Source organism: Ranitomeya variabilis, chromosome 5 (genome assembly GCF_051348905.1).
Source record: "Ranitomeya variabilis isolate aRanVar5 chromosome 5, aRanVar5.hap1, whole genome shotgun sequence".
Classification (NCBI taxonomy): Eukaryota; Metazoa; Chordata; class Amphibia; order Anura; family Dendrobatidae; genus Ranitomeya; species Ranitomeya variabilis.
This window is the reverse complement of record NC_135236.1, coordinates 414,270,424-414,342,512: the sequence shown is the minus strand read 5'-3', so window position 1 is coordinate 414,342,512 and position 72,089 is coordinate 414,270,424. Positions and strand designations below refer to the sequence as shown.

The 72,089-nt window shown below is 44.1% G+C and overlaps 1 protein-coding gene across 1 annotated transcript; it reads left to right on the top strand.

Moving 5' to 3' along the window:
- The first annotated feature begins 35,193 nt into the window (after positions 1-35,193).
- On the top strand, positions 35,194-52,622 carry LOC143773700 (uncharacterized). Its single transcript, XM_077261073.1, has 4 exons — positions 35,194-35,236; positions 51,407-51,548; positions 51,651-51,801; positions 52,253-52,622. The coding sequence occupies exons 2-4, from the start codon at positions 51,500-51,502 to the stop codon at positions 52,605-52,607; spliced, it is 555 nt and encodes a 184-aa protein (XP_077117188.1). The 5' UTR covers positions 35,194-35,236; positions 51,407-51,499; the 3' UTR covers positions 52,608-52,622.
- Positions 52,623-72,089: the final 19,467 nt, after the last annotated feature.

Below are 72,089 nucleotides of genomic sequence, written 5' to 3'. Positions count from 1 at the left end.
CAAATATTAGCAACCAAACAAGCTACTCTTGTAGACCGTTTGATTCAGGCATTCCCAGCACACAGCGCCGGTGATGGTTCTCACATGAGCTGCAGGGGGCTGCAGGGCAGAGGTGTTAGAGGTGCACAGATCAGAAGTGGCGTTGGACAGAGGGGTTTTCTGACCAGGTTGTGGAGTGATTTCGCAATGACTGCAGACAGGACAGGTACTGCAGCATCTATTCAAAGTGACAGGAGACAACATTTGTCCAGTATGGTTACACTTACTAACTATTTTTCATCCCTTATCGATGTTCTCCCTCAACCGTCATTCCCATTTGATTACTGGGCATCCAAATTAGACACCTGGCCTGAATTGGCAGAATATGCATTGCAGGAGCTTGCTTGCCCAGCAGCTAGTGTGCTATCAGAAAGAGTATTCAGTGCTGCTGGTTCAATATTAACCGAAAAAAGGACTCGTCTGGCTACCCAAAATGTGGATGATCTCACCTTCATTAAAATGAACCACTCCTGGATTTCAAATTATTTTGCCCCACCTTTCCCGGCTGACACCTAGCTTTCCTATAAAAAGGTCTTGCTTGTGGACTGGTCTTACTGAGTGTTCCAATCTGTTAATTTGCAGCAGCTGTTTGTCCAGCATACGACATGTTTACACCTCCCTCAATGGGAAAACTCCTCCCACGGGGCCGTGGTCTCGCCACTTGGCGCAAGCACCCATTACAGTGCTGTTTGTCTGAAGAGGTGGGTGTGCCCGCTTTTGGTCGACGGCACTGCCACTGGGTCCCTCATAGTACAATGAAGTGTCTCTGGCGGTGGTGGTGCGCACCCAACGTCAGACACACCGTTGTAACATGAAGGGCCCTGGGACGGTACCGCCGGCCACAAGAGAGTCCCCCCCCAGCTCAAACTGTGCTCTACCACGTGCAAAATTCTCTCGCACAGCTCCACCAATGTTTAGTCTATGCGCTGACATCATTCAATGCCTGGCACTGACAATACCAATTTGTTGACATCTATGATGCTAGTTAAAGTAGTCTGGGTCAGTGTCCTATATTGACACCAGTAAATACTTACTGCCAAATTACTTTGTCAGAAACTCAGCAGATGAGCCCACCCCTGTACCTAAGTATGCCACACTTTTTTTTTTGTTGTTGTTGTTTTGCGAGACATTAAACATCTATTTATTTTTTGTGAGTGCTAACTGTGTCAGACACTCCTTGCAATCCTCCTCCGCTGACCACAATGCTGCCTGTGTATCCATGTAACCGATTTAAAACTGCCATGAGCCTATTTTTTGTTATTTTAGGCCTTCATTAGCCTGTCTGCGGTCCCTCCTTGCAATACTCCTCCACTGACCACAATGCTGCCTGTGTATCCATGTAACCGATTTAAAACTGCCTTGAGCCTATTTTTTGTTATTTTAGGCCTTCATTAGCCTGTCTGCGGTCCCTACTTGCAATACTCCTCCACTGACCACAATGCTGCCTGTGTATCCATGTAACCGATTTAAAACTGCCATGAGCCTATTTTTTGTTATTTTAGGCCTTCATTAGCCTGTCTGCGGTCCCTCCTTGCAATACTCCTCCACTGACCACAATGCTGCCTGTGTATCCATGTAACCGATTTAAAACTGCCTTGAGCCTATTTTTAGTTATTTTAGGCCTTCATTAGCCTGTCTGCGGTCCCTCCTTGCAATACTCCTCCACTGACCACAATGCTGCCTGTGTATTCATGTAACCTATTTAAAACTGCCGTGAGCCTATTTTTAGTTATTTTAGGCCTTCATTAGCCTGTCTGCGGGCCTTCATTAGCCTGTCTGCGGTCCCTCCTTGCAATACTCCTCCACTGACCACAATGCTGCCTGTGTATCCATGTAACCTATTTAAAACTGCCATGAGCCTATTTTTAGTTATTTTAGGCCTTCATTAGCCTGTCTGCGGGCCTTCAGTAGCCTGTCTGCGGTCCCTACTTGCAATAAACCTCCACTAACCACAATGCTGCCTGTGTATCCATGTAACCGATTTAAAACTGCCTTGAGCCTATTTTTTGTTATTTTAGGCCTTCATTAGCCTGTCTGCGGTCCCTACTTGCAATACTCCTCCACTGACCACAATGCTGCCTGTGTATCCATGTAACCTATTTAAAACTGCCATGAGCCTATTTTTAGTTATTTTAGGCCTTCATTAGCCTGTCTGCGGTCCCTCCTTGCAATACTCCTCCACTGACCACAATGCTGCCTGTGTATCCATGTAACCGATTTAAAACTGCCTTGAGCCTATTTTTTGTTATTTTAGGCCTTCATTAGCCTGTCTGCGGTCCCTCCTTGCAATACTCCTCCACTGACCACAATGCTGCCTGTGTATCCATATAACCTATTTAAAACTGCCATGAGCCTATTTTTAGTTATTTTAGGCCTTCATTAGCCTGTCTGCAGTCCCTCCTTGCAATACTCCTCCACTGACCACAATGCTGCCTGTGTATCCATGTAACCGATTTAAAACTGCCATGAGCCTATTTTTAGTTATTTTAGGCCTTCATTAGCCTGTCTGCGGGCCTTCCGTAGCCTGTCTGCGGTCCCTACTTGCAATACTCCTCCACTGACCACAATGCTGCCTGTGTATCCATGTAACCGATTTAAAACTGCCTTGAGCCTATTTTTTGTTATTTTAGGCCTTCATTAGCCTGTCTGCGGTCCCTACTTGCAATACTCCTCCACTGACCACAATGCTGCCTGTGTATCCATGTAACCTATTTAAAACTGCCATGAGCCTATTTTTAGTTATTTTAGGCCTTCATTAGCCTGTCTGCGGTCCCTCCTTGCAATACTCCTCCACTGACCACAATGCTGCCTGTGTATCCATGTAACCGATTTAAAACTGCCACGAGCCTATTTTTTGTTATTTTAGGCCTTCATTAGCCTGTCTGCGGTCCCTCCTTGCAATACTCCTCCACTGACCACAATGCTGCCTGTGTATCCATGTAACCTATTTAAAACTGCCATGAGTAGTGTTGAGCATTCCGATTAATGTTGTTTCGATACCGATACCCGATACCACAAAAGTATCGGATCTCGGTATCGGAATTCCGATACCCGCAAGTATCGGCCGATACCCGATACTTGTGGGTATCGGAATTCCGATACCGAGATCCGATACTTTTGTGGTATCGGGTATCGGTATCGAAACAACATTAATGTAAAAATGTGTAAAAGAGAGAATTAAAATATAAAATATTGCTATACTCACCTCTCCGACGCAGCCTGCACCTTACCGAGGGAAGCGGCAGCGTTCTTTGTTTAAAATTCGCGCTTTTCTTTCCTTTACGTGAAGTCCCGGCTTGTGATTGGTTGCGTCGCAGTCACATGGGCGACGCAACCAATCACAGCAAGCCGTGACGTAATTTCAGGTCCTTAAGGATTTTAAAATTACGTCCCGGCTTTGTGATTGGTTGCGTCGCAGTCACATGGGCGACGCAACCAATCACAGCAAGCCGTGACGTAATTTCAGGCCCTTAAGGATTTTAAAATTACGTCCCGGCTTTGTGATTGGTTGCGTCGCAGTCACATGGGCGACGCAACCAATCACAAGCCGTGACGTCACGGGAGGCTAAACACGCGCGCATTTTAAAATGCGCGCTTGTCCAGCCTCCCGTGACGTCCCGGCTTGTGATTGGTTGCATCGCGGTCAACCAATCACAAGCCGGGAGGCTGGACACGCGCGCATTTTAAAATGCACGCTTGTCCAGCCTCCCGTGACGTCCCGGCTTGTGATTGGTTGCATCGCTGTCAACCAATCACAAGCCGGGAGGCTGGACACGCGCGCATTTTAAAATGCGCGCTTGTCCAGCCTCCCATGACGTCCCGGCTTGTGATTGGTTGCGTCGCGGTCAACCAATCACAAGCCGGGAGGCTGGATACGCGCGCATTTTAAAATTTTAAAATGCGCGCGTGTCCAGCCTCCCGGCTTGTGATTGGTTGCGTCGCGGTCAACCAATCACAAGCCGGGAGGCTGGACACGCGCGCATTTTAAAATTTTAAAATGCGCGCGTATCCAGCCTCCCGGCTTGTGATTGGTTGACCGCGACGCAACCAATCACAAGCCGGGACGTCATGGGAGGCTGGACAAGCGCGCATTTTAAAATGCGCGCGTGTCCAGCCTCCCGGCTTGTGATTGGTTGACAGCGATGCAACCAATCACAAGCCGGGACGTCACGGGAGGCTGGACAAGCGTGCATTTTAAAATGCGCGCGTGTCCAGCCTCCCGGCTTGTGATTGGTTGACCGCGATGCAACCAATCACAAGCCGGGACGTCACGGGAGGCTGGACAAGCGCGCATTTTAAAATGCGCGCTTGTCCAGCCTCCCGTGACGTCCCGGCTTGTGATTGGTTGCGTCGCGGTCAACCAATCACAAGCCGGGACGTCACGGGAGGCTGGACAAGCGCGCATTTTAAAATGCGCGCGTGTCCAGCCTCCCTTGACGTCACGGCTTGTGATTGGTTGCGTCGCCCATGTGACTGCGACGCAACCAATCACAAAGCCGGGACGTAATTTTAAAATCCTTAAGGGCCTGAAATTACGTCACGGCTTGCTGTGATTGGTTGCGTCGCCCATGTGACTGTGACGCAACCAATCACAAAGCCGGGACGTAATTTTAAAATCCTTAAGGACCTGAAATTACGTCACGGCTTGCTGTGATTGGTTGCGTCGCCCATGTGACTGCGACGCAACCAATCACAAAGCCGGGACTTCACGTAAGGAAAGAAAAGCGCGAATTTTAAGCAAAAAACGCTGCCGGTTCCCTCGGAGAGGTGAGTATAGCAATATTTTTTATTTTAATTCTTTCTTTTACACATTAATATGGTTCCCAGGGCCTGAAGGAGAGTTTTCTCTCCTTCAGACCCTGGGAACCATCAGGAATACCGTCCGATACTTGAGTCCCATTGACTTGTATTGGTATCGGGTATCGGTATCGGATTGGATCCGATACTTTGCCGGTATCGGCCGATACTTTCCGATACCGATACTTTCAAGTATCGGACGGTATCGCTCAACACTAGCCATGAGCCTATTTTTTGTTATTTTAGGCCTTCATTAGCCTGTCTGCGGTCCCTCCTTGAAATACTCCTCCGCTGACCACACCAATGCTGCCCGTGTACCCCTGGAACCTATTTAAAAGTTCATAGAGCCTATTTATATATTTTATTTAATATTAATAAAGCCATGATGGACTACGCTGTACCACGCTACAAGCTAACCAGTCGACACTTCTTTTGCGAGAAAAGCCATCCCAACCCTCCACCAGCATGTAAAAGACCGCATTGTCCATGCACTCTGGCAATCTGTGAGTACAAAGGTGCACCTGACAACAGACGCATGGACCTGAAGGCATGGCCACGGAAGGTTACGTGTCCATTACGGCGCAATGGGTTAATGTGGTGGATGCATGGTCCACAGGGGACAGCCTACTAAGTCTGTCTGCAGTCCCTAATTAAAATTGTCCTCCACTGTCTAAATCTGAGTTTCAACCTTCTGGCTCTCATTAAGTGCTGTTTTTTAAAAAGCTTGGTGGTTACGGCCTACTAACGGTGTCTGCCGCTCCCTGGTGTTGACCTCAACTGACTAAAGCTGAGCTTCAACCTTCTGGCTCTCATTGAGTGCTGTTTTTTAAAAAGCTTGGTGGTTACGGCCTACTAACGGTGTCTGCCGCTCCCTGGTGTTGACCTCAACTGAATAAAGCTGAGCTTCAACCTTCTGGCTCTCATTAAGTGCTTTTTTTTTAAAAGCTTGGTGGTTACGGCCTACTAACGGTGTCTGCCGCTCCCTGGTGTTGACCTCAACTGTATAAAGCTGAGCTTCAGTCTTTAGGCTTTCGGCCTAAAGTATCAGATATTAAACTGCATTTGCCCTTCAACTTTGGTTACGGCCTACTAACGGTGTCTGCCGCTCCCTGGTGTTGACCTCAACTGAATAAAGCTGAGCTTCAACCTTCTGGCTCTCATTAAGTGCTGTTTTTTAAAAAATTTGGTGGTTACGGCCTACTAACGGTGTCTGCCGCTCCCTGGTGTTTTCCTCAACTGAATAAATCTGAGCTTCAACCTTCTGGCTCTCATAAAGTGCTGTTTTTTAGAAAGCTTGGTGGTTACGGCCTACTAACGGTGTCTGCCGCTCCCTGGTGTTGACCTCAACTGAATAAAGCTGAGCTTCAACCTTCTGGCTCTCATTAAGTGCTGTTTTTTAAAAAGCTTGGTGGTTACGGCCTACTAACGGGGTCTGCCGCTCCCTGGTGTTGTCCTCCACTGCATAAAGCTGAGCTTCAGTCTTTAGGCTTTTGGCCTATAGTAGCAGATATTAAACTGCATTTGGCCTACTAGTGTGGTTGGGCCCTTAAAACAGTGTCTGCTGCTCCTGAGTTTGCTCCTCCACTGAACAAAGCAATGCCGCCTGTTTAGTCCTGTTACCAATTTTGAACTGCATTTAGCCTACTTTATTCTTTGGCCCTATATCTGTGTTTCCTCCTCATCCTGCCCATTGCCCAGCCACTGCTAGATGAGTCTGCTGGTACATTGACCTAGACCACTACATTCCCCTTGCACTCTACACAGCCAGAATCTGACCCTGCTGAAAGTAAGGTTCCCCTTCCCGCATGTTATACCACCTTACACAGGGAAAAAGAGGAAGGTGCAGATGAAAGTGCAGGTTCCTTCATCAGGTGGGGGGGTATACTCATTGGCGACGTCACTGGCACAGGGCCCCTCAGAGTACGCAAAAGTGTCGCTGCTGGTGGGAGGCGCCCCCGCCGTGCAAACACACCGCTGTACTTTGAGGGGCCCTGTGCCAGTGCCAATGCCAACGAGTGGGCCCCCCCTGCTTGCTTAGGATCACAGCACTTGCAAACTTGACATACTTACCTCTCACTGCTCCACCGCCGTGACGTAGTCCACGTTTCCTGGGCCCACTAAAACCTTGAACCAGCCCTACCCCCCACAACTTTTGCCAAATGACCCCCAATTTCCAATGCCCAGCTATTATTAGAAAGTTAATTAAGATTGACAAGCTTCAGAAACAAGAATGGATGTTTTTGGCATTAAAATGGGCACTGTAGGTGTTTTCCTGGCCTCCACTCACTGCCGACTATGCTTCCCCATTGACTTGCATTGGGTTTCGTGTTTCGGTCGATCCCCGACTTTTAGCGATAATCGGCCGACTGCACTCGACTCGACTCTGGACAAAGTCGGGTTTCGCAAAACCCGACTCGATCTTAAAAAAATGAAAGTCGCTCAACCCTACTGGTTACTATAGCTGGACCTGCGATAGCAGCAGCAACCAGATGCACTGCATTAGCCTGAGCTAGATGCTGGGACTGATGTCTCTGTTGAGCAGGATCCTCTGCAGCTGAGGAAGAATGGGAGACCGCAGAGGACATGGCCCGAGATTCCCCCTGTGTAGTGGCGGGAACTCGGCGCCTTACAGGGTCTGAATACTTTCCGTACCCACTGTAGAGAGCCTGTGTCTTGTGACTGTCACACAGCCGCGACACATGCAGCTGCGGTGCCAGAAATCTGATTATCGGGAGAGATCCAGGTATCTGAGTCCCAGCTGCACCTATTTGGTAAGCTCTATTAGCCAAATAAGGAGGGATCCGATGATATTCGCTCATGTCTACTCTTGACCCATTCTGCTTTGCTAATTAGGGTAGCGTCACACAGTGCCATTTTCATCGCTACGACGGTAGGATTCGTGACGTTGCAGCGTCGTATAAGTATCGCTCCAGCGTCGTATACTGCGGTCACACGTTGCAATACACGGCGCTGGAGCGATAATTTCATGACGTATTTGCGATGTAGAAGCCGTTGGTTACTGTGCGCACATCGTATACAACCTGTGTCACACAATGCAATCATGCCGCCACAGCGGGACACTAGACGACGAAAGAAAGTTTCAAACGATCTGCTACGACGTACGATTCTTAGCGGGGATCCGGATCGCAGTAGCGTGTCAGACACAGCGATATCGTAAATGCATCGCTGGAACATCACGAATCGTGCCGTCGTAGCGATCAAAATTGCACTGTGTGACAGTACCCTTACAAACCCATCTTTAATCTCCCCTTTATCTCTAAACTACTTGATGCTTAGTCTACTCTCTCTAAGGCTATGTTCACATGTCCAGTAGTCATCCGTTACAATGGATCCATCAGAAATCCGTTGGCAAAAATGTTGTGCAGACACAACTTTTTAGTCCGTTTTTCAAAAACTGATCTCTGCTGTATCCGTTATTTAACATTGAAGTTGTTCTCCCAATTTTCCATTTTTTTGCTTGCTGGCCCCATTAGAAATGGAAGACAACGAATGGCTATTTGATAGAGCCATTACCCACAGACTTCAATTTAAGAAAAAAAAAACAGATCCAGCAAAGAACAGTTTTTGAAAAACAGACTAAAAAGTTGTGTCAGAACAACTTTTTACCAACGGATTTCTGCTGGATCCATTCTAATGGATTATTACTCGACATGTGAGCAGAGCCAAATCTGCTAACTTTCAGACAACTGTTTTCTTGACCATTTAAAATCTATTTTTTGCTCTTTACACTCTATAGATACTGACCTTATGGAAGTCGCTACCAATCTACCATCTAAATCTAACTTATTCTTCTGAATCTTTTTGCAGCATTTGACACCATGGATCACCATCTCCTCCTAACAATGCTGCATTCTATTAGCTTTATGGATCCGGCTCTCACTTCTTTTTCTTCATAACTCTCTGATTTTTATTTCAGTGTCTCTTTTGCTGACTCTTCTTCATCTCATTTTTCCTCTCCTTTCAGGTTTCCTGAGGGTTTCGTCTCTGGTGCTGGGTGATTGAACCCTCTCTGATCTGATATTGATGACCAATCCTCCTAGTTGCAGCTCTCTACACTGATCAATGTTGCGAGCAGCCAGTGATAAAAACATAATTTTAGCAAGCAGTCTCTGATGCACACATCAGTGAAGAAAGCAGCTGCTACAGTCAGGAATTAGGAAGGATAGAGCATACCCACTCACACTGTGTTCAGGTGGGTCAGTGCACGCACATGATACCATTAAGGCAGCCCTCACTTTGAATAAGCAAGTACTGCCATTTAAGCTTAGAGGCAGTGCATTCCATGTTAATTGTGGGAACACAATGGTGCATAGAGCCCATGGCCATGCTATTGTTGCACAGAGGAGTCTTGATCTACATATTAAAGAAACCTTTTTTTCTGGACAGCCAGAACAGTAAAACCTATAGTACAGTATGATTTTTATAGAGAGAAGTCTCTTATATGCTTGTACTAGTAGTTTAATTGGCATTTTGGCAGAGAGAGACTCCCTTTAATGTCTAGTGTTTAATATGTTCTACCCTCAAGCAAAGAAGCCTAGTTACTTCAAGTTCAGTTCAGTTTTTTTGATACACACCTAACTAGGACCAGCATTAATTGAAATATTATTTCAGCCTTAGGATTGTTTTTTAGTTGCATTAGTCAGGAATGTGGCTATAGAACGGAAAAATAGCATAGGTTAGTGTAGGGTCTCGGCTACACTGAGCTATATCTATAATACAAAGATTGATATGGAATTAGTTAATATCTATATATTAGTTAATTGTGGTGAACACAATTGATATGTCAATGGAGGTTAATGTCATCCCCTGATCTGCCTAAACCACATACTGACTTTGCGTATTTTAAAATGTATATTCCTCTTAAATAGTGTAAGTAAAAGTAAAATTTTAATTGTCTTTAGTTAGGAATTATTTGACTTTAGCAATTTGTGAATAATTAAAAATGTTCTTACACTCTCCGTTTGGCCTTAACGGGAACCTGACCTCACTATCACGCTATTTACCTGCCGAACCCAATGAGCTAAGCGATGTAATGACTCCCCTGCACAACCCTCGTGACTTGGAGAGAAAACTGTTACACCGACATTACAAAACGTAATTTTCTTTGTATAGCCAGATACATGGGATTTTAATGCTACTAACTTGCAGATTATCCCTACCCTACCGGTAGACAGCATTTTTGATGATCTCAGGTTCCAGTTAATTGCCATTAGAAATGCAGATGAATGAAAATGGCAACAGAGAAAATAAATAATAAATCTGCAACCTTACCCAACTTTTATGTACAACTTTTACAGCTGACATGAAGGTAGCTGTAACTGAAATAACCATGCAGTGCAACATTGGTATGCAGAGGATCATAGGTTGAATCTTTAAATGGATGAGCTAGAGTAAAGGGTTCCACACCTGTCAGCTAAGAACATAACTCTGAGACTATAATGATACAGGAAAGAAATATATCTTGGTACCGTGTTAGCCTAATGACTATAATGGCCATTTGAAGTTTGGCCCCTACATTGGTTATATAAAGTCTATACATCCCTGTTAAAATGCCAGGTTTTTGTCACATAAAAAAATATCACATCAAGAAGAATAATTTCAAAACTTTTTACACCTTTATTGTTACCCATAACCCATACAATTCAATTGAAAAACAAATTGGAATAGTTTAAAAAAAGAAAGAACAACAAACTAAAATAATGTGGTTGCATAAATATGCACAACCTTAAACTAATACTTTGATAGTGTACAGTCTTTACTTTTTACAGCATTCATTCCTTTTGGGTAGAAGTTCAATAGCATGCCACATCTAGAATTCGAAGTTTTTGCCCACTCCTCCTTGCAAGATGCTTCATTTCTGTCAGATTGTGAAGAAATCACCTGTGTACAACGCTCTTTAGGTCAACCCACAGATTTCCAGTTAGATTCAGGTTTAAGCCTTAGCTGGTCCATTCCAAAACTTTGATTTTCTGGGGAAAGCATTATCGTATTAATTTGGAGGTATGGTTAGGGTTGTTGTCATGCTGAAAGGTGACATTTTACTTCAGCTTTAAAGCTGAGGCTTGAAGGTTATGACAGATATTTGGAATTGTTCATAATTCCCTTCACCATGACTAAAGCTAAAGACATAATTCCGTCCACCATGACTAAAAATAAAGATGAATAAAAGCTGCAAAGCACAATATTGCCTCCACCATGCTTCACTTTGTGTATCATGTTCTTTTGGTGTTGCACAATGTTGTCTTTGCATCAAACATACCTTTTGATATTATGGCTAAAAAGTTCTAGGTAATGTCATTGTTGCGCCAAATTTAAGGCTCTTCTTGATGGCCAACATCACAGTGTACAATGGTATATCTAATGCTTTGGAAACAATGTTGTACCCTTCTTCTGTCTGAAAACTTCCAACAATGAGATCTCTTTACTATGTTGGAAGCTGTTCCCAGACCATGACTTTTGCTATCAAATTTACATATGAAAATGTCTGTAAAATCCAACCAGGATAGCTAAACTTTATATTGAGTTTATCAGAATTACTTTAAATTATGGCAGCTGTGTACTGACTACTATTTAAAGAGGACCTGTCAGCACGACTTTGGAATGTAAAGTAAAGACATGGCTTTAATGGCACTGTAATACTGATTACATTGATACCTTTGGTGAAGAAATCCGCTTTGTTGTTCTTCTTTAACCCCTTAACGACCGCCGATACGCCTTTTAACGGTGGCAGTTAAGGGTACTTAAACCACAGCGCCGTTAATTAACGGCGCTGTGGACAAAGTGAATAGCGCCCCCCAGAGTCGGATTTTCTCTGGGGTCTCAGTTACCGGGGGTAGCCGAGACCCCAGAGAACATGATTTGGGGGGTTTTTACCGACCCCCGAGTTGCGATTGCTGGTAATTAACTGTTTAATTTGCCATTTAATTTCTCTGTCCTCCGATGTGATCGCACATCGAAGGACAGAGAAATGGGGTCCCCGATCGCCCCCCGATACTTACCTATCTCCCCCGGTGCTCCTCGTGGCTCCCGATGGGCGCGCCATCTTTTTCCGGGAAAAAATGGCGGGCGCATGCGCAGTGCGCCCGGCACCCGGAAGATCTTTGGGGTCTCGACTGCCGGGGGTAGCCGAGACCCCAAAGAACATGATCGGGGTCGGTTTTTACCGACCCCTGTTTTGCGATCGCCGGTAATTAACCGTTTACCTGCGACCGCAAAAAAAAAAAAAGCGATGTCATTCTCTGTCCTCTGATGTGATCGCACATCAGTGGACAGAGAAATAGGGGGATCGGGACCCTGTTATACTTACCGGTGTCCCTGGGTCCTCCTGCTTCTTCTACTGGCCACCGGCTTCTTGCTCCGGTAAGAAAATGGCGGGCGCATGCGCAGTGCGCCCGCCATGATCTGCAGGCCGGCAGAGGAAGATTCTTCCTCTTGTTTTATTTTGGTCACTGTGAGATCCTATCACAGTGATCAAAATAAAAAAATAGTAAATAACCCCCCTTTATCACCCCCTTAGTAAGGAAAAAATAATAAAATAATGTATGTATTTCAATTTTCTAGGGTTAGGGGTAGGGTTAGGGGTAGGGTTAGGATATGTGCACACGTAGAATGGTTCTCAGCTGATTTTTCCACAGCGCATTTGATAAATCCGCAGGGCCAAAACGCTGCGTTTTTCCTGCGGATTTATCTTGGATGTACCACAGTTTTTGTGCGGATTCCCCTGCGGTTTTACACCTGCGGTTTTCTATTATGGAGCAGGTGTAAAACCGCTGCGGAATCCACAGAAAGAATTGGGCACAGCGTTTTATGTTTCCCATAGGTTTACATTTTACTGTAAACTCATGGGAAACTGCTGCGGACCCGCAGCTGTGGAAACGCTGCGGATCCGCAGCAAAATCCGCAACGTGTGCACATAGCCTTAGGGTTAGGGCTAGGGTTAGGGCTTGGGTTAGGGTTAGGGCTAGGGTTAGGGTTACAGCTAGGATTAGGGTTAGAGCTAGGGTTAGGGCTAGGGTTAGGGTTGGGGCTAAAGTTAGGGTTAGGGTTGGGGCTAGGTTTAGGGCTAAAGTTAGGGTTAGGGCTAGGGTTGGGGCTAAAGTAAGGGTTAGAGTTGGGATTAGGGTTTGGATTAGGGTTACATTTGGGATTAGGGTTAGGTTTGGGATTAGGGTTAAGGTTAGGGTTGGGATTAGGGTTAGGGGTGTATAGGGATTAGGGTTAGGTTTTGAGGTTAGGGTTGAGATAAGGATTAGGGGTGTGTTGGGTTTAGGGCTTTGATTAGGGTTATGGTTAGCTTTGGGATTAGGGTTAGGGGTGTTTTGGGGGTTAGGGTTGTGATTAGGATTATGGATTGGGTTGGGATTAGGGATAAGGGTGTGTTGGGGTTAGGGTTGGAGTTAGAATTGGGGGGTTTCCACTGTTTAGGTAAATCAGGGGGTCTCTAAACGCCACAGCCAATTTTGCGACTCAAAAAGTCAAATGGTGCCCCCTCCCTTCTGAGCTCTGCCGTGCGCCCAAACAGTGGTTTACCCCCACATATGGGGCATCAGCGTACTCAGGATAAATTGAACAACAACTTTTGGGGTCCAATTTCTCCTGTTACCCTTGGGAAAATAAAAACTTGGGGGCTAAAAAAATCTTTTTTGTGGAAAAAAAAAATTTTTTTATTTTCACGACTCTGCATTATAAACTTCTGTGAAGCACTTGGGCATTCAAAGTTCTCACCACACACCTAGATAAGTTCCTTGGGAGGGTCTAGTTTCCAAAATGGGGTCACTTGTGGGGGGTTTCTACTGTTTAAGTACATCGGGGGCTCTGCAAATGCAACATAACGCCCGCAGACCATTCTATCAAAGTCTGCATTCCAAAACGGCGCTCCTTCCCTTCCGAGCTCTGCCATGCGCCCAAATAGTGGTTTACCCCCACATATGGGGTATCAGCCTACTCAGCATAAATTTCACAATAAATTTTGGGGTCCAATTTCTCCTGTTACCCGTGAAAAAATCATTTTTGTGGAAAAAATATGATTTTTTTTATTTTCATGACTCTACATTATAAACTTCTGTGAAGCAGTTGGGGGTTCATAGTGCTCACCACACATCTAGATAAGCTCTTTGGGGGGTCTAGTTTCCAAAATGGGCTCACTTTTGGGGGGTTTCTACTGTTTAGGTACATCAGGAGCTCTGCAAATGCAACATGACGCCCGCAGACCATCCCATCAAAGTCTGCATTCCAAGCGGCGCTCCTCCTTCCCTTCCGAGCCCTGATGGGTGCCCAAACAGTGCCCCCCCCACATATGGCGTTTCAGCATACTCAGGACAAACTGGTCAACAGATTTTGGGGTCCAATGTCTCCTGTTACCCTTGAGAAAATAAAAAATTGCAGGCTAAAAAATAATTTTTGAGGAAAAAAAAGGATTTTTTATTTTCACGGCTCTACGTTACAAAATTTCTGTGAAGCACTTGGGGGTTTAAAGTGCTCACCACACATCTAGTTAAGTTCCATAAGGGGTCTAGTTTCCAAAATGGTGTCACTTCTGGGGGGTTTTCACTTTTTAGGCACATCAGGGGCTCTACAAACGCGACATGGCGTCCGATCTCAATTCCAGCCAATTCTACATTGAAAAAGTAAAACAGCACTCCTTCTCTTCCAAGCTCTGTGGTGCGCCCAAACAGTGGTTTACCCCCACATATGGGGTATCGACGTACTCAGGAGAAATTGCACAACAACTTTTGTGGTCTAATTTCTCCTGTTACCCTTGTGAAAATAAGAATTTGTGGGCGAAAAGATCATTTTTCTGTAAACAAATGCGATTTTTTTATTTTCACGGCTCTACTTTATAAACTTCTGTGAAGCACTTGGGGGCTCAAAGTGCTCACCACACATCTAGTTAAGTTCCTTAAGGGGTCTAGTTTCCAAAATGGTGTCACTTGTGGAGCGTTTCCACTGTTTAGGCACATTAGGGGCTCTCTAAACATGACATGGCATCCGATCTCAATTCCAGCCAATTCTGCATTGAAAAAGTCAAACGGCGCTCCTTCTCTTCCAAGATCTGCGATGCGCCCAAACAGTGGTTTACCCCCACATATGGGGTATCGGCGTATTCAGGAGAAATTGCACAACAAAATTTATGGTTAAATTTCAGTTTTTACACTTGTGAAAATAAAAAAAATGGTTCTGAATTAAAATGTTTGCAAAAAAAGCTAAATGTTCATTTTTTCCTTCCACATTGTTTCAGTTCCTGTGAAGCACATAAAGGGTTAATAAACTTCTTGAATGTGGTTTTGAGCACCTTGAGGGGTGCAGTTTTTAGAATGGTGTCACACTTCGTTATTTTCTATCATATAGACCCCTCAAAATGACTTCACATGTGATGTGGTCCCTAAAAAAAAATGGTGTTGTAAAAATGAGAAATTGCTGGTCAACTTTTAACCCTTATAACTCCCTAACAAAAAAAAAAATTGTTTCCAAAATTGTGCTGATGTAAAGTAGACATGTGGGAAATGTTATTTATTAACTATTTTTATGCCCTTTATTAAGGGCATAAAAATACAAAGTTTGAAAATTGCAACATTTTAAAAATTTTCGCCATATTTCCATTTTTTTCAGAAATAATCCCAAGTAATATCGAAGAAATGTTACCACTAACATGAAGTACAATATGTTACGAAAAAACAATCTCAGAATCAGCGGGATCTGTTAAAGCGTTCCAGAGTTATAACCTCATAAATTGACAGTGGTCAGAATTGTAAAAATTGGCTCGGTCATTAAGTACCAAATTGGCTCTGTCACTAAGGGGTTAATCACCATTTGATGTTTTTTGCTAATTAGATTTCGGTGCACAGGGTCTTATTCCTGTCTGTGATTTCCCAGCCCCTCCACCTGCCTCTGGTCTTTGAATGACAGGTCACTGCTGAGATATCCAATAGAGGAGGCAGATCAACTTCAAATGTTGATTATAGAAGGACAACAAAGTGGATTTCGTCACAAAACCTATCAATGTAATAAGTATTAGGCCGCCGTCACACATGCGAGTTTTACGGACGTAAGAGCGCAGAAACTACGTGCGTAAAACTCGCATAACATACGGCACAAAGCTTCTCAATGGGTCTCGTCCTATCAGCCATATATTACGGATCCGTAATATACGGCGTTCTACGGCCGTACAAAATCGCAGCATGCTGCGTTTGTCAGCGTATTGCGCAAATAATACGCCAATGAAAGTCTATGGGGGCGAGAAAAATACGGATTCCACACGGACCAGCAGTGTGACTTGCGAGAAATACGCAGCGGTGTTAGTGAAAAGTCGGTAATTCAATTGCCGGCTTTTCATTTCTCCTGCCTAAACCCGACAGGATATGAGACATGGTTTACATACAGTAAACCATGTCATATCCCCCTTTTTTTTGCATATTCCACACTAATAATGTTAGTACTGTGTATGTGCAAAATGTGGGCGCTGTAGCTGCGCAAATAAAGGGTTAAATGGCGGAAAAAATTGGCGTGGGCTGCCGCACAATTTTCTCCGCCAGAATGGTAAAGCCAGTGACTGACGGCAGATATTAATAGCCAGGAGAGGGTCCATGGTTATTGGCCCCCCCCGTGGCTAAAAACATCTGCCCCCAGCCACCCCAGAAAAGGCACATCTGGAAGATGCGCCTATTCTGGCACTTGGCCACTCTCTTCCCACTCCCTGTAGCGGTGGGATATGGGGTAATGAAGGGTTAATGCCACCTTACTATTGTAAGGTGACATTAAGCCAGATTAATAATGGAGAGGCGTCAATTATGACACCTATCCATTATTAATCCAATTGTTTGAAAGGGTTAAAAAACACACACACACACATGATTTAAAAGTATTTTAATGAAATAAACACAGCGGTTGTTTTAATATTTTATTGCTCTCTCAATCCATTTGCAGACCCTCGCTTGGCAAAACAATAAACCCACAAAATACATACCTTCTGCTGACCCGTCACGTCCCACGAGGTAATCCATCTGAAGGGGTTAAAATAATTTACAAGCAGGAGCCCTGCAAATGCAGCTGTGCTCGTGCTTGTAATTCCCCGGCGAATGAAGGAAATGTAGGTCATTGACCTACATTTCCTTCAGTCGCGGTGATGCGCCCCTGCTGGATGTTCTCATGAACTGCAGCCTGGGAACTTTTTCCCACGCTCCAGGTCATATGAGGACATCCACCAGGGGGCGCATCACCGCGACTGAAAGAAATGTAGGTCAATGACTGTGTTTATTTCATTAAAATACTTTTAAATCGTGTGTGTGTGTGTGTGTTTTAACCCTTTCAAACAATTGGATTAATAATGGATAGGTGTCATAATTGACGCCTCTCCATTATTAATCTGGCTTAATGTCACCTTACAATAGCAAGGTGGCATTAACCCTTCATTACCCCATATCCCACCGCTACACGGGAGTGGGAAGAGAGTGGCCAAGTGCCAGAATAGGCGCATCTTCCAGATATGCCTTTTCTGGGGTGGCTGGGGGCAGATGTTTTTAGCCACGGGGGGGCCAATAACCATGGCCCCTCTCCTGGCTATTAATATCTGCCGTCAGTCACTGGCTTTACCACTCTGGCGGAGAAAATTGCGCGGGAGCCCACGCCAATTTTTTCCGCCATTTAACCCTTTATTTTAGCAGCTACAGCGCCCAAATTTTGCATACACACACTACTAACATTAGTAGTGTGGAATATGCAAAACAAATGGGGATATGAGATGGTTTACTGTATGTAAACCATGTCTCATATCCTGTCGGGTTTGGGAAGGAGAAATGAGAAGCCGGCAATTGAATTACCGGCTTTTCACAGATATCGCGCTGTAGTAAATATAAATACAGACTATATATATATATGTGTCTCAATGACATATATATATATATATATATATATATATATATATATATATATATATATATATATATATACTGTATATATGTTTTCCCGAACATTTGAGCACATAAATCCATTAGATGTCGGTTTTGCAAGCCTGCGAGAAAATATCGCAGTACGGATGCCATACGGATTACATATGGAGGATGCCATGCGCAAAATACGCTGACACACCCTGCCTACGGATCACTATTTTGGGAACATTTCTCCGTATTACGGCCGTATTACGGCCGTAAAATACGGACCGTATTGTCTTACGCCGAGTGTGACGCCGGCCTTACTGCGCCATTACAGCTATGTCTCTACATTAAACAATTGTGCTGACAGGTTCTCTTTAACATGAGTTTAAATGTGTTTAACTGTGATTGGCAAATTTTAAACACAACCACATTCTCAATCACATTATTTTAGTTTTGTTATTTTTATTTTCCCCACTCAACATGATATCAGTTTGTTTCTCAATGAATATGTACAAATTATGGGTGACTTTAAATGTTTAAAAGTTCTGAAATGATTCTTTTTGATATGATTTTATACAGGGATAAAAACTGGCATTTTAACAGGGGTGTGTAGACTCTACATAGTCCTGCTCACCTTTATTGCCACCCTTTCTTTTTTTTTCATAGACTGTACAATATCTTCAAAAATAAATGTAAATGTACCAAAGTTATATCCTGAGGATTTTTTATTAGTGGTCCAAAGTAATACAACATGTCATGATCCAGGACGGGGTTTGTTTTTATTCTGTCCTGGTCAGATTAGGGTTAATTGCCTCTGCCTCTTTCTGATGTGGGGGCAGCTATTTAATTGTGTTACGACCTTGGGCCAGTGTTGGTGATAGTTCCGGTCCCTCAGCTAGAGAAGCTGACCTAGGTTACTCTGTGGGTAATCGTTGTTTCTCTATATGTTTGATCTCTGTAGTGTATGACCCGGCTTGTGTCCTGACTAGTGTTGAGCGATACCTTCCGATATGCATTGGTATCGGTATCGGATAGTATCGGCCGATACCGGCAAAATATCGGATCTCGCCGATACCGATACCCGATACCAATGCATTTCAATGGGACGCAAAGTATCGGAATGGTTCCCAGGGTCTGAAGGAGAGGAAACTCTCCTTCAGGCCTGGGATCCATATTCATGTGTAAAATAAAGAATTAAAATAAAAAATATGGATATACTCACCTCTCCGGCGGCCCCTGGACTTTACCGATGTAACCGGGAGCCTCCGTTCCTAAGAATGAGCGCGTGAAGGGCCTTCGATGACGTTGCGGCTTCTGATTGGTCGCGTGAGCGCTCATGTGACCGCTCACGCGACCAATCACAAGCCGCGACGTCATCGCAGGTCCTTCACGCGCTCATTCTTAGGAATGGAGGCTCCCGGTTACGGCGGTAAGGTCCAGGGGCCACCGGAGAGGTGAGTATATCCATATATATATATATATCCATATACTCACCTCTCCGGCGGCCCCTGGACCTTACCGCCGTAACCGGGAGCCTCCGTTCCTAAGAATGAGCGCGTGAAGGACCTGCGATGATGTCGCGGCTTGTGATTGGTCGCGTGAGCGGTCACATGAGCGCTCACGCGACCAATCAGAAGCCGCAACGTCATCGAAGGCCCTTCACGCGCTCATTCTTAGGAACGGAGGCTGCCGGTTACAGCGGTAAGATCCAGGGGCCACCGGAGAGGTGAGTATATCCATATTTTTTATTTTAATTCTTTATTTTACACATGAATATGGTTCCGATACCGATTCCCGATATCACAAAAGTATCGGAACTCGGTATCGGAATTCCGATACCGCAAGTATCAGCCAATACCCGATACTTGCGGTATCGGAATGCTCAACACTAGTCCTGACCTCCGTTTCTGTCCTCCGTTTTGGTACTGTTCCATCCTCTCTGGTTTTCCTGACTTCCCCGGCTTGTTACTGACTACGCTTCCATTTTCCCCCCTGGGCACCGTGTTCCCATCTGGCCTCTTACCCTCTGGCTCGGCCCCGACTACGTTCTTGCCTTACCCTCCGTTCACTATGTTCTGACCGGCCTCTGACTCTCTGGCTTGTTGCTGATGCTGCTTCCATTGTCCCTTTTGGCACCGCGCTGTCAGCAGGTTCTTTCCGGCTTGCTCATACGTCACTTTGCGACGTCTGCACGGCTTTTCGTCAGGTCTCCACTCATGGGGAGCTGTTGCCTCTAGCACTGCAGCACCCCTAGGGAATACCTCCCATGTCATGGGCTAGCGCTGCATTAGGCCTCTTTCACACTTCAGTTGTTTGGCGTCAGTCTAAATCCGCCATTTTCCTCAAAAAACGGATTTGTTTTTTTTCTCGACAGATCCGTTTTTTTCCCCATAGACTTGCATTAGCGACGGATTGTGACGGATGGTCGTCCGTTCCATCCGTCATGCGACGGATCCGTCAAAATTTGGCGGACGTCATCTAGACATTGACGGTCATTGCAACGCTTTTTTGTCTGCGTTAAAATGGCGGATCGCGACGGATCCGTCGCGTCCGTCATTTCATAGAATGGCCACCTATGGGCGACCGTCATTTCGGCGGATCCATCGCCCCAATCCGTTTTTTTCAATTTTTTTCAATTGCGCATGCTCCAAAAAGTATATACAACCCCCGAGTAACGGATCCGTCAAAAAAACAGATTCGTTACATCCGTTTTTTCAACTATTGTGACGGATCCGTCGATCCGTCATTATGTCGGAAGTGACTGACGCCAAAAAACTGAAGTGTGAAAGAAGCCTTACACGACAATAAAACATTATTTTTCAACTTACATGCTGCAATTTCAAAGAAGAAACAGAAAAAAGAGCATGTACACCAAAAAAGGTACCCCTAATTAATATTTGGTTGCACACCTTTTGGCATTGATGAAAGCCTCCAAACATTTCTTGTAGCCATCAATAAGCGTCTTACACTTCTCATGCTGGTCCCACTCTTCCTTTGTAGTTTGTTCAATCTCTTAAATGTTTCCTGCATTCTTTTTCCCAATGGCAGATTTCAGCTCACGCCAAAGATTTTCAATGGGATTGAAGTCAGGACTCATTGTTGGCCATTTTAAAACAGTCCATTTTTTCTTTCCAACCATTCCTGTGTACTTTTGGATGTGTGCTTTGGGTAATTGTCTTGCTGGAGGAACCATGATCTTCGACTCAAATTAAGTTTTCTTGCACTAGGTAGGACATTTCACTCTAAAATCTCTTGATAATTCTCTGATTTCATGATGCCTGTGATATGATCAAGGCCTCCAGATCCTACAACATGCTTAACTGTTGGTAAGATGTTCCTCAGATCCTCCATCATGCTTAGCTGTTGGTAGGATGTTCTTTTCCTTATAAGCTTCATTGCGTCATCTGTAAACAAACTTGCTTTGCATTGCCAAAAAGCTCTATTTTTGTTTCCTCTGTCCACAGAACATTTTCCCAGAAGGATTGTGGTTTGTCAAGGTGCTCTTTGTCAAAGATCAATCATTCCTTTTAATATCTTTTCTTTAGCAATGTTTTTTTTCCTTGGCCTTCTCCCATAAAGCTTTGCTTGGTTTAGTGTGCGGCATATGGTACTTGTTGAAACCATTACCCAAGACTATTCCAGTTTGGCCTTCAAGTCATTGGATGTTTGACGTGGTATTTTTCCCACCATTCGAACCAACCTTCAAAGACATCTCTTGTTAATTTTAATCTTTCCCCCACATTCTGGAAGGCTCTTGACGGTTACATGCTTGGCAAACTTTTTAATAACATTGCGCTCTGTTGAAAGCAGGATACCAAGGTCTTTGGAGACTGCCTGATACCCTTTGAAAGTCTTGTGTTTGCTAATAATAGCAGTTCTGATGTCCTCAGAGAGCTCCTTTGTCTTCACCATTGTGACAAAGGAATAGAGCTTACCATGTGGCTTCTTTTTAAAAAGCTGAAACCATCATTCAATGGCTAATTTATGTCACATGGGCACCAACAATTAATCACAGGTGATTCTCATTTGTGGTTTACCACAGGCGAGTCAAAATGTGTTTCCATACTAATTTAATGTAAATGGTGCCAACACCATTGTCACAACAAGCTTTAGGCTTTTCTATTTTTCCCTTTCATTGTTTTTTGTTTGAAATAATTGTTTATCATTTGCGCTTTTGCATTTAACACGAGTATTCTATACAAAAAAACTGCTTCACTTGATTCATTTATTCCACATTTTATACTTAAACTTCATGATGCCAATAACGATGAGCAGGACGGTATAACCAATGTAGGGTACAAACTTCAAATGCCAACTCTAGTCTTAGAGTTATGTTCTTAGCTGACAGGTGTGGAACCCTTTACTTTACCTCATCCCTTTTAACCCGTTTACCCCCAAGGCTGATTTTCACATTAATGACCGGGTCAATTTTTGCAATTCTGACCACTGTCACTTTATGAGGTTAAAACTCTAGAAAATTTCAACGGTGATTCTGAGATTGTTTTTTCATGACATATTGTACTTCATGATAGTGGTAAAATTTCTTCTGTATGACTTGCGTTTATTTGTGAAAAAAATGAAATTTTTGCAAAACTTTTGAAAATTTAGCAATTTTAAAATTTTGAATTTTCATGCCATTAAATCACAGAGTTATGTCACACAAAATAGTTAATAAATAACATTTCCCACATGTCTGCCTTTACATCAGCACAATTTTGGAACCAAACATTTTTTTTGTTAGGAAGTTATAAGGGTTAAAAATTGATCAGCGATTTTTCATTTTTCCAACACAATTTACAAAACCATTTTTTTATGGACCACATCACATTTGAAGTCACTTTGAGGGGTCTATATGAAAGAAGATACCCAAAAGTGATACCATTCTAAAAACTGAACCCCTCAAGGTGCTCAAAACCACATTCAAGAAGTTTAACTTCAGGTGCTTCACAGAAATGTTTTGAAAAAAAAATTAACATTTAACTTTTTTCACATAAATTGGTTTCAGATCCAACTTTATTTATTTTGACAAGGGTAACATGAAAATTTTTCCTGAGCATACTGATACCCCATATGAGGGAGAAAACCACTGTTTGGGCACATGGCAGAGCTCGGAAGGGAAGGAGCGCCATTTGACTTTTTGAATGCAAAATTTGGTGGAACAATTGGCGGATGCTATGTCGCGTTTGGAGCCTCTGATGTGCCTAAACAGTGAAAATCCCCCACAAGTAACACCATTTTGGAAAGTAGACCCCTCAAAGAACTGATCTAGATGTGTGGTGAGCACCTTGGGCTTCTCAAAAGTTTATAACGTTGAGCCGTGAAACTAATATAATCACATTTTCTTAAATAAAAATGTTGTTTTAGCCCCAAGTTTTTAATTTTTCTAAGAGCTAATAGGAAATTTATTTACAACAAACTAAAGACCATTTTTTCCTGAGTGCACCAATACCCTACATGTAATCGTGAAATATTTTTCAGGCACAGTGCAAAGCTCAGAAGGCAAGGAGTGCCAAGTTTTACGGTTATGGTTTACAGGTACTATGGAGAGCTCATGAGGTGCCAGAACAGCATAACCCCCCATAAGTGACCTCATTTTACAAACTACACCTCTCAACGAACTCATCTAGGGGTACAGTGATCATATTGACACCACAGGTGTGTCACAGAATTTTATACCATTGAGCAATGAAAAAAACCTACATTCATACCATCAAAATTTAGTTTTAGCCCCAGATTTTACATTTTCACACAAGAGGTGGGTAAAAATGGAACCAAAATTTGGCCCACAAGTTCTCATGAACATGGAAATACCCCATATGCGGCTGTACACTACTACTTAGCCATACGGAGAGACTCGGGAGGAACAGAGCGCTATTTGCCTCCTGGAGCGCAGAAGAGTTTGCAGACTCCATATACAGAGCCCCTAATTTCTAGAAGAGCAGAATCCCCCCTCAAGTTACCCCATTTTGGAAATTATACTCCTTTAGAAAGTTATCTACAGGTGTAGTGCTGATTTTGACTCCATGGGTATTTTCCAGAAACAAGCTGCAATGAATGTTGCCAAGTGTAAATTGCAAACTGCCTGTAGTGACCAGTACGCTGTAGTGACCAGTACGTTGCAGTCACCAGTACGTTATGCCCAGTCCGTGATTCTGGAGGCATGCATCTGTTAAGTTCGGCGAGCTCTTATTGCTTCAGAAATGCCAAACGTGGACGCTATATATGGTTTAGACACTGTGGGGCTCAGAAGGGAGGGGGCCATTTGAATTTGGGAGCACAGAATTTGCTGAATTTTGGCGGGTGAGGAGCAATTTAGCTTTTCCAGAGCCTTGGTACTACCAGTAACTTGGAAGCCCCCTATATTTCCGTTAACAGATGACAGACCTAAGGGAGGACTTTCTTTTTGTGTGGATTGATTTTAAGCTTATATTGGGACATTTTACATCACATTTGGGATCATATTTATCTGGCGCTCTACGCTGAGCACTTGCTTTGGGGTTTCCATCTAAATATCTGAGTGACATGATTCAGATGAAACCCCCAAGGAATTCATTCACTATATTGAGGCAGCAGAGTTACTCTGGACTTCGTCTGGCCTCTGTTTAGTGGTGTCCTTCTTTTCAGAAGTGCTCAAAACTGTGGCCGACAGCACTTTTATGCAATCCGGAGACGGAGACTGCTGGATCACAAGTCAGTGTCCACAGTGCCTCCATCTGCCTCATTATAAGGAATCTTCCACTGGAGGTTCCGTCTGAATCATGTATTTCAGAGAATCACGTATTTCAGAGATTTACCTGGAAACCCCGGTGTAAGGGCTCAACGCAGTGCGCAGGATAAATGTGCACTGAGGCTTTCTGCGATCTATGGGAGGCAGAATGAAAAAATGAACAGTAGGTAAAGAATTTGTTTTATTTATTTTTTATGCAATTCCTCGTGCGGTATAAGTGATTAGGTGACTTTATTCTTCGGGTCGGTGCGATTACAGCGATACCAGATTTATGTTGGGTTTTTATATTTGGCTGCTGTCACATACTAAAGACGCTTTTTATTGCAAAAACTAGATTTTGCATCAGCACATTTTGAGAGCTATAATTGTTCCATATTTCTGCCGACTAAGTCATGTTATGGTTTGCCTTTTGCAGGCCGAGTTGATGTTTTTATCAGTACCACTTTCAGACACATGACATGTTTTGATCGCTTTCTATTCCAATTTTTGAGAGGCAGAATGAAAAAACCCAGCAATTCAAGAATTTCTTTTTTTTTGGGGGGGGGGAGGGAGGGGGGGAGGTTATGCCTTTCCGCTTTTACACAATATTTTTTTCACTGATGGAGCTGTATAGCAGCTTGTTTTTTGCAGGACATTTTCAGCGGTACCATGTTTATTTACCGTATATACTCGAGTGTAAGCCGAGAATTTCAGCCCATTTTTTTAGGCTGAAATTGCTGTAATGAGCGGTACCATGTGACCACTCAATACAGGAAGAAGCTGCGGACGCCCGGAGAACAAGGGACCTGCAGGGACCGCGCCAGGAGCAGGTGAGTATAAAGGGGCATATTCACCTTTCCCACATTCCACCATCGGTGCTGCTCCGTCTTCCGTGTCCTCTGCAGTGACGCTCAGGTCAGAGGGCGCGATGACGCGATTAGTGTGCGCGTCGCCCTCTGCCTGAACAGTCAGTGCAGAGGATGCGGAAGACGGAGCGGCACCGATGGTGGAACGTGGGACACGTGAATATAACAAGTGCCGGGGGCCTGAGTGACGAGAGGTGAGTATGTTATTTTTTTTTTATCACAGCAACAGCATATGGGGCAAATATCTCTATGGAGCATCTTATGGGGCAAATATTTCTATGGAGCATCTTATGGGGCCATGTGCAGCATTATATGGGGGCAAATATCTTTATGGAGCATCTTATGGGGCCATGTGCAGGTTTATATGGGACAAATATTTCTATGGAGCATCTTATGGGGCCATAATAAGCATTTGTGCAGCATTATATGGGGGAAAATATCTCCATGGAGCATCTTATGGGGCCATAATCAGCATTTGTGCAGCATTATATGGGGCAAATGTGTCTATGGAGCATCTTATGGGGCCATAATCAGCATTTGTGCAGCATTATATGGGGCAAATGTCTCTATGGAGCATCTTATGGGGCCCATCATAAACTGTATGGAGCATTATATGTGGCGTATTTTGTCTAGAGCATTATATGGGGCCCATCATGAACTGTATGGAGCATTATATGGGGCTCCTGATTCAATATGGATATTCAAAAACACTTAACCGACTTATGTGTCAATTTATTTTACTTTTATTGGTACCTATTTTTATTTTTGACATTTACCGGTAGCTGCTGCATTTTCCACCCTAGGCTTATACTCGAGTCATTAAGTTTTCCCAGTTTTTTTGTGGCAAAATTAGGGGTCTCGGCTTATACTCGGGTCGGCTTATACTCGAGTATATACGGTATATCCATATTTTTTATCGCATTTTATTCCACCTTTTGCTCGGTGGTATGGTGATAAAGAATTGTTTTTTGCCTTGCTTCCTATTTATTTGTTTATGGTGTTCACCAAAGGGTCGAGTCATTGCAGACCCTGCGATACCAGATATGTGTACTTTTATTGTTTATATATTTTTTTCATTCAAATATTAATTTGTAAATGCAATATCTTTTGATTTTTATTTATTATTTTTGATTTTTAAAAAAATATTTTTACAATTAAAAAAAAAAAATCCTTTTTTTTTTACTTTTTTACTTTGTCCCACTATGGGACAATCATTTTTGCGGGCTGATCGCTTCTACAGCATGGATATGCAGCAGCATCCATATGCTGTAGAAACTGTCAGCTCTGCACTGACAGAGAGACTGTGCATGATCAGCATGTTTTCTAGCTCTGGTGACCCAGATGTCATCATGACGACATCCGGTCACCATGGCAACGATCGGGACCCTGCATCACGCCACGGAGTCTCCGATCCAAAGGCAGAGGAGCTGTCAGCCCTCTGCCAGCACCCAGAATGCTGCAATCATGTTCCCGGCAACAATAGGAGATTTTTCCTATTGGTTCATTTGATCACTGTGATAGACCCACTTTTGTCACTCCCTTAGTTAGGTAAAAATAATAAAATAAAAAAATGTATTTTTGTTACGTTATTTGCAGTTAGGGTTAGGGTTGGGGCTAGGGTTAGAGTTAGGGTTAGTATATGAGAAAAATCCGACACTCAGAATTTCATATTAGTAATATTTATTTGATGCTCCCAAAAGTCAATTTGTAACGTTTCGGTCTATTTGACCTTCATCAGACTGCAACAAGAAAAGAAAAAACAACACAAAAGAACAATGAATCACAGATCCATACACATACATAGAGAATCCATCAAAAACAAGACAGACACAATCACTTTCATATGGCATAAATGTAGTATTGCTTATTGTCTCAAAACAGCGAAGTGTGTATAAGAACAAGTCATAGACGGCGATCAGTGCATGAGGTCAAATCATATTACAAAATAATAATTATTAATCATGTTCGGTCACGAGCCCACTCAGAACAAAATCTCATATAAGAAAATAAATCTCCATCGTTACTACTATTTATGTATCAAAATCAGTATCTAGTCATCCACCAAACAATTTGAGGGGCCGAGCCATTAATATCAAGAGAGATGTCATTCTTATTTCTGAGTATAACAACATATCCCTTGTTTTCTATATGGTCCTAACTTAAAAAGCCCATATGAAAGGCAGCAGCCAAACAAAATAGAAAAGAAAAAGGCTTACCACTAACTGCAGTAAAAGAGAAAGACCGACGAGAGGAACTTGTGACTCCTACCGGAGTTCTACAAAACGAAAGTGAAAGTAAAGTGAAATACGGAGAAAAAGAATCAAGCATAAACCCAATAGCTAATCAACAGGGGAAGCTTACCGCATAAGAAAAGAAGTGGTCCCGATATCGTTATCCGCAAAGAGCGGTGTGTGGAATGACTGCATGGCACGCTGACATCGCGTCCATGTTCAAATAGCCCCTGACCCGGAAGTGACGTATGTGCACAGTGACTGGAGCGCTAGTGGAATGCAACCACAACAGCGGCGCTACAGGAAACACGTCACCGTGATGTCTAAAGGTCGGAACTACTCTGTGGAACGCTGTAATGGAACGCAATAGAAGGCGGTGCATCTCCCATCGAAGAAACAGAGTCCCAGTCCTAATAATGTTAGTAGAGACAGGGATACGAAAGCATCTGAGAGGATTCCCTTGGTTCACACATTTCATCCTTACATGTATAAGCTTCATGGTAAAATTCGTAAACACTGGCATATATTGCAGGAGAGTTTCTGTCATGATTCTCAATGGCGAGAGAACATAGCCCAGCATATATGAGAACTAGCTCTTGGAAGATGGAAACTATACTGACCATGAACTAAACCTGCCGCACAACTAGAAGTGGCCGGGTAGCATGCCTACGTTTTTTTATCCCTAGATGCCCAGCGCCAGCCGGAGAACTACCTAATCCTAGCAGAGGAAAAGACAGTCCTGGCTCACCTCTAGAGAAATCTTCCCAAAAGGCAGACAGAGGCCCCCACATATATTGGCGGTGATTTAAGATGAAATGACAAACGTAGTATGAAAATAGGTTTAGCAAAATCGAGGTCCGCTTACTAGATAGCATGAAGACAGAAAGGGCACTTTCATGGTCAGCAGAAAACCCTATCAAAACACCATCCAGAAATTACTTTAAGACTCTAGCATTAACTCATAACACCAGAGTGGCAATTTCCGCTCACAAGAGCTTTCCAGACACAGTAACGAAACAGCAGCTGTGAACAGGAACAAAATGCAAAAACACACAAGGACAAAAGTCCAACTTAGCTGGGAGTTGTCTAGTAGCAGGAACATGCACAGAAAGGCTACTGATACATTGTTGACCGGCATGAAACTGACAGAGGAGCAAGGTTATATAGCGACTCCCACATCCTGATAGGAGCAGGTGAACAGAGGGGATGATGCACACAAGTTAAATTCCACAAGTGGCCACCGGGGGAGCCCAGAATCCAATTTCACAACAGTACCCCCCCCTCAAGGAGGGGGCACCGAACCCTCACCAGAACCACCAGGGCGATCAGGATGAGCCCTATGAAAGGCACGGACAAGATCGGAGGCATGAACATCAGAGGCAGTGACCCAAGAATTATCCTCCTGACCGTATCCCTTCCATTTGACCAGATACTGGAGTTTCCGTCTGGAAACACGAGAGTCCAAGATCTTTTCCACAACGTACTCCAACTCACCCTCAACCAACACCGGAGCAGGAGGCTCAACGGAAGGCACAGCTGGTACCTCATACCTGCGCAACAATGACCGATGAAAAACATTATGAATCGAAAAGGATGCAGGGAGGTCCAAACGGAAGGACACAGGGTTAAGAATCTCCAATATCTTGTACGGGCCGATGAACCGAGGCTTAAACTTAGGAGAAGAAACCCTCATAGGGACAAAACGAGAAGACAACCACACCAAGTCCCCAACACAAAGCCGAGGACCAACACGACGACGGCGGTTGGCAAAAAGCTGAGTCTTCTCCTGGGACAACTTCAAATTGTCCACCACCTGCCCCCAAATCTGATGCAACCTCTCCACCACAGCATCCACTCCAGGACAATCCGAAGATTCCACTTGACCGGAGGAAAATCGAGGATGAAACCCCGAATTACAGAAAAACGGGGACACCAAGGTGGCAGAGCTGGCCCGATTATTGAGGGCGAACTCCGCCAAAGGCAAAAAAGCAACCCAATCATCCTGATCCGCAGACACAAAACACCTCAAATATGTCTCCAAGGTCTGATTAGTCCGCTCGGTCTGGCCATTAGTCTGAGGATGGAAAGCAGACGAAAAAGACAAATCTACGCCCATCCTAGCACAGAATGCCCGCCAAAATCTAGACACGAATTGGGTCCCTCTGTCAGAAACGATATTCTCCGGAATACCATGCAAACGAACAACATTTTGAAAAAACAGAGGAACCAACTCGGAAGAAGAAGGCAACTTAGGCAAGGGAACCAGATGGACCATCTTAGAGAAACGGTCACACACCACCCAGATGACAGACATCTTCTGAGAAACAGGCAGATCCGAAATAAAATCCATCGAGATGTGCGTCCAAGGCCTCTTCGGGATAGGCAAGGGTAACAACAATCCACTAGCCCGAGAACAACAAGGCTTGGCCCGAGCACAAACGTCACAAGACTGCACAAAGCCTCGCACATCTCGTGACAGGGAAGGCCACCAGAAGGACCTTGCCACCAAATCCCTGGTACCAAAGATTCCAGGATGACCTGCCAACGCAGAAGAATGAACCTCAGAGATGACTGTACTGGTCCAATCATCAGGAACAAACAGTCTACCAGGTGGGCAACGATCAGGTCTATCCGCCTGAAACTCCTGCAAGGCCCGCCGCAGGTCTGGAGAAACGGCAGACAATATCACTCCATCTTTAAGGATACCTGTGGGCTCAGAATTACCAGGGGAGTCAGGCTCAAAACTCCTAGAAAGGGCATCCGCCTTAACATTCTTAGAACCCGGTAGGTAAGACACCACAAAATTAAACCGAGAGAAAAACAACGACCAGCGCGCTTGTCTAGGATTCAGGCGCCTGGCAGACTCAAGGTAAATTAAATTTTTGTGGTCAGTCAATACCACCACCTGATGTCTGGCCCCTTCAAGCCAGTGACGCCACTCCTCAAAAGCCCACTTCATGGCCAAAAGCTCCCGATTCCCAATATCATAATTCCACTCGGCGGGCGAAAATTTACGGGAAAAAAAAGCACAAGGTCTCATCACCGAGCAGTCGGAACTTCTCTGCGACAACACCGCCCCAGCTCCGATTTCAGAAGCGTCGACCTCAACCTGAAAAGGAAGAGCAACATCAGGCTGACGCAACACTGGGGCGGAAGAAAAGCGGCGCTTGAGCTCCCGAAAGGCCTCCACAGCATCAGGGGACCAATCAGCAACATCAGCACCCTTCTTAGTCAAATCAGTCAATGGTTTTACAACATCAGAAAAACCAGCAATAAATCGACGATAAAAGTTAGCAAAGCCCAAAAATTTCTGAAGACTCTTAAGAGAAGAGGGTTGCGTCCAATCACCAATAGCCTGAACCTTGACAGGATCCATCTCGATGGAAGAGGGGGAAAAAATGTATCCCAAGAAGGAAATCTTCTGAACCCCAAAAACACACTTAGAACCCTTCACACACAAGGAATTAGACCGCAAAACCTGAAAAACCCTCCTGACCTGCTGGACATGAGAGTCCCAGTCATCCGAAAAAATCAGAATATCATCCAGATACACAATCATAAATTTATCCAAATAATCGCGGAAAATGTCATGCATAAAGGACTGGAAGACTGAAGGGGCATTTGAAAGACCAAAAGGCATCACCAAATACTCAAAATGGCCCTCGGGCGTATTAAATGCGGTTTTCCACTCATCCCCCTGCTTGATTCGCACCAAATTATACGCCCCACGGAGATCAATCTTAGAGAACCACTTGGCCCCCTTTATACGAGCAAACAAATCAGTAAGCAGTGGTAACGGATATTGATATTTAACCGTGATTTTATTCAAAAGTCGATAATCAATACACGGCCTCAAAGAGCCGTCTTTCTTAGACACAAAGAAAAAACCGGCTCCTAAGGGAGATGACGAAGGACGAATATGTCCCTTTTCCAAGGACTCCTTTATATATTCTCGCATAGCAGCGTGTTCAGGCACAGACAGATTAAATAAACGACCCTTAGGGTATTTACTACCCGGGATCAAGTCTATGGCACAATCGCACTCCCGGTGCGGAGGTAGTGAACCAACCTTGGGTTCTTCAAAAACGTCACGAAAGTCAGACAAGAATTCAGGAATCTCAGAGGGAATAGATGATGAAATGGAAACCAAAGGTACGTCCCCATGAGTTCCTTTACATCCCCAGCTTAACACAGACATAGCTCTCCAGTCGAGGACTGGGTTATGAGATTGCAGCCATGGCAATCCCAGCACCAAAACATCATGTAGATTATACAGCACCAGAAAGCGAATAACCTCCTGGTGATCCGGATTAACACGCATAGTCACTTGTGTCCAGTATTGTGGTTTATTACTAGCCAATGGGGTGGAGTCAATCCCTTTCAGAGGTATCGGAGCCTCCAATGGCTCCAAATCATACCCACAGCGTTTGGCAAAGGACCAATCCATAAGACTCAAAGCAGCGCCAGAGTCGACATAGGCGTCCGCGGTAATAGATGACAAAGAACAAATCAGGGTCACAGATAGAATAAACTTAGACTGTAAAGTGCTAATTGAAACAGACTTGTCAGGCTTCTTAGTACGCTTAAAGCATGCTGATATAACATGAGTTGAATCACCACAATAGAAGCACAACCCATTTTTTCGTCTAAAATTCTGCCGCTCGCTTCTGGACAGAATTCTATCACATTGCATATTTTCTGGCGTTTTCTCAGTAGACACCGCCAAATGGTGCACAGGTTTGCGCTCCCGCAGACGCCTATCGATCTGAATAGCCATCGTCATGGACTCATTCAGACTCGCAGGCACAGGGAACCCCACCATAACATCCTTAATGGCATCAGAGAGACCTTCTCTGAAAATCGCCGCCAGGGCGCACTCATTCCACTGAGTAAGCACAGACCATTTGCGGAATTTTTGGCAGTATATTTCAGCTTCATCTTGCCCCTGAGACAAGGACATCAAGGCCTTTTCCGCCTGAAGCTCTAAATGAGGTTCCTCATAAAGCAACCCCAAGGCCAGAAAAAACACATCCACATTGAGCAACGCAGGATCCCCTGGTGCCAATGCAAAAGCCCAGTCTTGAGGGTCGCCCCGGAGCAAGGAAATTACAATCCTGACCTGCTGTGCAGGGTCTCCGGCAGAGCGAGACTTCAGGGACAAAAACAATTTGCAATTATTTTTAAAATTTTGAAAGTGAGATCTATTCCCCGAGAAGAATTCAGGCAAAGGAATTCTAGGCTCAGACATAGGTGCATGAACAACAAAATCTTGCAAATTTTGTACCTTTGTGGCGAGATTATTCAAACCTGTAGCTACACTCTGAAGATCCATTTGAAACAGGTGATCACAGAGCCATTCAAGGATTAGAAGGAGAGGAAGAGAGGAAGGCTGCAGTATAGGCAGACTAGCAAGTGATTAAATTAAGAGCACACTCAGAACTAGAGGGAAAAAAAAAAAAAAAAAAATTGTAGCAGACTTCTTTTTTCTCTCCTTTCTCAGCCAGTAATTTAACCCTTTTTTGGGCCGGTCAAACTGTCATGATTCTCAATGGCGAGAGAACATAGCCCAGCATATATGAGAACTAGCTCTTGGAAGATGGAAACTATACTGACCATGAACTAAACCTGCCGCACAACTAGAAGTGGCCGGGTAGCATGCCTACGTTTTTTTATCCCTAGATGCCCAGCGCCAGCCGGAGAACTACCTAATCCTAGCAGAGGAAAAGACAGTCCTGGCTCACCTCTAGAGAAATCTTCCCAAAAGGCAGACAGAGGCCCCCACATATATTGGCGGTGATTTAAGATGAAATGACAAACGTAGTATGAAAATAGGTTTAGCAAAATCGAGGTCCGCTTACTAGATAGCATGAAGACAGAAAGGGCACTTTCATGGTCAGCAGAAAACCCTATCAAAACACCATCCAGAAATTACTTTAAGACTCTAGCATTAACTCATAACACCAGAGTGGCAATTTCCGCTCACAAGAGCTTTCCAGACACAGTAACGAAACAGCAGCTGTGAACAGGAACAAAATGCAAAAACACACAAGGACAAAAGTCCAACTTAGCTGGGAGTTGTCTAGTAGCAGGAACATGCACAGAAAGGCTACTGATACATTGTTGACCGGCATGAAACTGACAGAGGAGCAAGGTTATATAGCGACTCCCACATCCTGATAGGAGCAGGTGAACAGAGGGGATGATGCACACAAGTTAAATTCCACAAGTGGCCACCGGGGGAGCCCAGAATCCAATTTCACAACAAGTTTCCCAGGAATACCAGAATTTCAAATTCCTTTTTTACCTTGTTTTAGAAAGCCGAGTAACCTAAAAAAATAAAATTGTTAGAGCAGATATTGTCACACCTTCTAAAATTGCATGACAGACTTTTTTACAAACACCTCGGAAAGGGACTTTTCCTTGCTTACAGTGTGCGCAGTGTGCTAATGTCTTGAAAGGTCCCAAAATATCACATCCATTGACAGGCAAGGATATCCCTATCCGAGGATTTTTTACGTGCGATTCGAAACAAGTTGTATATGCCATAAAATGTCCGTGCGGTAAAATTTATGTAGGAGAAACATCGCAGGCAATTAAGGATCGGATCTCACATCACAAATCGGATATTCGGTGTGGGAAACACCATCTCCCAATTCCCCATCACTTTCATGAGGCTGGACATTCAGTGGTGCAATTGCGTTTTTTGGTTTTGGAACAAGTTGCTCTGAATAGGAGAGGGGGTAATCTAAATAAAAGACTTTTGGAAAGAGAGGCGTATTGGATCCACTTTTTACAAAGTTTGGAACCCAAGGGCCTTAATAGGGACTATAATCTTACGGGTCTCTTCTAAATATGTAAGTAGGGATTAATTCATTCTTAGCAGGATGATAATTTAGAGTTAATTGATGATTTTGAATTCGTAACCTGTGGACTGTCATGTTGTTTTGGGGTCATTTAACATTTAATTGTTTCTTGTTTAAATTTTCTTATTATGTTGGAGACATATTATACAGTGTCTGTATATTTTGCATTTGTTTGTCACAGCTCATCAATGAATGATCTATGAACAATATATGAATAATATATAATTTATCTTGTACTTTTTCAATATAGGTAGATGTCATTTTAATTACAGTTATTTAGTTTCATTAATCCATTTACTCCCGTTTTAATTATGTCTTTTGTTTTTCCTTTTTTCTTTAGGCAGCCAATTGATTCTTTTATTTTACACTATACTCACCTTATCTACACGTTCCAGCGTTGAATATTCCTTTTCACCTTGGACTGGGACTCTGTTTCTTCGATGGGAGATGCACCGCCTTCTATTGCGTTCCATTACAGCGTTCCACAGAGTAGTTCCGACCTTTAGACATCACGGTGACGTGTTTCCTGTAGCGCCGCTGTTGTGGTTGCGTTCCACTAGCGCTCCAGTCACTGTGCACATACGTCACTTCCGGGTCAGGGGCTATTTGAACATGGACGCGATGTCAGCGTGCCATGCAGTCATTCCACACACCGCTCTTTGCGGATAACGATATCGGGACCACTTCTTTTCTTATGAGGTAAGCTTCCCCTGTTGATTAGCTATTGGGTTTATGCTTGATTCTTTTTCTCCGTATTTCACTTTACTTTCACTTTCGTTTTGTAGAACTCCAGTAGGAGTCACAAGTTCCTCTCGTCGGTCTTTCTCTTTTACTGCAGTTAGTGGTAAGCCTTTTTCTTTTCTATTTTGTTTGGCTGCTGCCTTTCATATGGGCTTTTTAAGTTAGGACCATATAGAAAACAAGGGATATGTTGTTATACTCAGAAATAAGAATGACATCTCTCTTGATATTAATGGCTCGGCCCCTCAAATTGTTTGGTGGATGACTAGATACTGATTTTGATACATAAATAGTAGTAACGATGGAGATTTATTTTCTTATATGAGATTTTGTTCTGAGTGGGCTCGTGACCGAACATGATTAATAATTATTATTTTGTAATATGATTTGACCTCATGCACTGATCGCCGTCTATGACTTGTTCTTATACACACTTCGCTGTTTTGAGACAATAAGCAATACTACATTTATGCCATATGAAAGTGATTGTGTCTGTCTTGTTTTTGATGGATTCTCTATGTATATGTAAGGATCTGTGATTCATTGTTCTTTTGTGTTGTTTTTTCTTTTCTTGTTGCAGTCTGATGAAGGTCAAATAGACCGAAACGTTACAAATTGACTTTTGGGAGCATCAAATAAATATTACTAATATGAAATTCTGAGTGCCGGATTTTTCTCATATATTATTTATAGGGGTTGGCATCCCTTCTCTGAGCACCAGGTGTATTTAATCAAGGAGTGCCATGATAGACTATTTAAATCAGAGTTAGGGTTAGGGTTGGGGCTAGGGTTAGAGCTAGGGTTGGGGCTAGAGCTAGGTTTAGGGTTTGGGCTTGGGTTAAGGTTGGGGCTAGGGTTAGAATTAGGGTTGGAGCTAGAGCTAGGGTTAGTGTTGGGGCTAGGGTTAGTGTTGGGGTCAGAGCTAGGGTTAGGGTTGGGCTAGGGTTATTGTTGGGGCTACAATTAGGGTTGTGTTTGGGTTACGGTTGGGGTTACAGTTGTGGAGTTGGGGTTAGGGTGGTGGTTAGGGTAATGGTTGTGGTTAGGTTTGTGATTAGGGTTAGGGGTGTGTTGGGGTTAGGGTTGGGGTTAAGGCTGTGTTAAGGTTGGAGTAACAATTGGGGGGTTTACACTGTTTAGGCACATGAGTGGGTCTCCAAACGCGACATTGCGCCCGCCATCGATTCCAGCCAATTTTGCGTTCAAAAAGTCAAATGGTGCTCCTTACCTTCTGAACCCCGCCATGCACCCAAACAGTGGCTTTCTCCCACATACAGGGTAATGCCGTACTCAGGAGAAATTTCACAACCAATTTTGTGGTCCATTTTTTCCTGATACCCTTGTGAAAATAAAAAAGCTTGGATCTGAAGAAATTTTTTGTGAAAAAAGTAAAATGTTCATTTTTTCCTTCCACATTGCTTTAGTTCTTGTGAAGCACATGAAAGGTTAATAAACTTCTTGAATGTGGTTTTGAGCACCTTGAGGGGTGCAGTTTTTAGAATGGTGTAACTTTTAGGTATTTTCTGTCATATAGGACCCGCAAAGTCACTTCAAATGTGATGTGGTCCCTAAAAAAATGGTTTTGTAAATTTTGTTGGAAAAATGAGAAATCGCTGGTCAACTTTTAACCCTTATAACGTCCTCATGAAAAAAATATGTTTCCAAAATTGTGCTGATATAAAGTTGACATGTTAGAAATGTTATTTATTAACTATTTTGTGCGATATGACTCTCTGATTTAAAGGCCAACGCTGCTTATGGTCAGAATGCAATACATAAAGTGCACATGCACATATTGAATTCTAACTGTATTTCAAAATGAGACATTTAGCAAACAATTGATCAATTCTTTGAGCCACCCCACCACGCCAAGGCATTCTCATAATGGGGCAGTCCTACTCTACATTTTTTATATTCGCTGTGCCATTACGGCCTCTTAAATGTATTAAAAGACTGCTGGTCAGGCAGTGTGGAGGTCAGATCTGAAATGTCTATGTTTGGACCTGGTCGACCTTTATCTGCGCTTGCCCTTTCTGGCTCCATGGGAGTGATTCAGAAACGCTACTGGTACAGTTTTCATTCAATGTGGTCCCGCTTTTAATACATTTAGGAGGCCGTAATGGCACAGCGAATATAAAAATTGTAGAGTAGGACTGCCCCATTATGAGAATGGCGTGTCAGGGTGGCTCAAAGAATCAATCGTTTGCTAAATGTCTAACTTTAATATACAGTTAGAAATTAATATGTACATGTGCACTTTTTGTATTGCGTTCTGACCATAAGCAGCGCTGGCTTCTCCCCTTTTTACTTTGATATTGGTTTGTGGCTGACCACCACTGTTGCCGTGCGTGCTGGGTTATGCACGCCATTCTTTCTGTTTTCATTGTGATTGATCTAGGCTGCTGTACACACATACAACATCCCTGCCCTGCCCCAGGCTCTGTTTGATTTGTGCATCTGTGTCTGGGGCTGTCTCACTCTTTATCTGTGGTGCTGTTCAGGCAGTATGGAGGTCAGATCTGAAATGTCTATGTTTGGACCTGCTCGACCTTTATCTGCGCTTGCCCTTTCTGGCTCCATGGGAGTGATTCAGAAACGCTACAGGTACAGTTTGCATTCAACGTGGTCCCGCTTTTAACACATTTAGGAGGCCATAATGGCACAGCGAATATAAAAATCGTAGAGTAGGACTGCTCCATTATGAGAATGCCTTGGTGTGGCGGGGTGGCTCAAAGAATTGATCAATTGTTTGCTAAATGTCTCATTTTGATATACAGTTAGAAATTAATATGTGCATGTGCACTTTTTGTATTGAGTTCTGACCATCAGCAGTGCTGGCTTCTCCCCTTTTTATTTTGATGTTGGTTTGTGGCTGAGCACCACTGTTGCCGTGCGTGCTGGGTTATGCACACCATTCTTTCTGTTGTCATTGTGATTTATCTAGGCTGCTGTACACACATACAGCAGTCCTTCCCTGCCCCAGGCTCTGTTTGATTTGTGCACCCGTGTCTGGGCCTGTCTCACTCTTTATCTGTGGTGCTGGTCAGGCAGTGTGGAGGTCTGATCTGAAATGTCTATGTTTGGACCTGCTCGACCTTTATCTGCGCTTGCCCTTTCTGGCGCCATGGGAGTGATTCAGAAACGCTACAGGTACAGTTTGCATTCAACGTGGTCCCGCTTTTAACACATTTAGGAGGCCATAATGGCACAGCGAATATAAAAATCGTAGAGTAGGACTGCTCCATTATGAGAATGCCTTGGTGTGGCGGGGTGGCTCAAAGAATTGATCAATTGTTTGCTAAATGTCTCATTTTGATATACAGTTGGAAATTAATATGTGCATGTGCACTTTTTGTATTGCGTACTGACCATAAGCAGCGCTGGCTTCTCCCCTTTTTACAAAAATTTAAAGTTTCAAAATTGCAAAATCTTCTAAACTTTTGCCAAATTTCCATTTTTTACATAAATAAATGCAAGTCATATCAAAGAAATGTTAACACTAACATGAAGTACAATATGCCACAAAAAAAGGATCAGAATCAGTGGAATCTGTTGAAGTGTTCCAGAGCTATAACTGTTGTGAACTCTGTTTTTGGGCTCCCTCTTGTGGTCACAAGTGGTACTGTGTGAGTGCTGTCTTTGGGCTCCCTCTGGTGGCTCTTTGTGTCATTCTGCAGGACTGAGGCTGGATCAGCTGTCTCGTTATGTTAGCTGGTTTCCTATTTAGCTCACCTGGACTATCAGTTGTTGCCTGCTGTCAATGTATTCAGTGCTATTTTGATCTCTCCTGCCTACCTTTGTTACCAGTCTCTCCAAGAGAAGCTAAGTTTTCTGTTTGTTCATTTTTGATCATCAGTGTTCAATATGTTCCTTGGTTATTTATTTGTCCTTGTCCAGCTTGCTAATATGTGATTTCCTTGCTTGCTGGTAGCTCTAGGGGGCTGACTTTCTCCCCTCACACCGTTAGTTGGTGTGGGGGTTCTTGAATTCTCAGCGTGGATATTTTGTATAGGGTTTTTTACTGACCGCACAGTTCCCTGCCTGTCTTCTGCTATCTAGTATTAGTGGGCCTCATTTGCTGAATCTGTTTTCATTTCTACGTTTTGTATTTTCCCCTTACCTCACCATTATTATTTGTTGGGGGCTTCCTATATCTTTGGGGTCATTTCTCTGAGGCAAGTGAGGTCTTACTTTCTCTATAGGGGTAGCAAGTTTCTCAGGCTGCGTCGAGACGTCCAGGAATTTAGGCACGTTCACCGGCTACCTTCAGTGTGTTTGGTTAGGATCAGATTTGCGGTCAGTCCAGTTACCACCTCCCTAGAGCTCGTTCTATGTTCAGTAACTTAGCTAGTTCATTCTGTGATCCTCAGCCACTAAGGATCATAACGGTACAGCAGGCCAAAAAGTGTTTAATGCATCGCAGAAGTGGGATAAGAGAAGCCCTGAGTACAATTTTTTTTTTTTTCTTCCTCTCCCTTTGCTGCAGTCTGTCCAGCTTCTCTCATCCCCTTAATCTCTGGGTGGCTTTGAGTTCAGCTGCAGACATGGATATTCAGAGTCTGACTTCTAGTGTGGATCATCTTGCTGCAAGGGTGCAAAGCATTCAGGATTTTGTTGTTCACAGTCCTATGTCTGAGCCAAAAGTACCTATTCCGGAGTTGTTTTCTGGAGATAGATCAAGGTTTCTGAATTTTAAGAATAATTGTAAATTATTTATTTCTTTGAGACCTCGTTCCTCTGGTGATTCCGCTCAGCAAGTTAGAATTGTTATCTCCCTGTTACGTGGCGACCCTCAAGATCGGGCTTTCTCCCTGGCGCCAGGAGATCCTGCATTGCTGAATGTGGATGCGTTTTTTCTGGCGCTTGGATTGCTTTATGAGGAACCTACATCTGTTAAGAGTCTTCAGAAGTTCTTGGGTTTTGCTAATTTTTACCGTCGCTTCATTGCTAATTTTTCTGGCGTGGTTAAACCCTTGACGGATTTGACCAAGAAGGGTTCTGATGTGACTAATTGGTCTCCTGCAGCCGTGGAGGCCTTTCAGGAGCTGAAGCGCCGGTTTTCTTCGGCTCCAGTTTCGTGTCAGCCTGATGTCTCTCTTCCTTTTCAGGTCGAGGTTGATGCTTCTGAGATTGGAGCAGGGGCTGTTTTGTCGCAGAGAAGCTCTGATTGCTCTGTGATGAAGCCTTGTGCTTTCTTTTCGAGAAAGTTTTCGCCTGCCGAGCGGAATTATGATGTTGGTAATTGGGAGTTGTTGGCTATGAAGTGGGCATTTGAGGAGTGGCGACATTGGCTCGAGGGAGCTAAGCATCGTGTGGTGGTCTTGACTGATCACAAAAATCTGATTTATCTCGAGTCTGCCAAGCGGCTGAATCCTAGATAGGCTCGTTGGTCGTTGTTTTTCTCCCGTTTCGATTTTGTGGTCTCGTACCTGCCTGGTTCGAAGAACGTGAAGGCTGATGTGCTTTCTAGGAGTTTTGTGCCTGACTCTCCGGGAGTTTCAGAGCCGGCTGGTATCCTAAGAGAGGGAGTGATTTTGTCTGCCATTTCCCCAGATTTGCGACGAGTGCTGCAGAAATTTCAGGCGGATAGACCTGACCGTTGCCCACCAGAGAGACTGTTTGTCCCAGATAGATGGACCAGCAAAGTTATTTCCGAGGTTCGTTCTTCGGTGTTGGCAGGCCATCCTGGGATTTTTGGTACCAGAGATTTGGTGGCTAGGTCCTTCTGGTGGCCTTCCTTGTCGCGGGATGTGCGTTCCTTTGTGCAGTCCTGTGGGATTTGTGCTCGGGCTAAGCCTTGCTGTTCTCGTGCCAGCGGTTTGCTTTTGCCTTTGCCTGTCCCGAAGAGGCCTTGGACGCACATTTCCATGGATTTTATTTCAGATCTTCCAGTCTCTCAGAGAATGTCTGTCATCTGGGTGGTGTGTGATCGTTTTTCCAAAATGGTCCATTTGGTGCCCTTGCCTACGTTGCCTTCCTCCTCCGATTTGGTTCCTCTATTTTTTCAGAATGTGATCCGCTTGCACGGCATCCCTGAAAATATTGTGTCTGACAGAGGATCCCAGTTTGTGTCCAGATTTTGGCGGATCTTTTGTGCTAAGATGGGCATTGATTTGTCTTTTTCGTCAGCCTTCCATCCTCAGACGAATGGCCAAACCGAGCGAACTAATCAGACCTTGGAAACTTATTTAAGATGTTTTGTTTCTGCTGATCAGGATGATTGGGTGACTTTTTTGCCATTGGCCGAGTTTGCCCTTAATAATCGGGCTAGTTCTGCTACTTTGGTTTCGCCTTTTTTCTGCAATTCTGGTTTTCATCCTCGTTTTTCCTCGGGTCAGGTTGAGCCTTCTGACTGTCCTGGGGTGGATTCTGTGGTGGATAGGTTGCAGCAGATTTGGAACCATGTGGTGGACAATTTGAAGTTGTCACAGGAGAAGGCTCAGCGCTTTGCCAACCGCTGTCGCGGTGTGGGTCCCCGACTTCATGTTGGGGATTTGGTATGGCTGTCTTCTCGGTATGTTCCTATGAAGGTCTCCTCTCCTAAATTCAAGCCTCACTTCATCGGTCCTTATAAGATTTTGGAAATCCTTAACCCGGTGTCATTTCGTCTGGACCTCCCAGCGTCGTTTGCCATTCATAACGTGTTCCATAGGTCTTTGTTGCGGAGGTATGTGGTGCCTGTGGTTCCTTCTGTTGAGCCCCCTGCCCCGGTGCTGGTTGAGGGCGAATTGGAGTACGTGGTGGAGAACATCTTGGATTCTCGTATTTCTAGACGGAGGCTTCAATATTTGGTTAAGTGGAAGGGCTATGGTCAAGAGGATAATTCCTGGGTTGTCACCTCTGATGTTCATGCGGCCGATTTGGTTCATGCCTTCCATGTTGCTCATCCTGATCGCCCTGGGGGTTTTGATGAGGGTTCGGTGACCCCTCCTCAAGGGGGGGGTACTGTTGTGAACTCTGTTTTTGGGCTCCCTCTTGTGGTCACAAGTGGTACTGTGTGAGTGCTGTCTTTGGGCTCCCTCTGGTGGCTCTTTGTGTCATTCTGCAGGTCTGAGGCTGGATCAGCTGTCTCGTTATGTTAGCTGGTTTCCTATTTAGCTCACCTGGACTATCAGTTGTTGCCTGCTGTCAATGTATTCAGTGCTATTTTGATCTCTCCTGCCTACCTTTGTTACTAGTCTCTCCAAGAGAAGCTAAGTTTTCTGTTTGTTCATTTTTGATCATCAGTGTTCAATATGTTCCTTGGTTATTTATTTGTCCTTGTCCAGCTTGCTAATATGTGATTTCCTTGCTTGCTGGTAGCTCTAGGGGGCTGAGTTTCTCCCCTCACACCGTTAGTTGGTGTGGGGGTTCTTGAATTCTCAGCGTGGATATTTTGTATAGGGTTTTTTACTGACCGCACGGTTCCCTGCCTGTCTTCTGCTATCTAGTATTAGTGGGCCTCATTTGCTGAATCTGTTTTCATTTCTACGTTTTGTATTTTCCCCTTACCTCACCATTATTATTTGTTGGGGGCTTCCTATATCTTTGGGGTCATTTCTCTGAGGCAAGTGAGGTCTTACTTTCTCTATAGGGGTAGCAAGTTTCTCAGGCTGCGTCGAGACGTCCAGGAATTTAGGCACGTTCACCGGCTACCTTCAGTGTGTTTGGTTAGGATCAGATTTGCGGTCAGTCCAGTTACCACCTCCCTAGAGCTCGTTCTATGTTCAGTAACTTAGCTAGTTCATTCTGTGATCCTCAGCCACTAAGGATCATAACATATAACCTCTTAAAGTGACAGTGGTCAGAATTTTAAAAATTGGCTGGTCATTAAGGGGTTAATATATTGCAATCATGATATTATATGTCACTGTGTACTTACAATTGCTCATTTTCCTCTTTTACCCAGGTAATTTTTCTGTTTTCCATTAGGTCTATAGCTGAATTCTAATCTCTATGTAGAAACAGGAGGTCAATTTTCTCTGTATGAGTCACGAGTCATTGCAAAAGTCCCTGATGGGAAGGAAAGGGAGCAGCTGGGTCAGGAGTTGAATAGGGGTATGATTTTTGCAGTGACAAGAGATTTCCTGTGTCTACATAGAGCATAGAAAAGAGAAGAATTAACTAAATAGAAAGGCAAAAGGAGCAATTGTAAGTACACAGTGCCATATAATATGATGACTGCAATATATTAGGAGGAGAAAAACTTTGATGAGAGTGCTTCTTTAATTAAGTATGGGAGCATACACTAACTAACTACAGCATTGTAGCATTGTTTAATATTGTGTAGGTTCCTCTTGTGCTGCCAAATGTTTAATTACATTTATTTTACCATACAATGTACTGGAAAAGCTAGAAAAAAAATATCCAAGGTGAAATCACGGAAAAAATGCAATTCTCCCATTATTTTGTGTTTTACTTGTACAGCGTTCATTGTGTGGTAAAAATGACCTGTTACCATGATTCTCCACAACCGAACGATTAGGCCATGTTCACACATTGCGGTTTTTACCGCGGAACCGCAGCGATTTTGCCGCTGCGGGTCCGCTGCAGTTTCCATTGCGTTTACATTAACATGTAAACCTATGGAAACCGCAAACCGCTGTGCACATGCTGCGGGAAAAACCGCGCAGAAACGCAGCGGTTTATATTCCGCAGCATGTCACTTCTTTCTGCGGAACTGCAGCGGTTCTGCACCCATAGACCTCCATTGTGAGGGTCAAACCCACAGTAAAACCCGCAGATGAAAAAATATCTGCGGGTTTTATGCGGTTATGGGTGGAGAAACCGCAGCAACAGGAAGTGTAGGGAAGCGGGAGGAAGTGCGTGGGCGGAAGTGCGTGGGCGGAGTGTGGTCCTGTATTCCGAAGTGACTGTCAGCATGGAGGCATATCGTCACATGGGGATCGATGTCGGTCGTTTGATCAATTTGGTATGTATGTGTGTGTATCTGTGTATGTGTGTGAAGTCTGTGTGTGTGCATCTGTCTGTGTCTGTGTGTGTGTGTGTGTGTGTGTGTGTGTCCCCATGCGACGATAGTGCCACCCAATTGTGCTAAGTCGCCGTATGGGATTACTACTCCCATCCGGTATTAGGATGGGAGAGTTGTCCCTGTGTCCGGCGACTTAGCACAATTGTAAGTAACACAAAACACAAACACACACAATACACATACAATAAACGTAACATACATGACACAGTACATACAACATAGAGTATATACTCACCATACAGCACACTGGTATGCGAAGCCCTCGGTCCCCTAGGGAAAAAGTAAAAAAAAATAAACAAAATCCATACTCCCTGTCCGCAGAATCCAAAACCGAGTGTCCCACGCCGATCGCTTGCTCTCCGGCGATACACTGCCAGGAGCGAAGCTCCTAGCAGTGTATCACGTACTGTTCCGGAGTTCAATGGCGCCGGCTTCTCTATTTACGGCACTACAGCTGCATGTGAACTTTCCCATGCAGTAGTGCCGTAAAGCGAGAGTACCGGGGGCAATGACCGCCGGTAAACTCTCGCGCATGCGCAGTAACACACCGACAGGTGCCGGAGCACCTGTCAGTGTGTTGCAGCAGCCGTGGAGAGCAGACACATCTCCGGATGTGTCTGTTCTCCATGGCAGATCATCGTGGGACACTCGTTATGGGATTTCTGCGGACAGGGCCAGGTAGTATGAATTTGGTTTGTTTTTTCATTTCTGTTGCAGGTCGAGGGTCTTCAGATGGATTGAGAGTACAATAAAGGGTTAGTCAAAAAGTGGGTGTCTTTATTTCATTAAAATATTTCTAGTGTCTGTATTTTTTTTACAATAGCAAGGTGGCATTAACCCCTCATTACCCCATATCCCACCGCTACACGGGAGTGGGAAGAGAGGGGCTAAGTGCCGGAATCGGCGCATCTTTTAGATGCGCCTTTTCTGGGGCGGCTTCGAGCTTCTATTTGTAGCCGGGGGGGGGCAAATATTCATGGCCCCTTTCCTAGGCTATGAATATAAGCCCACGGCTGTCTGCGTAGCCTTTCTGGCCTAAAAACCGGTTTTTACGTACCGGTAATAGGATTTTACAGAGCCACGACAGCACCCCTACGAGAGAGGGGATCCGCCCACCATCCGGACAGGAACCTACAGGATTTAAAGGGGTGGTCCCCCTCACCACTCCAGTTTGTGTTTCAGAGTATAAGGGACACCGCCCATTGAGTTAGTACATAATCATATATAGTTAAACATTACTAAACACCATCACCTCTAAAAGAGTGATAACTAATAGCACACCTTCCAAAAGAGTGCAGGAATCCAGTGATCAACTACGGGGGGGAATGTGCGGGTGCTGTCGTGGCTCCGTAAAATCCTATTACCGGTACGTAAAAAACGGTTTTCCTATCGCCACGACAGCACCCCTACGAGAGATTTTCAAAGATCAATCACCTGGGAGGGACTACAGTACTAAGTACTGAACGGCCAAAAACTAAATTGGCCTCTGATGACAGGTCAAGACGGTAATGTCTATAAAAGGTGGAAGGAGATGACCACGTTGCCGCCTTACATATTACGTCTATGGAGACGTCTGCTCTTTCCGCCCAGGATGAGGCCATGCCTCGAGTAGAGTGGGCTCTGATGCCATCTGGTGGTGTCTGGCCTTTGGCAGTATAAGCAAGATAAATGGCATCTCTTATCCATCTGGCGATAGACGCTTTTGTTACACTCGCCCTTTTCCTTGGATTCTGAAAGGAAACAAACAGAGCCCTACTCTGTCTCCCTGGCTCTGTCTTGTGGAGGTATTCTAACAGTGTTCTTCTAACGTCTAGCATATGACATTTCTGCTCTTCAGCTGAAACTGGATTGTCACAGAATGATGGTAAAACTATTTTCTGGCTTCTATGAAACTTGGAAGCTACTTTTGGTAGATATGCTGGATCTGGTTTTAACACGATCCTATCCTGAAAGACCATTAAATAAGGGGGATCTACCGATAAAGCCTGCAAATCACTCACTCTCCTAGCAGAAGTTAGGGCCACTAGGAGGGCGGTTTTTAAAGTTAAATATTTAACGGAGACCGAATCTATTGGCTCAAAGGGGGGTTCAGTTAAGGCATCTAAAACTAAACTTAAATCCCATGGTGGCAGACTGGGCACATAAACTGGATTAGCACGTTCAGTGGCCTTAATAAATCTGGATACCCATCTGTTCCCTGCCACATCACTACTATATAATGCCCCCAAAGCCGAAATTTGGACTCTAAGGGTATTTACTGCCAAGCCCAATTCTCGGCCTTTCTGTAAGAATTCTAGAATAGCCAGAATTGAAACCCTGCCTGAAAAGGGATATTGGTAGAAGTCAAGGAACTTTTTCCAAGTCTTAGCATAGATCTTAGTAGTAACCTCTTTCCGGCTGTTTAACAGAGTAGAAACGAGAGCTTCTGAAAACCCTCTTTTCCTTAATAACTCCCTCTCAAATTCCACGCTGTCAGATGCAGGGATTCCACATTGGGGTAACGGAATGGACCCTGAGAAAGAAGCTCCGGACTGACTGGCAATACCCAGGGATCGGTCACAGACATTGTCCTGAGTAACGAGAACCATGCCCTCCTGGGCCAGAAGGGGGCAATCAAGATCACTCTCGCCCTCTCCTCCCTGATCTTTCTGAGGACTATAGGGATCAGACACATTGGGGGAAATGCATACGCCAGAGAGAAACCCCAGTGAATCTGAAGGGAGTCTATTACACAGGGTTTGTCTGCCACCTGAAGCGAAGCAAACCTCCTGGTCTGTCTGTTCCCTCTCGTTGCAAATAGGTCTATAACAGGCAACCCCCATAGATCTACTATCTGTTTGAACACCCGTCGACTTAGAACCCATTCTCCTTGACTTAGAGAATGACGGCTGAGGTAATCTGCTTCTGTGTTGAGCTCTCCCCGAATGTGAACGGCCGACAGAGAGCGAAAATGAGCTTCGGCTATGTTGAGAATGTCTGTGGCGGTGTTCATCAGGGAACTTGATCTTGTACCCCCTTGATGGTTGAGATACGCCACTACTGTTGTGTTGTCTGACTGGACTCTTACATGTGAATCCTGCAGAGATGGTAGCAACCTGAGTAAGGCCTTTTTGACTGCCGTAAGCTCTTTCCAATTCGAGGACTCTTGAGCCTCTAAAAGAGACCATTGTCCCTGAGCCCAAACATCTCCTATGTGAGCTCCCCATCCTATCGGACTGGCATCGGTTGTGACCGTGTTGTCTGGTACTATATTCCAGCTTACTCCTTTTCCTAAATGTCTCATGTCTAGCCACCATCTCAGACTGTCTAGAGTGGCAGTGGATAGCTTGAGTCTTTTGCTTAATTGTCCTTGAAGACTCCTCTCTGCAACCAAGACCTGGGCCTGCAACACTCGAGTGTGGTACTGAGCCCACTGGACGGCCGGTATGCACGATGTCAAGGATCCCAGAAGAGACATAGCGTCTCTCAAAGTCAGATCTGGCCTTTTTGTTACAGTACTGACTTTGTGCACAATCTTCTGCTTTTTTTCTTCCGGAAGGAAACATAGCTGCTCTTCCGAATTTAACAGAATACCTAGGAAGGTCTGAGTTGATGATGGTTCCAATCTTGACTTTTCCAAGTTGACTAACCAACCCAAGTCCTGTAAGGAAGATATTACATGATTTAGGCGATTCCTACACTGAGAAAACGAATTCCCCACTACCAGGAAGTCATCCAAGTAGGGTATAACTAACATATCGTGTTCTCTGACATAGGCCATTACTTCCGAAATGACCTTAGTAAACACTCTCGGTGCCATAGATAAACCAAATGGCATTGCAGTAAATTGAAAGTGTCTGACCTGGTCGTTTAAGCGCACCGCCATTCTGAGGAATTGTTGATGATCCTGATGAATGGGCAGATGATAATATGCATCCTTTAAATCCAGGACTGTCATATAACATCTCGGAAAAAGAAGTTTAGTCGCTGTTTTAATAGATTCCATCTTAAAAGCATGATATTGTAGATGCTTGTTTAATTTCCGTAAATTTATGATGGTTCGAAAGGATCCATCAGGTTTGGGGATTAAAAATAAAAGGGAATAGAACCCCTTCCCCTGTTGTTGTTTTGGAACCTCTACTATAACTTTTTTCCGTCTTAACATCTGAACCTCTTTTTCAAGGGCCTTTTGTTGGTCTAAGGAATCAGGGGTAGTCAAGATATAGAAATTTGAAGGTATTTCCCGAAATTCTAATTTTAATCCCGATTTAATTATGCCCAAAACCCAATTACTCGATGATATTTTGGCCCACTGAGCATAGTAGTGTTTTAACCTGCCCCCTACTGGGAGGTCACTATTAACGGTAATTTCTTCTTCTTCTTGATGAAGATGATGAGGCATTAAAGTCCGAACCTTTCTTCTTTGGGTCTGTTGATTCCCAGTCTCGGTTCTGATAAGGTCTTCGGTATTGGAAGCGTCTCCTGAAGGTATTCCTAAAGGTAGGATTAAACACTTTAGGAAAGCCCTTTTTTCTATCTTCAGCTTTAGCTAGAATGTCATCCAATACCGGGCCAAACAGGTACTCACCCCTACACGGAATTGTACACAGTTTTGCTCTCGCCTGGGCGTCTCCCTTCCAGGTCTTAAGCCATAGGGCTCGTCGAGCAGCGTTTGAAAGACCTGCTGATCTGGCTGCTAATTTTAAAGAATCCACAGATGCATCCGCTAAATACGCCACCCCTTCCCGTATTTGCGATAGGGAGTTTAGCATTTTGTCTCTGGGCACTTTGGATTTCAGCTGTTCCTCCAGCTGGGTTACCCAAACCATGACAGATCTAGCCGTACAAGTACTGGAGATTGCCTTTTTGAAGGCACCAGCAGACAACTCCCACACCTTCTTCAAAAACATGTCTGCTTTTCTATCTGATGGATCTTTCAGAAGGCCTACATCCTCAAGTGGTAGGGCTCCAGCCTTAGATGAAGAGGCCACCGCTGCGTCCACTTTTGGGACCTTCATCCATACTGTCAGATCACTATCGTCAAAGGGATACCTTCTTTTTGCTGATGACGGTAGGAAACCTTTGTCCTGTTTATCCCATTCCCGCTTTATAAGGGTCTTAACTGTATCCACTGCCGGGAATGACTTACGACTCTTCTGGCACAAGCCCGCAAACATTAAGTCTTGTGCAGATTTTGGTTCCCTGTTCTCAGCAACCCCCATGGTTGCTCGGACTCCTTTGACTAACATATCCATGTTATCAACTGAAAAACATGGCCTTCCTTCTTCTGAGGAGGAGGATGGTGATAAGGAGCGGGAACCTTCACCTTCTTGCAGGGACGGACTAGATCCTGGAGATATGTCCCTGTTTGACCTCCCATGGCGGCTGGTTCTAAGGGAATAGTTTATTTCTTCCCTGATGACCTCTCTAAGGTCTGAAGATCGAAGGGGAGCTTCCTCTTCTAAGGTCTGACAGATGCACGCCTGGCAAAGCCTTTTAGTATAACTGTCAGGCAATGGAGTCATACATAACGCACATTGCTTGTGCTTAGATTTAGATGACTTTTTCCCCTAAAACAAAGCACAAAATAACAGACCATATCAGCACCAGGAGCATTGATAACACTCACCATGAGGCTGAATCTGTGAATACCGGTTTTGGAGGAGAACGATCAACTTGTGACGCTGGGGCGCTCACACGCTGTTGCCCCCGTACCACGCTGCTGCTGCTTCTTGAGCGGCTACCGCTCTTGCTGCGCTGCTCCGGTCCCTCTCCTTGAGGGTGCTCGGCGTCCCCTACTGAGGACATTGCTGCACGCTTTCCTCTACAGCCGCCACTCTTTTCAAAACGCTGCAGCGCTCCTCCTCTGGCTTACCCCGGAAGTGTAAGAACTACTTCCGGGTTCACCGGCGCCGGTGAGAACGCTGAACCCCGCGCCTGCACTGCGGACCAGGACGGCACTGCCCGACTCCTGGAACGTGCTCCATATTGCCAGACGAGGGGGGGTCTGCATGCAGGACACCCCCGATGCTCCTTCCGGGCCCCCGATTCTGCCGTTCGCAAACAGATACCGCACAGAGGCATGGCGGACCCGGGTAAGGTTCATTCCTGTAGGCTCCCGCCGTCCGGACAGGAACCCAAACTGGAGTGGTGAGGGGGACCGCCCCTTTAAATCCTGTAGGTTCCTGTCCGGATGGTGGGTGGATCCCCTCTCTCGTAGGGGTGCTGTCGTGGCGACAGGAAAATATAGGGGGACCCCAACACTTTTTTGGGGGGGCTCTCCCTATACTTGAGAGCCAGAAAGGCTACGCAGACAGCTGTGGGCTTCATATTCATGGCCTGGGAACAGCCAGGGGTATTTTAACCCCTTCCCAGGCCAAAAATATTGGCCCACAGCTGTCTGCCTAGCCTTTCTGGCCTAAAAATATAGGGGGACCCTACGCAATTTTTTTTTGGGGCCCCCCTATATTTTAGTGCCATAAAGGCTACGCAGACAGCTGTGGGTTAATATTCCTAGCCTGGGAACAGCCATGGGTATTTTAACCCCTTCCCGGGCCACAAATATTGGCCCACGGCTGTCTGCCTAGCCTTTCTGGCCTTAAAGTATAGGGGGACCCTATGTCATTTTTTTTTCGGTGTCCCTATATATATTTTTTTATCCTTTTAATAAGATTATGGATTGGCGTCTTATTGACGCCTCTCCATTATTAACCGGGCTTAATGCCACCTTACAATAGCAAGGTGGCATTAACCCCTCATTACCTCATATCCCACCGCTACACGGGAGTGGGAAGAGAGGGGCTAAGTGCTGGAATCGGCGCATCTTTTAGATACGCCTTTTCTGGGGCGGCTGCGGGCTTCTATTTGTAGCCGGGGGGGGGGCAAATATCCATGGCCTCTTTCCTAGGCTATGAATATAAGCCCACAGCTGTCTGCGTAGCCTTTCTGGCCTAAAAATATAGGGGGACCCCAACACTGTTATTAGTGTTCGTGTTGAGATTAGGGTTATGGTTTTGAAAGCTAGAGTGTTGAGTGTAGAGTGTCTTGCAGGTTGCAAACAAGCTGTGGCACCAGCAATCCAGAGCTTATCGTGAGCCCACCCAGCAACACATGTAGCCGCACGGCCCGCTCTGGATTGACGGCGCCAGAGCTTGTTTTTAACCTGCGACACACTAACATGTTTATTGGTGTTTGTGTTTTTTGTTTGTACTTGGGTTCATGTAAGGGTTATTTTTAAATATATTCCAACTTTTGAAAACCATTTCTTTAACATTACTTGGCCGTTCGATATAGTATGAAATGACACTATTGTATTCATTGTAGGTTCGTGACTATCCGGCCCTTTGGGACCCTGCAGATGAGTCTTACAAAGACAAATATTTCCGTGAGCTTGCATGGACAAAAATTTTGCGTGACATGTTTCCGGAATGGGACAACTATCCAGGGGCAACACAACTGCAAATTAGTAATTATAATTTTAGTTAGTAGTTAAAATTTGATTTTATTACAAATGTACTTTGATTATATATCTAAAAATTCCTTGTTTTTTCTTTCATTTTTTTTTTAGAAAAAGATGTGAAGCAAAGGTGGCGCTCCGTCAGGGACAGGTTTAATAAGTTCATCAATACCTGCGCTAGAAGTGGCTCGTCACCAAGTAAAAAAACCTTCCCATTTAGCGACGAGCTCCAATTCCTTGTCACAAGCCGGACATTGCGGAGGTAATTTAGAAACCACAAATATACATGTAGCGTGTTTCCATGTGCACTTGCACAGTTGGCTGTGTATTCAACCCTGTGTCCTGCCACCGTGTTAAACACGCTGCATCAAAATGTGATAGTATAGTGAAGACAGGATTTTCATAAATCCCGTCAGCACTATGCTTCTAAAAACAAAGGTGTCATACCTACCCTACATAACCACACATGCGGTGTGTGTCTTGACACCACTTCCTTTTCTATTTAACTTGCGTTGGCGCTTCCACTCCACAAGATTATTTTTTTATAATATGTGGTGATAATGCATGACTTACATGAAAACACGCGTTATCACTACACAAGCAAAATAGTGGACATAAATGTTGACATAGCAGCCTATTTGCTGCATGTAAAACTTTGCTCCTTCGCAGCCTTCTAAGTTTACATAAATTAATGTTCTGTTTTTTTCTCACAGGACGGAAAGAAACATGTCAACGGCTGATGCGGATGACACCGACACAGAGGATGGAGCAGGCAGTTCCTCTGGAGCAGGAGGGACTATCTCTCCATCCATTCCCACAACTTCTGCTGCATCCACATCCGCTTCAGCAGCAGCTGCATCCACATCTGCTTCAGCAGCTGCTGAAGCATCTGGTTCCGCAGAAGCTGTGAGAGTGGAGAAGAGAGCTGCCTATCCGGTGGCAGCAGAGAAAAGAAAAAAAAAAGCAAAGAAGAACAATGATGATCAAACAGTGCAAATTGCAACGGACACCCTGGATTTATTAAAAAAAAATCATCTTGCGATGACCATTGTGATTCTTTTGCATTGACTGTAGCAAGGAAGACTCGCTCACTGCCACCGGATAGGCAGTCTCTTTTAATGTCTATGGTCCAGATGTCCCTCACTGCTCTGGAGGACCCTGCTCCAATTGTGCCTTATAACGAGGTTCTAATGGGGGTCTTGGGACTGTTTAGGCCCCGACATAGAACACCGGAACCACCTTCAAGACCACAGTATTTTGGAAGCAGTCAACAAGGCAGTTATGCAGAGAGAGGAACTAATCAGCAACTGGGACCAAGTTCTCACACAGACCCTACAAATTACGTGTATTCTCCAGAATATACATATCTGCATTAAAATCAAAATTGGCTAATGCTCCAGTTGCACGTTGCCTTGACAAGGGGCTGTTAACTTTCTTTCAAATTGAAAAATCTATTATTAAATTTACCAATATTTTGTGTTTGTTAAAATAAAGTTGTTTTTCAAAAATGATTCTCTGGTTTTTAGACAATGGGGACAAGGCCTCTATGTCTGACGCTGTCCTGGGTATATGGGCACTGGATTATGGATTGGGGGTTGTGTTACTGTTATGTGTTCACTGCAGTATGACATATAGAATAGTAAATTTATTAAAACACACCCCTTTTGTTTGATCGACAAAGAAACAAAAGAAAGTAAGCCAAAATAATTTCTTTATTTAAATTCCAACCAAATGTTTTTTTGGGTTACAAGAATTATTAAACACAATTGTGTTGATTGTTGTAGATTCTGATTCCTCGGGATCTTGACTTGTTTTCACAAAAGTTTTCAGCGATGTAGGCAACTTTTTTTGGAGGGTCAGTGTAGATGCATCCTTCTCTGCTGGTCAGGCTGCCCAACACCAGCACAGGAGTATTGCCAGTGCACGGCACCTTCAGGACTCATGAAGTAGTCAGTGAAGGATTCTCTCACATGCACACCCGAGTTGGACAGCCTGCCCAGACCCACGTTGACCACTGGATTAAATACTGGCTGCTGGTACTCCACATCTACGTCAGTGTTGTACTCACGAGCGTAGTTGTGGAGTACACAGCAAGCCTTAATCACAGCGTCAACGGTGTCTGTGTCCAACTGAATGGCAGTGTGAAAGATCCTCCACTGATTAGTCATGATCCCAAAGGTGCATTCCACATATCTGCGTGCACGACTCAGCCGATAATTAAAAATCCTCCGCCGGGCATCCAGTCCCCTTCGTGGGTATGGGCGCAGCAGGGTTGTCGTTAAGGGAAACGCCTCATCCGATACCATCACAAAGGGTACTGGATGTGTGGAACCCGGAAAAGGTCTTGGGGCTGGGAGCGTTCCACCATCTTGAAGAATTTGCATCCCAATCTGTGACGTTCGCAACACCCGAGAATCCCCAGTACTACCATAGGCACCAACATCAATGGCAACAAATTTGTAATGGGCCTCAGCCACCGCCATCAGGACCACTGAAAAATACTTCTTATAATTAAAGAAGCGTGATCCTGATCGTGGTGGCTGCTGAACCCTTACATGTTTACCATCGACTGCACCTATGCAGTTTGGGAAATTGGCCACAGACTGAAAGCCTGCTGCAACCTGCAGCCAAGTCTCCTCGGTTGGGGAAGGCATCACCATGGGCTGCAACTTCTGCCAGATGACGGTACATGTGCACCTCACAATTTTAGAGATGGTAGATTTACCAACTCTAAATTGAAGGTGCAGGGATGTATAGCTCTCTCCTGTGGCCAAAAATCTGAAAAGAAACAAAAAAGAATATTAGAAGTGTCACACAAAAATTATATTATCTAACGTGTGTGTGTGTGTGTGTGTGTGTGTGTGTGTGTGTGCTACCCGCCTGCCAGAGGGGTGGGTGTGTGGGCGTGTGTGTGTGTTTGTGTGCGAGCAAGAGAGAGAGGGAGAGAGACACCTGACGCAACCGTGGGCTGAATTATAACAACACGGATGGCTTGCAGGGATAAAAGCACAACAGTAAGTGCAGTTACACGGTGGCATGTGATGCTGTCAAATCCCATTCTTCCCTGATGGCGCGGAAATCATGCAGAGCAGGGGAGAATGATGACAGCATCTTCATCACCTGCCGCCAGAGAGCATCGCTTCCTGTAACGCTTAACGCGTGTCACACAGAGGACATCAATGTGTGTTCTCCATGTGCACGTGCGTGGAACACTATGTGCAACATGCAAATGTTAACAATTTGGCATGTCAGCGTGTTTTGCCAACGGACACACGGCCGCCCTAAACAAGCTGACATGTGCATAGATGAGTGGGTCAGTGTCTCCAGGAGATATGAAAAATTTCATCACACATACTGGACACAGAGACGTGTGAAATAGAGACCTAACGACATTCCAACAAAATAATTTGTTACTTACCGCAAGGTGATGAGCAGCCTTTGCTCTGCAGACATGGCCTTCCTCATAAAAGTGTCATGCAGGGTCAAATGGGGTGCCAGGATGGTGAGCAGTCTGTCGAACGCCAGAATGGATGGCCGACAAAAAGAAAGAAATTTGTCAGGATATCTGAAAATTGTAAAAGCCAAAAAAAAAAAGGGTTACTTCACATGTAACATTGTTAGAATAAACAGTGACATTTGTCTTTCAATAGATTTCAACGTACCTCCTCATGTCATTGTAAAGGACATTAAAGTGCCCCTTCTGTGTGCGCTCTGCTACAAGAGGGTGCACCCACATTCTTTTCTGTGCACGCCTTCTCTGCCGCCGCTGCCTCTAAAATAAAAAAATATATATATATATTGTTTAAAACACAACACTGAGAAAAATATGTCAAACATGCCTGGAAAGCAATGCGGAATATGTTAGGGTACGTGTCCACGTCCAGGATGGCCGTCGTTATCGTCGGAGCGGCAAAGCCGCTCTGTGCAAAGCCCCACCCCCTTCTGGGACGCGATGATGCCAGATGTGTTCATTGTACAAATCCGGCATCATCGCACCCCACGCATAGGGCCCTGTGTTATTCCTTGCGGCGCCGCAGCATCTCCGCAAGGAACACGGACATGCTGCGATCTTAAAAGACGCGCAGCATGTCCGGAGTCGCAGGGCCGACGGATGCGTGTTATCACGCATAGTGGACACGGGATTTCATTAAATCCCCTCCACTATGCTGGAACATCTGGACGCTGCGTGTTTGACGCTGCTGCCCCACGCAGCGTCAAACACGCAGCGTTTCCAGAACTTGGACACGTACCCTTAACCCAATAAACCAAAAAAAACAGACATCTGCTTACCTGACGTGTATGACGATTCAGGATTAGCAGCAGCAACCCCAGGATCGCAATCTGGTGTGGCGTGCGGAGCTGGATCCGCGGGCTGCAATCTGGCCTACGCTCAGCACTCTGCGGAGCGCTGTCATTCAAAACACGTCCACTCATTTTGGTGTGTTATTCCCAAAATGGAGGATGGAAGAAGAAAAGGGTTGGACAAGGAAATTACATCATTTCTTTTTTTTTTTTCCCCACTGCAGTTCAAGCTTTATTTGTGTCAAACACACAATCTGCAGAGAAAACCGCATAAAAAAACGCACTAAAAACCGCATCAAAAAACGCACCAAAAACGCACCAAAAACCGCACCTGCGTTTTCTGCCAAGAGCTGCGGTTTTTAGTGCAGAAAAATCCGCAGGCAAATCTGCAATGTGTGAACATGGCCTTACAGTGATACCAAACTTGTTAATTTTTTAAAATTCTTTTAGTGTTGAAAATTGATTTTGAAATTTTTAAAAATTTCAATTTTAAAAATAATTTTGCGGTGCCTTTTGAGACTTTTTAATATAAACACCCATGAAACTGTGTGAGGTCTTGGTTTTTGCTTCCTGAGCTGATGTTTTTACTGCTAGCATTTGGGGTTAAATATGACATTTTGGTCACTTTTTATTGCTTTTTTTTTAGGAAGTGCTGCCTATTGTAGGTGTTACGCATGTTGTTTTGCAACCACTGTGCCACAGTCTGGGGAGAGCCTGGAGGGGGCGTACCTAAGCAACCACCTGGTTCTTTTCTAGAGCCCCTGATGATGTGGTTAGACTTGTAACCAGGTGGACGCCAGGTGCTACTTCAGGACAGTCCCTGGTGTCATGGCAGCTGACCCCCAAAAAGGCAGGGAAGCAGGACCGGCCAAGAACTGGATAACAGGTGGACGTGCGGCTCATAGACAGAAGAGTTACTGAATCTGGAATGGACAGGATAGGTTCAGGAACACAGGACGGACTCAGGTGTAGGATCACAGGAGCAGGTTCAGTCTGCACTGGTGAGGGTAGCGGTACAAATGCGGACAAGACTGATCAGTCTCTGGACTGGTAAAGGCAGGACAGACTCAGGAACAAGTTACAGCAGGGTGGATATGAATCAGTTCAGACAGGGCAGGTAGGATCAGGTACAGGCAGAGTGGACAAGCTCAGGTTCAGACAGGGCAAGCAGAACAAAAGGATGCGAGGATCCAGTAAGCGGGTCTATAGAGCAGTCATATGGCCTTGTGGAAATAGCATCTGCTTCCTTAATGTCGAAGATGTCAGCATATGATCAGTAGGCTGATGATAACCTTGGCAGGGATGATGGTGCCACCGTCATCCACACAGGTTGTAGAGGTGCAAGACACTTTTCATGAAAAGACTGTCCCCAAAGTAGCACCTCTCTTGATTTCTAGTCAACAGAACATGAACGCAGAGCCAAGAAAGACCAAGAAGAAGTGGATGAGACAGACTAGGAAGAATGCAGCGGATGATCTTCTCGGTGTGCAGCATTGCTATCCGGAGTTTCACTTTATCGGTGATCTCCTGAATTACTTGGGATAGGGGCCTTCATTGACAGATTATACCAACAATGGACGCTGACAGCGGCATTCAACCACCGCTTCTGCCCATCATGCCAGAAATGAGCGCATCGCTGACCCCCGTCACGTGATCGGGGGTCACCGATGCGTCGGCATAACAACCAGAGGTCTCCTTGAGACCTCTATGGTTGTTGATGCTAGATTGCTATGAGCGCCACCCTGTGTTCGGCGCTCATTGCAATGCAGTAAATCTACTACATAGGAGCGATCTATGCATTGCTCCTATGTAGCAGAGCCGATCGAGTTGTGCCAGCTTCTAGCCTCCCAAGGAGGCTATTGAAGCACGGCAAAAGTAAAAAAAAGTTTTACAAAATATGAAAAAAATAAAAAAAAATAAAAGTTTAAATCATCCCCCTTTCGCCCCATTCAAAACAAAACAATAAAAAAAATCAAACCTACACATATTTGGTATCGCCGCTTTCAGAATCGCCCAATCTATCAATAAAAATAAGGATTAACCTGATCGCTAAACGGCGTAGCGAGAAAAAAATTTGAACTGCCAGATTTACTTTTTTTGGTCGCCATGACATTACATTAAAATGCAATAACGGGCGATCAAAAGAACGTATCTGCACCAAAATGGTATAATTAAAAACGTCAGCTTGGCGCGCAAAATATAAGCCCTCATCCGACTCCAGATCACGAAAAATGGAGACGCTACGGGTATCAGAAAATTGCGCAATTTTTTTTTTTTCAGCAAAGTTTGGAATTTTGTTTTACTACATAGATAAAAAATAACCTAGACATGTTTGGTGTCTATGAACTCGTAATGACCTGGATAATCAAAATGGCAGGTTAGCATTTCGTGAACCTAGCAAAAAAGCAAAACAAAAAACAAGTGTGGAATTGAACTTTTTTTGCAATTTTACCGCACTTGGAATTTTTTGTTTCGCTTCTAGTACACGACATGCTAAAACCAATGATGTTCAAAAGTACAACTTGTCCCGCAAAAAACAAGCCCTCACATGGCCATATTGACAGAAAAATAATAAAAAAATTATGGCTCTGGGAAGGAGGGGAGCAAAAAAAGAAAACGCAAAACTGAAAAAGGACAAGGTCTTGAAGGAGCTAATGATCTCTCAGCATTGCTTTGGATCCCCGTCAAAACGTGATGGTGCACGGGGTCCAGATTCTGGAACATAACTTGAGGACAGGGCAGGCAAAATCAGATGCAGACAGGGCGGACAAATTCAGGTTGAGACAGGGCAAACAGGACGGACAGGATCAGATTTAGGGAGCACAGGTACAGGGCCTTACAACTTGGTAACAGGAAACACACTGAATACAAACACAGTTTTGAGCGGGCACCATCAACTTATAATACAAAAGAGGGGATCACCTAATGCATAGTTTAACCTCCTTATTTCTAATTTCCTCCTTCAGGTTAGACAATAGGCGATGGTCATGATCTATAAGCATGTCTATAAGTATATATGAACACCTATGTAGGCCTTTCTCCCAGGTATCTCTAAATTCCGGATCAACCTCCCAGGTGGGAAAAATCTGTACACGTAGGCCTCTAGGAGTAAAATTCAGTTTTTTGTATTCTTTCAAAGTTTTAATATTCCACCACGTCTTAGTCAGATTTTTATGTAAATTTATAATCTCAAAAGTCAACAATTCAAAACCCTCATCTCTCGAGGCACCAGCTCCTAACACCGGTTCTGTCTGACCAAAAATATCAGTTTCTTGACTACGCCACGCTGCCTCCCTGGCATTCAAATCCATTATCACAAAACTACCAGATGTGCCACCACTCAGAAAAACTGACTAAAGAAGTCAGTTATACAATTCAAAGTACAAACACAGTTTTGAGCGGGCACCATCAATTTATAATACAAAAGAGGGGATCACATAATGCATACAGTTAGGTCCATATATATTTGGACAGAGACAACATTTTTCTCATTTTGGTAATAGACATTACCACAATTTAATTTTAAACAAAACAATTCAGATGCAGTTGAAGTTCAGACTTTTAGCTTTCATTTGAGGGTATCCATATTAAAATTGGATGAAGAGTTTAGGAGTTTCAGCTCCTTAACCTGTGCCACCCTGTTTTTTAAAGGGACCAAAAGTAATTGGACAATTGACTCCAAGGCTATTTCATGGACAGGTGTGGGCAATCCCTTCATTATGTCATTCTCAACTAAGCAGATAAAAGGCCTGGAGTTGATTTGAGGTGTGGTGCTTGCATTTGGAAGGTTTTCCTATGAAGTAAACATGCGGTCAAAAGTGCTCTCCATGAAGGTGAAACAAGCCATTCTTAAGCTGTGAAAACAGAGAAAAAACCCATCCGAGAAATTGCTACAATATTAGGAGTGGCAAAATGTACAGTTTGGTACATCCTGAGAAGGAAAGAAAGCACTGGTGATCTCATCAATGCAAAAAGACCTGGGCGCCCACGGAAGACAACAGTGGTGGGTGATCGCAGAATAATCTCCATGGTGAAGAGAAACCCCTTCACAACAGCCAACCAAGTGACCAACACTCTCCCGGAGGTCGGCGTATCAATATCCAAATCTATCATAAAGAGAAGACTGCATGAAAGTAAAAAGAGGGTTCACTGCACGGTGCAAGCCACTCATAAGTGTCAAGAATAAAAAGGCTAGACTGGACTTTGCTAAAAAACATCTAAAAAAGCCAGCACAGTTCAGGAAGAACATTCTTTGGACAGATGAAACCAAGATCAACCTCTACCAGAATGATGGAAAGAGAAAAGTATGGTGAAGGCTTGGTACAGCTCATGATCCAAAGCATACCACATCATCTGTAAAACACGACGGAGGCAGTGTGATGGCTTGGGCACTGGGTCACTAGTGTTTATTGATGATGTGACACAGGACAGAAGCAGCCAAATTAATTCTGAGGTATTCAGAGCCATACTGTGTGCTCAGATCCAGCCAAATGCAGCAAAACTGATTGGTCGTCGTTTCATACTACATATGGACAATGACCCAAAACATGAAGCCAAAGCAACCCAGGAGTCTATTAAAGCAAAGAAGTGGAATATTCTTGAATGGCCAAGTCAGTCACCTGATCTCAACCCAATTGAGCATGCATTTCACTTGTTAAAGATTAAACTTCAGACAGAAAGGCCCATAAACAAACAGCAACTGAAAACCACCGCAGTGAAGGCCTGGCAGAGCATCAAAAAGGAGGAAACACAGCGTCTGGTGATGTCCATGAGTTCAAGACTTCAGGCAGTCATTGCCAACAAAGGGTTTTCAACCAAGTACTAGAAATGAACATTTTATTTAAAATTATTGAATCTGTCCAATTACTTTTGGTCCCTTTAAAAACAGGGTGGCACATGTTAAGGAGCTGAAACTCCTAAACCCTTCATCCAATTTTAATGTGGATACCCTCAAATGAAAGCTGAAAGTCTGAACTTCAACTGCATCTGAATTGTTTTGTTTAAAATTCATTGTGGTAATGTCTATAACCAAAATGAGAAAAATGTTGTCTCTGTTCAAATATATATGGACCTAACTGTATCTCATTTAAATCCAATGGAATAGAAAAAGTATATGCATAAAGAGAATGGGATCACCACATCAGTCATAAAGTATAACAATTTTTATTGGGAACATCACACAAGGAAAAACATTAAAAACAGTTAAAAACCCAACAACATGGGTAAAAGATACGGGTCCACTTAAATATGAGGTAAATACTGCAAAAAACACGGCAAGCCAATTACAATAAAATGTACATCAACATGATAGAATAATAATAACCAAATATTTCATAATATATACATGCTGTTATTTCTATAAAATGTCAATCCTCATATGCATAGTATACAGCAGTATTGTGGGTATATATCCACAAAACAGCTGCAAAATCCATCTAGACCCCAAACCTAGTCACAGAGATATATTGAATAAAAGATTTATCACAGAGTTTACACCCTAGATCCTATTGGTCTTACCTAACCTAGTGGACAGATAACCCCAGAGGTATTGGCATGGTGGGCATAATAGCCCCTAGTTTGGCTGTGTCACTGTTTGAGACCCACGCGTATCGACGCCTAGAGCGTCTTCCTCAAGGTCAGTGGTGTAGTGAAGGTTTGTTCCCACTGTTTAAATAAGTACATAATTTCTTAGTTTACCTGCCAGGTGTGGCGTATAATGGTGGCGCAGGCATTTGGATATATCGGTCCGGCGTGTTATAGGTGCTACTGCGCAAGTGTCAAGGCTTCTGTTAGCTGGAAGTCACCAGATAATGCACTGCGCATGCGCGATCGGCACTTTTTTACTGAATTGTTGTTTATACAGAGAACTTGGATTAGAAGACACGGGCGCATACAATGATTGTGTATATAGTAATTGGTAAGTATGCAGTCAGAGGAGATCAGAGCCAAAAGAATTATTTCAGCGATATAAAAAATAGGTTGCCATGGCAACAACTATACAGGACGCATTGGACTAGCGCATGCGCAGGTCCAAGAATACGGTACTTAGCTGCAGCCACCATAGGTGGCAAAATACAAAGTTGCGGTCAGGACGAACAAATACATAAATTGTTTGTAGATAATAGGTGCAATGTATAACAGCCCTAAATGCAAGAGGAAGGTGTATAACCCCAGAATAGAGTGTGCGATCTGCAGATACGGACTAACCTGCAGTTAAGCGCTCGCACTAACCAGCAAATACTATTGATGTTAATAAGGTCCAATAGAGCTCCTCAGACAGAAGATTCAATTGCTCGGTATCAAAAACAAGTTGATATTATAACAACTGTATACGTCGCATTAGTTCTTGGCGCATGCGCAGATAAAGAATAGGAGTACTTAGTTGCAACAACCATAGAAGGCGAGGTCCAGAAGGAAAATTCAAGAGCATAAATATATAAATTAATTATGCCATGGATGAAAAATAGAGGCCTTCTTCCCCCTTCTATTTTCCTTTTTTTTCCCTTCCTTTTTATATGTATCCCCAGGGTAAGATACAACGTTTCAAGTACAGATTATTCTGAAAGGGTATATACAAAAAATTTGTACATATATAGATGTTAAGATATTCAGGTATTAAAGGAGAGAATTGACTCAATTCGGACATAGATTGGAATGGTCAAATAGAGGTTAATAAGTTCGAGGAATTTGCTGTACACACAGCAAGTGGAGTTGGTCAATCCAACAGGGTCTATACCCCCACTATTTCTAACAGAAGAATAAATCCAGAGTAGTATAGTATAACTCAATTTGTGAGGCCTATATCTGACCTTTATCCAAAAAGGCCCAAAATCAAGGCTTAGCAGAAATAGCAACATGTATATTAAAAAAAAGAAAAAGAAGAAAGGAGACTTTTTTGTTATTCTAACAAGTCAGAGATCATGAAGTTTCTTTAATAATCCCTATTCCTGATCTCCAATCTGTCCGTGGGGTATAAGGATGTCATGTCTCCCCCTATCAAAAGAATAGGAATAAAAAATACATAAATAACAAGAACACATAAATAAATAACTGTACTCATGATAATCCACCAAGAAACATGGGACATAATCCCTATAATCTTTTGTAGAAACCTGTATACAGTAATTCCTCATTTAATACACCCGGTGTTAGGCTTTTCAGTTCATAGATCCAGCGGGATTCTCTTCTTAAAAGTTCCTCCTTTAGTTTACCCCCCTAATACTGGGGGTAACACCTTCTAGCCCCATGACTCGTAAGGACCTGGAACTCCCATTATGGTGATCCAAAAAATGGGTCGCCACAGAGGTAATTTGCTTCCCTCTCTCCTTATCGTTTCTAGCTGTAGATATGTTTGAAACATGCTGTTGCACTCTACGGTGAAGCTCCTGGGTGGTTTGTCCCACATAAATTTTATTACAGCCACAAATAAAGGCATAAATCAAATTGCGTGTGTGACAATTAAAATAAGACCTTGATTTAATTTGAAAGGGCAAAGATGGAATAGAAATTCCAGTGTCAGCTATCATAAGTGGGCATACAGAACACCCCCCACATGGATATGAGCCAGTAATTGTATTACCTGAGCAGGTTTTAGACGTAGGTCGTCTGAAGTGGCTTCTTGACAAATTGTCCTTTAAATTCTGTGCCCTTCTTGCCACTATCCTAGGTCTTTTTGGGATAAGTGACTTTAGTCTCATGTCGCTCAGCAGGATCCCTGTTGTGAATTTGGTTTTTGGGCTCCCCCGGTGGTCGCTGGTGGTACTGGACTTGTGTGCTTCACTTTCTCTGTTCACCTGTTTCCATCAGGATGTGGGAGTATCCTATTTAGCCTTGCTGCTCAGTTATTCTAGTGCCGGCCATCAATGTATCCAGAGCCTTTCTGTTGCATGTTCCTGCTTCTAGACTACTATCAGCTAAGTTGGACTCTTAGTCCTAAGTTTGTTTGCATTTTTGTTCCAGTTCACAGTTATGTTATGTTTCTGTAGCTGGAAGCTCTTGTGGGCCGAAATTACCACTCCGGTGTCATGAGTTGACACATGAGTCTTAAAGTAATTTCTGGATGGTATTTTAATAGGGTTTTCAGCTGACCGTGAAGTTCCCTATTGTATCTTCTTACTATCTAGTAAGCGGACCTCGCTTTGCTGAACCTACCTTCATACTGCGTATGTCTTTTCCTCTGAACTCACCGTCAATATATGTGGGGGGCTTCTGTCTCCTTTTTGGGGGAATTTCCCTAGAGGTAAGCCAGGTCTGTTTTTTCCTCTATTAGGGTTAGTTAGTTCTCCGGCTGGCGCTGGGCGTCTAGGGATAAAACGTAGGTACGTCACCCGGCCACTGTTAGTTGTGTGGTAGGCTTAGCTCACGGTCAGCTCGAGATTCCATCACCCAAGAGCTAGTCTGTTATTTAAGTTCTCTGACGTTCCCTTGCCATTGGGAACCATGACAGTATGGCCGGCCAAGGGTTAAAACCGTTGGCAGAAGAAAGGAGAGAAAAAGAAGTCTGCAGATTTTTTTTTTTTTTTTTTTCCTTCTGAGCTTGCTCTATAGTTTACTCAGTTGCATTTCTGCTCTAATTGCAGCCTTTGCCTCTCTCTCTCCTTCTAATCCTTGAATGGCTCTGATCTCACCTGATTAAAATGGATCCTCAGAGTTTGGCTACAGGTTTGAATAATCTTGCTACGAAGGTTCAAAATTTACAGGATTTTGTTATTCATGCTCCTATATCTGAACCTAGAATTCCTATACCAGAATTTTTCTCCGGGGATAGATCTCGTTTCCTGAATTTCAAATATAATTGTAAATTATTTCTTTCCCTGAGATCTCGCTCCGCTGGAGATCCCGCACAGCAGGTTAGGATAGTAATTTCCTTGCTGCGGGGTGACCCTCAAGACTGGGCATTTGCATTGGCACCCGGGGATCCTGCGTTGCTCAATGTGGATGCGTTTTTTCTGGCTTTGGGGTTGCTTTATGAGGAACCTAATTTAGAGATTCAGGCTGAAAAAACCTTGATGGCCCTATCTCAAGGGCAAGATGAAGCTGAAATATACTGCCAAAAATTTCGTAAATGGTCTGTGCTTACTCAGTGGAATGAGTGCGCCCTGGCGGCGAATTTCAGAGAGGGTCTCTCTGATGCCATTAAAGATGTTATGGTGGGGTTCCCTGCACCTACAGGTCTGAATGAGTCCATGACAATGGCTATTCAGATTGATCGGCGTTTGCGGGAGCGCAAACCTGTGCACCATTTGGCGGTGTCTTCTGAGAAGGCTCCAGAAAATATGCAATGTGATAGAATTCTGTCCAGAAGCGAACGGCAGAATTTTAGGCGAAAAAATGGGTTGTGCTTCTATTGTGGTGATTCAACTCATGTTATATCAGCATGCTCTAAATGTACAAAAAAGGTTGATAAGTCTATTTCAATTGGCACTTTACAGTCTAAGTTTATTTTGTCTGTGACCTTGATTTGTTCATTATCGTCAATTACCGCGGATGCCTATGTCGACTCTGGCGCCGCTTTGAGTCTCATGGATTGGTCCTTTGCCAGGCGCTGTGGGTTTGATCTAGAGCCTCTGGAAGTTCCTATACCTCTGAAGGGTATTGACTCTACACCATTGGCTAGTAATAAACCACAATACTGGACACAAGTGACTATGCGTATGAATCCAGACCATCAGGAGACGATTCGCTTCCTTGTGTTGTTTAATCTACATGATGTTTTGGTGCTCGGATTGCCATGGTTACAATCTCATAACCCAGTTCTTGACTGGAAAGCAATGTCTGTGTTAAGCTGGGCATGTCAGGGGGCTCATGGGGACGTACCTTTGGTTTCCATTTCGTCATCTAGTCCCTCTGAGATTCCGGAATTTTTATCTGATTATCGGGATGTTTTTGAGGAGCCTAAGCTTGGTTCACTACCTCCTCACAGAGATTGCGATTGTACCATAGATCTGATTCCGGGCAGTAAATTTCCAAAGGGTCGTTTATTTAATCTATCTGTACCTGAACATGCTGCTATGCGAGAATATATTAAGGAGTCCCTGGAAAAGGGACATATTCGTCCTTCTTCATCTCCCTTAGGAGCCGTTTTTTTCTTTGTATCTAAAAAAGATGGCTCTTTGAGGCCGTGTATTGATTATCGACTCTTGAATAAAATTACAGTCAGATATCAGTATCCTCTGCCACTGCTGACTGATTTGTTTGCTCGAATAAAAGGGGCTAAGTGGTTCTCTAAGATTGATCTCCATGGGGCGTATAATTTGGTGCGAATTAAGCAGGGGGATGAGTGGAAAACCGCATTTAATACGCCCGAGGGCCATTTTGAGTATTTAGTAATGCCTTTTGGTCTTTCAAATGCCCCTTCAGTCTTTCAGTCCTTTATGCATGACATTTTCCGGGAATATTTGGATAAATTCATGATCGTGTATCTGGATGATATTTTGATTTTTTCGGATGACTGGGATTCTCATGTCCAACAGGTCAGGAGGGTTTTTCAGGTTTTGCGGGCTAATTCCTTGTGTGTGAAGGGTTCTAAGTGTATTTTTGGGGTTCAAAAGATTTCTTTTTTGGGGTACATTTTTTCCCCCTCTTCCATTGAGATAGATCCTGTCAAGGTTCGGGCTATTTGTGATTGGACGCAACCTTCTTCGCTTAAGAGCCTTCAGAAATTTTTGGGCTTTGCTAATTTTTATCGTCGATTTATAACTGTTTTTTCTGATGTTGCTAAACCTTTGACTGATTTGACCAAAAAGGGTGCTGATGTTGCTGATTGGTCCCCTGCTGCTGTGGAGGCCTTTCGGGAGCTTAAGCGCCGCTTTTCTTCCGCCCCTGTGTTGCGTCAGCCTGATGTTACTCTTCCTTTTCAGGTTGAGGTCGATGCTTCCGAGATCGGAGCTGGGGCGGTCTTGTCGCAGAAAAGTTTCGATTGCTCCGTGATGAGACCTTGTGCGTTTTTTTCTCGAAAATTTTCGCCCGCCGAGCAAAATTATGATATTGGTAATCGGGAGCTTTTGGCTATGAAGTGGGCTTTTGAGGAGTGGCGTCATTGGCTTGAGGGGGCTAGACATCAGGTGGTGGTATTGACCGATCACAAGAATTTGATTTATCTTGAGTCTGCCAGGCGCCTGAATCCTAGACAGGCGCGCTGGTCGTTGTTTTTCTCTCGGTTTAATTTTGTGGTCTCATACTTACCAGGTTCTAAAAAATGTGAAGGCGGATGCCCTTTCTAGGAGTTTTGAGCCTGATTTCCCTGGTGATTCTGAACCTACAGGTATCCTTAAGGATGGGGTGATATTATCTGCTGTTTCCCCAGACCTGCGACGGGCTTTGCAGGAGTTTCAGGCGGATAGACCTGATCGTTGCCCGCCTGGTAGACTGTTTGTTCCTGATGATTGGACCAGTAGAGTCATCTCGGAGGTTCATTCTTCTGCGTTGGCAGGTCATCCCGGGATCTTTGGTACCAGGGATTTGGTGGCTAGGTCCTTCTGGTGGCCTTCTCTGTCTCGAGATGTACGAGTTTTTGTGCAGTCTTGTGATGTTTGTGCTCGGGCCAAACCTTGTTGTTTTCGGGCTAGCGGATTGTTGTTATCTTTGCCTATTCCAAAGAGGCCTTGGACTCACATCTCTATGGATTTTATTTCTGATCTCCCTGTTTCTCAGAAAATGTCTGTCATCTGGGTGGTGTGTGACCGTTTTTCAAAGATGGTTCATTTGGTGCCCTTGCCTAAGTTGCCGTCCTCTTCCGAGTTGGTTCCTCTGTTTTTTCAAAATGTGGTTCGCTTGCATGGTATTCCGGAGAATATCGTTTCTGACAGGGGGACCCAGTTCGTGTCTAGATTTTGGCGGGCGTTCTGTGCTAGGATGGGCATCGATTTGTCTTTTTCGTCTGCGTTCCATCCTCAGACTAATGGCCAGACTGAGCGAACTAATCAGACCTTGGAGACTTATTTGAGGTGTTTTGTGTCTGCGGATCAGGATGACTGGGTTGCCTTTTTGCCGTTGGTGGAGTTTGCCCTCAATAATCGGGCTAGTTCTGCCACCTTGGTTTCTCCTTTCTTTTGCAATTCGGGGTTTCATCCTCGCTTTTCTTCTGGTCAGATGGAGTCTTCGGATTGTCCTGGAGTGGATACTGTGGTGGATAGGTTGCATCGGATTTGGGGACAGGTGGTGGACAATTTGGAGCTGTCCCAGGAGAAGACTCGGCATTTTGCTAACCGCCGTCGTCGTGTTGGTCCTCGTCTTCGTGTTGGGGACTTGGTGTGGTTGTCTTCTCGTTTTGTCCCTATGAGGGTTTCTTCTCCTAAGTTTAAGCCTCGGTTCATCGGCCCGTATAAGATTTTGGAGATTCTTAACCCTGTGTCCTTTCGATTGGACCTCCCGGCATCTTTTTCTATCCATAATGTCTTCCATCGGTCATTATTGCGCAGGTATGAGGTACCGGTTGTGCCTTCCGTTGAGCCTCCCGCTCCGGTGTTGGTTGAGGGTGAATTGGAGTACGTTGTGGAGAAGATCTTGGACTCCCGTGTTTCCAGACGGAAACTTCAGTATCTGGTCAAGTGGAAGGGCTACGGTCAGGAGGATAATTCTTGGGTGACAGCCTCTGATGTTCATGCCTCTGATTTGGTCCGTGCCTTTCATAGGGCTCATCCTGATCGCCCTGGTGGTTCTTGTGAGGGTTCGGTGCCCCCTCCTTGAGGGGGGGGTACTGTTGTGAATTTGGTTTTTGGGCTCCCCCGGTGGTCGCTGGTGGTACTGGACTTGTGTGCTTCACTTTCTCTGTTCACCTGTTTCCATCAGGATGTGGGAGTATCCTATTTAGCCTTGCTGCTCAGTTATTCTAGTGCCGGCCATCAATGTATCCAGAGCCTTTCTGTTGCATGTTCCTGCTTCTAGACTACTATCAGCTAAGTTGGACTCTTAGTCCTAAGTTTGTTTGCATTTTTGTTCCAGTACACAGTTATGTTATGTTTCTGTAGCTGGAAGCTCTTGTGGGCCGAAATTACCACTCCGGTGTCATGAGTTGACACATGAGTCTTAAAGTAATTTCTGGATGGTATTTTAATAGGGTTTTCAGCTGACCGTGAAGTTCCCTATTGTATCTTCTTACTATCTAGTAAGCGGACCTCGCTTTGCTGAACCTACCTTCATACTGCGTATGTCTTTTATTCTGAACTCACCGTCAATATATGTGGGGGGCTTCTGTCTCCTTTTTGGGGGAATTTCCCTAGAGGTAAGCCAGGTCTGTTTTTTCCTCTATTAGGGTTAGTTAGTTCTCCGGCTGGCGCTGGGCGTCTAGGGATAAAACGTAGGTACGTCACCCGGCCACTGTTAGTTGTGTGGTAGGCTTAGCTCACGGTCAGCTCGAGATTCCATCACCCAAGAGCTAGTCTGTTATTTAAGTTCTCTGACGTTCCCTTGCCATTGGGAACCATGACAGATCCCCCAGTTATCATCCATTACACGACGGACGTCATTCCACTGGTTATTAAACTTGGTTATGAGGCTTAACTGGTTTAAATTCGTTCTATGTCGTGTCTTCAAAACCTCTTCCCTTGTACTCCACCGAGAATGTTCAAAAGCTCTTGAGATCATCTTTCGTGGGTAACCCCGTTCCTGAAAACGGTTTGTAAGTGCCCTCGATTCCTCCTGGAAGTCCGACATGACGCTACAATTCCTCCTAAGCCGTAGGAACTGTCCTTTTGGAATACTGTTCCGCAGGTGGCTCGGATGAAAACTTGAATAGTGCAGTACATTGTTTGTGGCTGTACTCTTCCGGAAGAGATTAGCATATAGTATTGATCCGATTGTCCTGGATCATGACTTTCAGATCAAGGAAGTCAACCGAGCTGGTGGAATAACTAGATGTTAACCGAATGTTACAATGATTCTCGTTTAGCTCCCCAACAAACTCCTCCAATGTTTCTGCTGTACCTGTCCACAAAACAATAATATCGTCAATGAAGCGGTACCATTTTAAAACGTGTTTACGAAAGTACCGATTCTTAGTCACCTGAGTCTCCTCCTACCATCCCAAAAAAGGGTTTGCATATGGGGGTGCACACCTAGCCCCCATAGCGGTTCCTGACACCTGTTTATGAAAAACCCTGTCAAAGATGAAATAGTTTTTTTCCAAAATCATTCTCAGGAGGTCCAAAATAAATGAATCATGGCCCCTATTCCCCGTTGAAAATGTATCCAGAAAGTATGCCACAGCAGAGATACCTAGATCATGCTTGATGTTCGTGTACTCTGCATCAAACGTGGCAAGGATGGTACCGTCCGGTAACTCCATGGGGTCCAGCTGTTGAATCAGGAATGATGAGTCACATATATATGAGTCCAACTTGAGAACGATGGGCTGCAAATAGAAGTCTAGATATATACAAGATTTTTCATAAAGACCCTCGATCCCCGAAACAATAGGCCTTCCCGGGGGGTCAGATAAAGATTTATGTATCTTTGGTAACATATAATAAGTTGGAACCACAGGGTGCTTAACTGTCAGGAAATCCAATTCCTTTTTGTCTATGATGTTTTGAGAGTATGCGTTACTCAGCAGTCTATCCAGACTAGATTTAAAAACCACCGTTGGATCTGAGGGTAGGACAACATAGTGCTGTGGATTATTAAGCTGTCTTTTGGCTTCCAAACAATACATTTCCTTAGGCCACAACACTATGTTGCCTCCCTTATCCGCCTCCTTGATTTCAAAGAGTTCATTCAATTTTAGTTCCAACAGGGCCTGTTTTTCTTCTCTAGACAGATTATTTTGACCAAATTTATCTGTTCTCAAGTTTTGAAAATCCCTACTAGTTTTCTCAAAAAAGATTTGAATAGCTGGGAATAAAGAAAATGATGGAGTGGCCTGTGAGGGCAATCTGCCGCTAAATTTCCGCCTACCTTGGTAATTATCATTTTCTTCCAACAATTCCATCAAATCCCGTAATAGCTGTCTATCAACATCCGTTGCGCCATCCATAATCGAGGGGTTCTAATACAGTAATTTAAAAGTCAATTGTCTACAGAATAAATATAAGTCTTTTGTTAATTCAAACTTATCCAGAGTGTTTATTGGGGAAAAAGACAGGCCCTTGGATAGTAAAATTTTTTCAGCATTGGTTAAATTATATGACGATAGATTGATGATACTTAACTCACCCGTCTCCCGGCTCGATGTTGTGCCTTCATTTATCGTTTGCGGTTGTTGTATCGAGGGACCAGTTTGAAACTTGGTGACCAATCTCTGTGACGTCCATTTTTCTTTTTGCGACTCAATACATTTCCTTCTCCCCCGTCTGTGCCGCTTTCGCGGTCGCTGGTATCGGTGGATAAAAAATCACTTGAGGCTATGTCTGGATTTCCTACACCTGTGTTGATATTATGGGTCTGTTGTCTCCTATTACCTGACCTTCTGTTACCCTGGTGTATCCATCTAAAAGCCTTTCCTTCCGCATAATCTATTTTGTCCCTCTGAAACGTATCTCTCTTTGTTTTGATAATGTCCTTTTCAAACTGATCAATAACTGATTTCAGATGTTCCTTATCCTTTTTGTCAAATGAGTCGAGTTTAACCTCCTTATTTCTAATTTCCTCCTTCAGGTTAGACAATAGGTGATGGTCATGATCTATAAGCATGTCTATAAGTATATATGTGTTATGATCCCAGTGGCTTAGGATCACATATCTAACCAGCTAAGTCAGAGATAATAGGACAAGCTCTGGGGATGTGGTAACTGGACTGACCGCAAACCTGATTCTAACCAAACACACTAAAGGTAGCCATGGAACGTTTCCTGAAATCCTAGATGACTCTTCACGGCCTGAGAAACTGACTACCCCTAAAGAGAAAGTAAGACCTCACTTGCCTCAGAGAAATACCCCAAAGATATAGAAGCCCCCCACAAATAATAACGGTGAGTTAAGAGGAAAAGACAAACGCAGAGATGAAACAGGTTAAGCAAATGAGGCCCGCTAACGCTAGATAGCAGAAAATAGCAAGGGATCTGTGCGGTCAGTAAAAAACCCTATGCAAAAATATCCACGCAGAGAATGCGAGAACCCCCACACCAACTAATGATGTGGGGGGAGCAACTCAGCACCCCAGAGCACCAGCAAGCAGGGAAATCACATATTAGCAAGCTGGACCAAAACACATCATATACTAGGACACATCTTGAACACAGATGAGCAAAAATAAGCAAACAAAACTTAGCTTCTCTTGGAGAGACTGATAACGGATGTAGCCAGGAGCAATCA

Coding starts and splice junctions, on each gene's coding strand:
- LOC143773700 (XM_077261073.1), top strand. CDS start 51,500: ATGTTTCCGGAATGGGACAACTATCCAGGGGCAACACAACTGCAAATT. Junction 51,549..51,650: donor GGCAACACAACTGCAAATTA/GTAATTATAATT, acceptor TTTTTTTTTTAG/AAAAAGATGTGAAGCAAAGG. Junction 51,802..52,252: donor ACAAGCCGGACATTGCGGAG/GTAATTTAGAAA, acceptor TTTTTCTCACAG/GACGGAAAGAAACATGTCAA.